The sequence below is a fragment of the Dama dama genome, chromosome 7, assembly GCF_033118175.1.
Source record: "Dama dama isolate Ldn47 chromosome 7, ASM3311817v1, whole genome shotgun sequence".
In the NCBI taxonomy this organism is placed as follows: Eukaryota; Metazoa; Chordata; class Mammalia; order Artiodactyla; family Cervidae; genus Dama; species Dama dama.
In genome coordinates this window covers 53,102,303-53,173,031 of record NC_083687.1, presented here as the reverse complement: position 1 = coordinate 53,173,031, position 70,729 = coordinate 53,102,303, and the positions used below count along the sequence as shown (strand labels likewise).

Genomic DNA, 70,729 nt, shown 5'->3' with positions numbered 1-70,729 from the left:
GCGGTCATTCATCGTCAGAATGTCTGCCCTGGTGGGTCGGCGGTGAAGAATCCGCCTGCCAATGCAGGGGACACAGGTTCGACCCCTGGGTTGGGAAGATCCCCTGGAGGAGGAAATGGCAGCCCACTCCAGTATTCTTGCCTGGAGAATCCCATGGACAGAGGAGCCTGGCGGGCTACGGTCCACGGGGTCGCAAAGAGTCGGACATGACTGAGTGACTAAGCAACAACAACAATTCTTAAACAGAAACATTCTAAGGAGACCGACTGAGGAGCGGACCGTAGCGTGATTCTCAGACAGGGGCTGGGTGAGCAAAATAAGAGCTATTTAAATATGCTCTTTAAAGTATGTGGGAGGGGAATAGTTGATTAAAAAGTGATCTCAATTGAATGAATTGCTCTTCTAAGAACAGAAGGGGAAAACAAGGAATGAGTGTGACTATTTGAAATGTGAAAGCAACAATCAATACACATCATCCAAGAGGGATCAAGTACTTGAACTTATTTTCCTTATCTGCCTGAAACAAAAACTTTAGGGGCTATTTCCAATTAAAAAAAAAAAAGCTACAAAAATCACTGGATAGCAACAAAGAAAACGCTCTCAGTGTGTGTTATACTAACATCTGTAGAAGTTGTTCCTACTTTCCTTTTCAGATTAGATTTTACAGCTTCCAGGAGAAACTTACGCAAGACGTTTGGCGTAAACTTGCCAATCAATGCTTACATTTCAAAAGCAAGAGTAATGAGTTAGCTCAGTAAACTTGCTTTGATGCCAAGGGGGAGAATGGTAACAGTGACCTGAGGAGGTTCCAGTGACTGATAATCTATATAAGAGAAACGTGATGCAACACAGGCTATATTGACTGTTGGCGATCAGAACAGCAGAGCAACTTGTTCGCTGCCTTGGCAAGGCTCGCCCCAAGTTCACTTACGTAAACATCCTTTGTCAAACTCATTACCGAGTCAGGAAGCCCAAATCCAACCCCTGTAATTGCAAAAGTATTTTCCACACTCTTAGCAAAACCTAGAAACTGGGTCAAGGATAATCATCACTCAGCTTTACTCTGCCTACTTGACATAAAACTTTGTAGCTGTCCACTTTTTTCAAGCACAATGTATTCCCAGAAGTATTTATCGTTGAATTTATTTTCTTTATAGATGTGTAGCCTGTCTTAAAATTCACGGTAGAAAATGACCGGAACACAAGTACATGTGGCACAAATAAAGACTACAAGAGGCTCCCAGGCACAGCTCCTGGGCAAGAACACGTGTGGATGATGATCCACGTTGGAGGGTGGGGGGTGGGGAGACCTGGAGCTCCTTCAGCCCAGCATCCCCGAAAGAGTGCATGAGCTTAGCAAACCCACCAATGTCAGCAAAGTGACTCCCTGAAACATTCCTTTAACTCTGATCATAGAGGAGCTAGGACAGAGTCCTGGTGATTTTGTCTTCAGTAGAATTTTGGAGTCATCCCGAAGGTTGGCATGGATTTCGTTAATAATAATAATCAATAAACAGTAAGAGCAATAATCATAACAAACTGTGGGTTTGCCCTTGTTTGCCTCAAATCACTTTTGGAGAAAATAGAGATAATTTTCAAACTTCTCAATTTCTGGTGTGAGTTTATCAGAGTAAGAGTGGTCTCACTTCCCTTGAGACCTTGAGAGAGAAAAGAGCCCCCTGACGCCTGTCTAGGAGAACTGCTACATCTCTCAGAGGTGTCTGCACTTCACAGAGGGAGTGAGTCAACCCCGAGTGAGGGGTGAGGAAACTGAAGATGCAGCCCCTGGCCCAGGACTGCAGGACCCGCAGAGATGGCGGCCGACGAGTGACCCCCAACCTTGAGGCCGGCTTGCTGCACTCCTGGCTCCCCTCCTCCTGAGGATTTCAGGAAAGAGGACTTCCTGAGTGGCCAGCTCCACCTGCTTATACGATCACTGGGGAAAGACCCCAGCCAGGCTGCCCCCAGGACCGCGGGAGCCGAAGCCTCTGGCTGGTCTCTCTTCGTCCGTCCAAGGGGAGGGGGCCTCACGGGCATCCAAGCAGTGCCCACGCTGTTCCCCTTGCTGTTCCAGGCACCCGGGAGGTGTTGTGACTAATAGAGACGAAGTCCCTGCCCTGCGGGCCTGGCGATCTAACAGGCCGACAGAGGAAGCCGGCGAGCACACCTAGAAAGTGCGGTGTCGGGCGATCGAGGCCAGGCAGAGAGCAAGGCACGAGCGGGGCAGAGTGGAGGCTGGCATCCTGGGCCAAGGAAGTGAGGCTGAATGAGCCGCAGGTGACACGAGCAGCAGTGGAAAGTCCCGGGGGAGGAGATCCCAGGCAGGAACACGGGCGGTAAAAGTCCAAGGCCCGGCCCCGAGGGGTGGGAGCAGGAGGGCTGGTCCGCAGAGGACCAGGCCTGGGGCCCCAGGGTTGGGGCCAGGGCGGGGACGCGACTGGGTCCCAGGGACAACGGGGGCCCTGGTCAGGAGGGGGCCTGACTTGAACGCAAATGGCAAAGGGCACGCTGGCTATGGCTGAACAAACCAGACTGGGGGTGGGGCTGGGGACACTGCAGGGTCCTTGCAGGGGACCAGCCCCAGGGACCTTAGGTGACCTTGGCGGCAATGGCCACAGCAGCAAGGTTGGGTCCCTGGGACCCGGGCCCAGAGCCATGCAGGGGGAGGGAGGCGGGGACAGGCACCACTGGTGGGCTCGCAGTCACCGAGCTGATGATGGCAGGAGACTGGGGGCGCCCAGGGTCTATGGGGCCAGGCTCAGTGGAAAGTGCCAGAGGAACGCGGGCAAGGGCACTGCCTGCGGGTGTGGGACCCCAAGGAGCGGGGTGCTCCCAGATGGGAGCCACCACACGGCAAGATGAGCTCTGACTCCCCCTGACCAGCCGTGCTGTGGATCCGGGACAGACGCTGCTGCTGCTGCTGCAGACCGTGGGTTAGCGCTGCACCCAGGGAGGGGAGAGCGGGGCAGGAGAGTGTCTGGGGCTTCACAGGCCAGCACCTCACGGCCACAGCCTGGGCTCTCAGCTGCGTCCCACACGCATGGGGCTGCAACCTGGCATGGAGGGGCCCTGCACTCTGGGGACATGCGGCCCAGTGGCCCACGAGGAGCCAGCGGCACAGACCCCCAGGACTCACTACTAGACAAAAACGTCTCCAAATGTCGCTGGGGCAGGTCAGCCCAGCCGGGAGTCTCTGCCCTCCCCAGCCCCTGGGGACCATGCCCCTTCCCCTATTTGGCACACACCACAGCCCTGGGAGAGATGAGAGTGACCCCACGCAGGATCAGCATCCCCAGGGCCAGTGCGACCCCCGCTCCAGAAGCCACCACAGGGACTCACAACTGCCCCAGGGCCCACAGGCTCACCACGCAGCTTCCAGGATGAAGGCACAAGCCATGGAACGTGATACCCAGGCCTCCACCATGTCAGATGACCGCCCGCCACGGGGTTCCCAGAAAGGACTAATGTGTCCCCCTAACAGCCTCGCAGATTCTGCATGGAGCAGGGCGCTCAACACCACCCGGCCGTGACGGGGGACAAACACACAGACCTGGGCAAACAGCCCGCCTGGGCCGCGAGCTGGCGGGGAGCCCGCCACCCCCGCGGGCCCAAGCCCCTCCTGCAGGCGCCCCGGCCCCAGGCAGACTCACTGATCCCCACACGACAATGTAATCACCCTGAAATCTGTGTGTTTAGAAAGGAGAAGCCACACACACATACAAACATAATCACACACCACTTCCTTGAAGCAACCAGAAGGGCCGGGTTTTGAGCAAACAGTGTCTGTTGGGAAGCCCACTGGCAAGGTTAACCATTGATGGGCCAGCGGGCCTCGTCCAACCCGGTGCAACTCTCAGAGCCAAGAGCAAAGGCCCCACCGAGGCCATGTCTAGGAGGTGGTGCCCTGGGCCTGCTCTGAAAAAGCAGCTTTCCAGGAGGGCTTTGTCAGGAGATGGGGCCTGGGGGCGGGGAACCCCTGCCCCAGCCTTCTCTGACCAGGGTCCAGCCCATCCTCGAGTTTCATCTGAAATCACACTTCAGACGCGGCAGATCAATACCCACAAAGGCCTTTATCAAGCGGACTTGGACACACGGAGCACCCTGCCCGCCGCCCTGTCTCACACCTTTATCGGCTGGACAGCCATCACGGCCAGCTGTTTCAAAGGTCGGGCGAGAGAAACAGAGGCTGTGAGACCAGAGGTCGATGAAACATCCTCCAAAGGGGCGCGTGGTGGGGGACATTCGGCTGAAGCCATGCTGCAGTGACCTGTGGTCCTCCTGGAGCTGGGCCCCAGCCTCCAGCCCGGCGCCCACCTAATGGGCTCCTGAAAGACTCCAGCCTGGAGTCGCCTGGCTCTTGGCAGAGGGAGCTGAGCCCCCAGGCGACAGTTGTGGGCACCGCGCAGGGTGTTTTGCATCATCTCCCTTTCAAGATGCATACTTTCCAGATGAGCCCAGAGCCACGCTTCTCCAAACACTTCATCCCCCGGGGCCGAGGGGCGGCCCCTCCTTCTCTCTGCTTAGCAGCTCTGCACCCGGTCCTTTCCTGCTTCCGTCCCTGTGTGTGAACCATGGAGCTGGAAAGGAGAAGATGTTTTCTAGGCAAAACAGTTCTGGGCAAAAAAAAGAATGTTTTCATCTGCAGCTGGGGCTGCCCTGAAGGATGCTAGGCAGGGGACCAGAGAGGGTTCAGGGCTCTCTGGGGACGCAGGGCCCCTGGTGGGGAGCGAGGGGGTGTCTTCCACCCACCTCTGCAGGTAAACGGTTTCCACGCCTACCATGAACCCAGCTCCAGCTGTGGACTTGGGAGAGGAGACAGAATCAACGGTGGACACTCATTCCTCTGAAAAGATCTGCATGCCTCCAGTGTGTCAGGCCCCCCATCTAACAGGAAAGGCCCCCGTTTCCAAGCTTCAGCCTCAGCATCGCTGGCCTTTGGGGCAGATGAGCCTCTATCCAGGGGCTTGCCTGTGTCCCAGGTGTTCTGCAGCACCCGAACCTCTACCCCTGCACCCCAAGTCGTGACAGCAAAGAATGTCTCCAGATATTCACCAGTGTTTTCTGGAGAGCAAACTCATGGCCCCCTGACCCGCCTTCCCACCCGGGACCAAGGACATAAACAAATAGTTGTAACATTGTATAAAGAATTTAGAGGTAAAGTTACATAAAAAGAGGGTGTTACACAAAAGAAAGTCCCAGCGTCTTTGCCTGGGTGAGAAACTGCAGAAAGGCCATGAGGCACCTGTGGGCACAGAGGAGAGACAGCCGGGGAGCCCCAGAGAGAAGCAAGGCCACACCCTCAAGGTTCAAGACCCTCGTGGCCTCTGCAAAGGATGGATATACATGCACTGGTGTTATTAAACTCAATAAAGTTTTTTTAAAAATTTTAAACCATCGCAGAGTCTCCTTACATTCAAGGAGACTGTCTTATGTAAAGGATGCAGGAAATGCCAAGCTCTACTGTGCACTCTTGACAGGAAACCTGAAATGGGTGTGATGAAGGCTGTGACCCTAATGTGAGTGATTCACTCCTTAAGAGGCAGGAAGGCTGCTCTTCAGAGGACATTTATTCATTGCCCACTGACTTCATAAAGTTCACGGCAGTATTCCTTGTACTTCTACAATTAACCTTTAGTCATGCTACTTTCTTACAGAAGAATCACTTAGATGGAACATAAAACTCGTGTGTGGAGGCTCAGCCTTTGATCTGGCTGGTGCGCTGTCCGCACAGGACTGACGAGGTGCCGTTGTGAAATTCTGAGAGGGCTGAAATTCTCTGTGATGTTGGAGACAGAAAAATCATTAAGGCTTGCCGTCTGAGCTGTGGTGCCTTCAGCTTAATTGTTGGTGGTAAATCCCTTCGCTGAGTGAGTCCTTTAAGGACGACTGTTATATTAGGACAAATGGAGGTATTCCGAGGCCTGGCGAGTACGGTACAGGGTGTAAGGGGCCTGAATATTTGATCAAATCGTAGGCTTAATCCCCTAATTGCCCACTGAGAAACGGCTTCGGGAATAATTACAGAACCTGGTTCTATTCACCGGCACAGCTAATCCTTTCTAAAATCTCACAGAGCTCTTTGGCTCAACAATGTCCTAAGGCTGAGGTTGCCACAGGATTGATAGATACTTACTTTAAAATACAGCCCTGGACACACACACACACACACACACACACACACACACACACACACACACACCTCCCAAACATATTTGCTTTCAAAGCACTCATGGCATTTAAAGTAAGCATTGACTCAGGAATTTTTGCCTGACTCCTTGGGTAACCGAGCCCTTTCTTCTTAGGGGTGAGGGGCGAACTCGTGTGAAGGTCAGACAGACTGGTGTACCTTAGACGTCAACGCCTCCGAGAAGTCGTTGCTGAAGACCGAACTGAGGTCAGACAGCCTCGCTGCTGCACCCCGTGGGTCCTGGGCCTCCTTCCTCCAGGCAGGTGCTGGACGCTGGCGTTTTAGAGCCGGGAACAGGCTCCAGCAGGGAGATCCCTGGAAAACAGTGAGGTCTCTGCTGACCTTGACACAGGGTGGCCAGAGGAATCTGGGTGGGCTTCATGGAAACGGTGAGCTAAAGCAGGAATGTCTTAGGCCACTTTCCAGAGTCTCCATGGACTGCCTCCTGGACCGGGCGAACCTGGAGCTGTACACAGTGGGGACGGTGCTCAGCTGGCAGATGGAGCCCCAGAATGAGCAAGCCCAGAGGGAAGATTACATGATTGCATCTTTAACACAAAAATGTCAGCCAGGTCAGCTCTGGTAAAAACTTGCGGTGTTTTCTTCGGAACCCCACGACCCCTGATTTCTCTGTTTTGGTACTTTCCATCAAAGGTTGCTTCTCCAAAACCATCCGGTTGGATGGGTGATGACAGCGCAGCTCATTCTGGGGTGAAACTAAGCCGAAGAGGTAAAATGGCAATGGGTGTGTGAGAGTTCCTAGAAGGAGACTCGTGGGAGAGAGAGCAGGCTGGGGCCGCAGGCTGGGGCTGCAGGCGGGGCCGCCCACAGTCTCATCGTTACTCAGCTTAGGTTGTGCTGTTCACGAAGGGCGCAAGACTGCCACTCCGGGAAGCTGACCCTTGCCTCCTGGGCTCCCTCCAGCTGGTGCAGGCGGGGGATGGCAGCTCAGGAGCCGGTGTGCCGAGCACAGGGCGTCAGGAGCTGCCCCTGGTCTGCAGCGGTGGCCACTAGTGTCCCCTTGGAGGGTGGCCTTGGTCACGTAGTGACTTTGCTCCTAGTCCGTGACATCACTATAGGAATTTCCCGGCTCTGCAAGATGGGAAGGCGGACTGTTCAGGCTGCCTGGAAGGTCAGCACATTTTAATGCCTTATTTTTCTTTCAAAATTGGCCCAAGTCAGTTTCTGCTGCAGCTGAGAACGTCACCTGGAAGGGAGATGGCTCAAGAATGGCTCCCCCAGGTGACCTCAGGGATGGGGCCCCAGGATGTGACAGAGGCTGATGCAGTGAAGGTCACCATCTCCTACCTCACAGCTCAATCTTCTGTTTGACCATCATGTGTCCCTGCAGTCCAGGGTGTCGGGGGCCGGGGGTGAGGGTGAGTGGGGAAGGCGGGGTCCGGTCTTCTGGGCTCGTGCGGCACCTCCTGCCTCTGGCTCTCAGCTCACATGCTCTCCGTCCCCTGCACGGAGAGGTCCTACGTCCAAGTGCCAGCCCAGTGCAGGAGCCCCAGTGGGTTGGAGTGTCCAACAGGGACAAGGGTCCTGCTTGTCCTGAGACATGGGTCGGACATGAGGCAGCAGTCCATCCTGCACACGCATGAGCTCGTCACGTCATGAAGACCTGACCCCACCCCAGACACCTCCCCGAGACGACTGCAGAAGGTCCTGACCCCACCCCAGACACCCGCCAGAGGACTGCAGTGAGGGCCTGACCCCACCCCAGACACCCCCCAGAGGACCACAGTGAGGGCTTGACCCCACCCCAGATGACCCCCAGAGGACCGCAGTGAGGACAGGGTCCTGGGCTCTGTGGGGACAGCAATGGGGTGGACGGCCGTGGCTCCAGCCTGAGGTCCTGCACTGAATCTCAGCCCCACATGTGACCTCCCATGCTGTGACCTCCAAGGCTATACCTGGCCACCTTACTCAGCCTCACCTGCTCACTGCCGAGTGGGCGGCATCTCAGCATCCCTCCCGAGAAGGCTCCCGCAAGGGATTCCATCTCAGGGCCGTGGGGGATGGCCGCTTCCTCCCTCCCCCGGACACGGACGTGACATCCAGGCCAGTCGCTCGGCCACTGCAGCTCCTCTTGTTTTTAAAATGAGGGTCAATAACAACTGCTGTGTTCTACTCGGAGCTTTGAAGACCCACTGGACGGTCGTTTCTGTGATCCATAAATGTTTTTCTCAGAGTGAAGAGTTATATAGAAAAGGAGGTTTTTTCCAAAAAAATAATAAGGCCTTATTATTCTACCTGTAATGATTCAGTTTCGATGATGTGGCATTATGGATGTCCTACTGGATAGAAACTTGATACTGAAAGCGAATGAAGCAGAGAAACATCTGTGTATCAGGTACAGTCAGCAACACGCCCAGGTCTGCAGGAGGGACTCCCCTTGGGTACCCCCCCCAGGCTGCACCAGGCGGGCCGTGCTGCTATCGAACACGGCGGCAGTGACGGAGGAGCTCTGGGCCTTCACCCTGAATCACCAGCTCCGGGGAAGCTGCAGCCATCCTGGGGTTTCTCAGGCAACCTCGAGACAAAGCACTGAGATTCCAGCCAACAGGTACCAAGGACACATGTCCACTCACGACCACGTGAGGCAGCCACGCCCTCCGCTAACAGAGGTCATCCTCTGGACGACCACAGCGCTGGCAATGATGGAGCCTGAGCTGGAACCAACTGGTGAGTGCTCCCAGGCCCAGCCCACAGAAACTGTGATATAATAACTGTTTGTTGTCTTAGGGTGCTATGTTTGGGGTGATTTGTTATTCAGCAGCTGGTAGCTAATATATTACCTAATTGATCCAGACAATCATACACACACGTGCACACACACATTCATGACAAGTCCTTGGCCCACGATTTCAACCTAATAATTCTACTGCATCTGAGAGTCCTGGCCCTAAGTTGTTTACACAAAGGGCCCATCCCAACCTGATGTCCTTCAGTTCTTCAATGAAGACACTTTAGTCCCCACTGCCCAAGATCCACTCACCTCATGTCAACTTTCATTATATACCCAAGAGCGTATTCAAGTTTGAAGGAAAGAGACGCTTGTGGTCTCCATGTCTCTATCAAGGAGAGGCAAATACAAATGAAAGTACCTGCCCTACTAACGAGAAAAGCCCTCCCTAGGATCTCCTAAGAGAATGAAAGGAGATTCCAAATGTTCTGACCTGTGGAAAGCCTGCTAGGCAGGGTAAGGGTAATGGATGTGTGGTGCTTTGTCTGTTGGTTAAAGAGATTCTTCTGAATAATTTATAGCATGGGCTATTATCAAAAACAAATCAAAGAACCAAAATGAGTGAACGATAATGCATATTATGAATTCTTACTCTTTGAGATATATGGGAGATTTTATAAGAGTCCAAAGATACTGACTATTTAGTATTTAAGTAAAACACAGTATATAAACATATTCATAAAGATTTAAAAGATTATGCCTCGATCTGTCACGACCTATTAAATTCTACATCCATCATTTAGTTAATCCCCAAATTCTTTGCCATCATCATGAGATGAAACACCCTTGCTCAACAAAATGATTTGCTTACTTACATAAAATGAGTCATGAAATAAAACTTTATTTCTGGTTTAGACTATAAAAATCCAAAAGCTGAGTAATGCTGTCATGAAACAAAGTGCTCTACATAATAATAGTAATGATACCAGCTAAAAATATTGAAGATGACTTAAGAAAAATCAGCAGGCAGAAACCAGACTATGTAGGTGTGCCGCAACATTTAATTTGGGGTGGTGGTCTGTGATTCGAGCTACTGCAATGCTTTTCAAACAAGCTTGGCATGCTGTATTCTGGACCTCAGTCTATTACATAATGAAAATCTTCCTCATAACACCATTCAGAAACTAGAAGCGTGGCCTGTGGATGTCTGAGGAAGGCAAGTAGACGTGGAAAATGTGGACTTCTTTTCAGATTATGTAGAAAAACAGATCAAACAAAAGGTACATTGGTGCAGGAAAAATACACTTTGATCCTTATTTCACACCACCCACCAGAATTAATTTGAGATGAGTCATAAACTAAAATGTAAAAGCTAAAACCATGAAGCTTTTCAAGCAGAGCACAGGGATATCTTTGTGACTTCAGCTAAGCAAGGGTTTTTCAGACAAGATATGGAAAACAATCATCACAAAATAAAAATGACTAGTCTTCATCAAAATTTTAAACTGGTGGTCATTAAAAAATACCATTAAGATAATAATTAGGCAAGAAACAGACTGGAAGAAATTATTTGCAAAACAAATATTCACATTCTATAAAGAGCTCCTAAAATTCAATAAAAATAAAAGCACATGAGAGATTTCAACACTTTACAAAAGAAGGGAAACATGTGAAAAATGTTCAACATTAGCACCGAGGAGGGAATTGAAAGTGGAAACTGCCATGAGGTCCCACTGCACAGCAAGTGGAGGGTCTCACACCGAGATTCTCTTTTTTCGGCCACGCTGTGCGGCTCACGGGGCCTTACTTCCCCAGCCAGAGGTTGAACCTGGACCCTCAGCAATGGAAGTACAGAGTCCTAACTACTGGACCACTAGATCAGGGAATTCCCTAAGACAAAGAAATATTGACAAGACTTAACATTGGTGAGGATGTAAAGCAATCAGATGGAGGTATAAAATGGCACAATTACTTGGGGAAAACATCTCCCAGTTTCTTAAAAACCAAACATACCGCTACATGTGACCCAGCCACCAGGTATTTGCCCAAGAGAAATGAAAATGCATTTCTACAAAGATCTCCATAAGAATGTTTGTAATGGCTTTACTTACAGTAGCCAAAAGGTGAAAACCGCCCACGTGTCTATCCGTTGGAGCATGTTTAAGTTACCTGCAGTGGACTCCTCCAAGGGACTACAGTTCAGACATAGAAAGCAGTGAACTGGTCACGTGTCCAACAACACACATGGACCCTGAGAGGAATTTGCTAAATAAAAGAAGGCTTTGCACAAAGAGTGCACGCCCTATGCGTCAGGCTGTCTCAAGTTCTATAGGACAAGTTCACCTGAGGATGGGGGGTGGGGCTGGATAGGCATCATACAGCTTTAGGGGTCAGTGGTCACATTCGACATCTTGATATGTGTTCGGGTCATACTAACACCTTGGTCAAAACTCAGAGGATGTGACCCTTGAGGTTTGCATTTCACTTTGAGTAACTAAGATGGTAAAGAACCCGCTTGCAATACGGGAGACCTGGGTTCAATCCCTGGGTTGGGAAGATCCCCTGGAGGAGGGCTGGCAACCCACTGCAGTATTCTTCCCTGGAGAACCCACGGACAGAGGAGCCTGGTGGGCTACAATCCACGGGGTCACAAAGGGTCAGACACGACTGAGCGGCTAAGCACACAAAGTTTACCTCAAAAGAGAAAAACCTTAAACGAATATCGAACTCTCTCAAGACTAAGTATTTACGGAGAAGAGGGCATTCTTGTAATTAAAAATAAGATGCTCTGATAGCCAGCTGGAGGAACGGGCAGAGGGCGGGCAGGCTGCACGGCAGGTGTGGCGAGTTCACCCAGCTGGAGAGGCAACTCTGGTGCACACACCAGGCTTCGCTGTGAAATGTGTTGGGACAGAATTTCTCCACGGCCATGTGTCTGAAAAACTATACTTTTTAGCATCAAATTCTCATACAGAGTTGGTTTCTTCCTTCTTCTGCCTGCAATGGTCTAGACAGGATGACAGCCAGGAAGTCCTGGCCCTGTGCATCTGGCCAGCCAGCAAGCCCACATGGCCTGCAGGCCCAGGCCTCATGAAACGCCTAGACACTCTCCAGCACTCTGCTCACCAGGCCACCTGCAGTTTGTGGGTGGGGACACAAGGCAGCCCGTGCAGTTTATAGCTTACAGATCAAACACAATCAGAAAACAGTGGAGGTAAAACTGAGTATTTGCGGCAACCAACAAAACCTTGTTATCACAAACATGAGTAAGTTAGCAAATATATTTACAAGACTTCAGAGTGTGCTAGTGACGAAAGGAGGCAGAGGCCAAAAGTCTGATCTGCTTTGCAAAGACTATGATTTGACAATAGAAATAGAGCAAAGGCATAGGAAGCAAGCAGGGGCCGCTGAAACGCTGACCGTGAGACGGACTCAGAGCCTGTGAGACGGGAGCCTCAGTGTGGACCGGGGCTGAGGCCTGCAGGGAGGAGGCTCGGCGCAGTGACCGACGTCTACCACACAGACCGCAGTTTTCTGGGCCCTCAGACAGTCCTTCCTCCTGATGGCACTGGGGCGGAATGAAGCGGGCTGACTATGGTCTCGATTGGTGGGGACGCCTGAGACCACGGAGCTGGAAAGCAGCGGGCTGGGGCCGCTGGCCCTGTAGCCCAGCTTCCAGGCGGGAGGGGAGCATTGCACAAGCAGACCGTGGGGAGCGGGGATGGGCCGGTGGCTCCACAGGGCTCAGCCAGGAAGTCACGCTGGGTGAGTCAGGAGGAGCTGCTGGGAGCGAACTCTGGAACGGTCCCGTGGGGAAGAGCCCAAGCCTGGGCGCCGGGCTCGGCTCAAGTCCTACCTCACCTCTGGAGCTGCCCTGTGACCTGGGGCAGCTGCAGCGCCTCGTCCAGAGAACCCAAGAGATGTTCAGCATGGCAGCCTCACACCCTTTCCTTCAAGAGGTGCCCTGAGTTGTCTGAGCCTCAAGCTCCCGGGGCTTGGCGTCCTCCTCTGTGATGTCAGCTTCTGTTGTGATTTCACAGGACAGATCACGGGGTCTTGTCACTCTGGGTGGATTACCAGGGAGACAGGCTGGGTGAGGGGCTTCCTAGGTGACAGGTAGGTGGCACGCAGCAGGACTGGATTCAAGGCTGGAGTCCAGAGCCTCCTGGCAGCCTGAAACATTCTGAAACACCCCGAAACATCCTGAAACACCCAGAAACATCCCGAAACATCCTGAAACTTCCCGAAACATCCCCAAACACCCTGAAACATCCCCAAACACATGGAAACATCCTGAAACACCCTGAAACATCCCCAAACAGCCTGAAACAGTCTGAAACATCTCGAAACGGCATGAAACACCCTGAAACATCCCCAAACACCCTGAAACAGCCTGAAACATCCCGAAACATCCTGAAACACCTGGAAACTCCTGAAAACAGCCTGAAACATTCTGAAACATCCCTAAACACCCTGAAACAGCCTGAAACATTCTGAAACATCCCTAAACACCTGAAACAGCCTGAAACACCCTGAAACATCCTGAAACACCCAGAAACACCCTGAAATACCCTGCCCTGTGATGGCCCCACACCAAGAGTGTCAGCTGGTGCTAACAGCTGTAATAAATCCCCGTGGATGCCTGCAGACCCCACCAGGGTTTCTCAGAACTCAGCTGCACAGCCCTCAGAGTCTCTTCAAGGGAGAAATGTTCTGAAGCTGTGGGTGCCAGGTTTCCCCTGAACTGAAACAAAAGTCGCCATGAGGCTCGGAGAGGTTGAGAATCTCAGACAGGTCACACACTGTCTGGGTGCCAGAATGGGATGTGAATGCCAGCGTCCAGCCTGTGGTCATCACCCGGAGCTCCACTTGCTCTGCCATCTAAGCAGAATAGGTCTGCAGACCAGACATGATGGTGAATGCCCACCAAACCCAGGCCTAGAGCAGATGGTGGCAGAACCAGGGCTTCCCAGGTGAAGGAAAGCCCCACCCCAGCTCACAGACACAAGGGGCTTTGAAATCTGCCCCTCTACCCTCCACCACTGGCCGGGAGAAGCTGGAGCCAGGCGCCAGCAGGTCATGCCGTGGGGCAGGCCTGCACCGTCCCCGGTCCAGGCTGACTGCAGAGCCCCAGGCTCCTGAAGGCGAAGCTGAGCTGGGCTGGAAAGGGCTGTTTGTGCAGATGTTGGTTTGGAACAACAGTCACCGCGGGTGAGGAAGCTCAGAACCAGACCATATGCCTCGCGTCTGAGCCCTGGGCAGATGCTTAGGGACTCCGTGGGCTCTGGCCCCTGCACCCTGGCACCTCCGGCTCCCAGCTCTGGGCGAGGCCTAAGGACCGGCCCCTGGAGATGGTCTCTGCGTGGACGCCAGCCCCCAGCCTGGAGGATGGGTGACCGGGAGGCAGAGGTCCCAGAACGGTGTGGGATTCACGGGGACCTCAGCTTGGGGTGACAGCGCTTCTCTCTTTGCCCATAAAATGACACTTTCTTTTATTTTCTTTCTAAACAGAAATGATTTCTTCTGTGTTACTTGGTCACTCAACCAGGAAAGAGGAACTCTTTCTACTCTTTATCATCTGCTATTTACTCAGTGCAAGAGGCAGTGCCCAGCGCCTGGAAAGTCCCGCGAGCAAACTGGAATTTCTGGCTCCTGGGGGGATCTGGTCACAGAATTTTATTTTCACTGGTTGTCGAGAGAATCGTTAAGACTGCCTAGTTTCGGGTTTCCATTTTTGTGTGTTTTATACAGGTTTTTGGTATTAAAAGAACTGCAAATTTGTGTTAGTGCAGTGAGATTAAGATCATCTTTTTCTTTTTCTTTTGTTCTCTTTCTTATTTTGGAAAACAAAACATGCTAAGGGAAAACTGAATACCAGAATAAAATATCCATAAAATAAACTTTTTTTTTAAATAAAAAATGTGTCAGTGGGGCCGAGTGTTTTGGGGTGAACTTGTCAGGCGTGTCAGTGAAAGAAAAATGAAGCACAAAGAAACAGTCCTTCTAACCTGCACAGCTTGTCCCAGAATCATTACTGTACATTCTCTAGAAGGCTCCCCACGTGCATGGGTGACCCTGGCAGTGACCTTTGCAAGACAGCTGGTCGGGGCGAGTTTCCCGCCCCAAGCCCCCCACTGGGGGGCTCCTGCCCACCGGCAGTGTGGGTCCCTTCATAGTGTGGGTGCTGGTCGGTCAGTCACTCACTCCCCCGGGACAGGCGCTCTGTGAAGGCGGGACCCCTGGGCACCTGGGTCCAAGTCAAGCCAGAGGGCTGTGGCAGGACGGCAGGTGAGCTGAGAGTGGCCGGACGTGGGGCAGACAGGCTGAGAGCCTGAGCCGTGCGGGTACCACGTGGCTGCCCCACCAGAGCCTGCGACCCTGGAGAGTCCCCTGGACACCCTGCCTCCGTTTTCTCTGTCAAACAGGAGGATAACAGTGACTCGAATCACGTCCCGCCCCTTCTCAATCTGAGAACCCCTACAGTGAGCTGTCCTGCTTGCAGAAAGAGCAGTCGAGAGACGGAACAGCCCCCTCAAGAGCGGGAGCAGGGTGCTGTTCTCAGCTGCTCAGGACAAACTCTCAGGAAACAGCCACCCCGCATCTCCACATGTTCCGTTTTGCACTTTTGGAAAATCCGCCCCTGGATACGAAGAGTCCCTCGAGCTGGTCACACCACACTCGGCTCACTGGGGGTGAGGAGCCAGCCACGCTCACAGGCGCCGGCCTTGGAGTCCCTGACTGGGCACAGGGATTGTTCTCAGATGGCACTGAGAGCTTTCCAAGGCATTTACAAGTGTTATTCTCCCCAGGAGTCTCGCACACCACACCCATTTATGACGGAGGGCAGTGGGACAGGGCCAGAGCAGAGGCGCCCCACCAGCACCCCGTCAAACCCGCAAACCGCACGGGTCACTCCTGGCCAACCCCAGAGTCCAGCAGACTCAGGCCTGGCCTCCGGAGCCCAGCCACTCCCCGCTCACCTCCTGGATGCTCCCCAGCCTCTGGCTCCACCCCACGCATGGCTCCTGCTCCTCACCTCAAACCGAGCCTGCCTGGCAGCCCCTGAGGAGCCTCCGTCCACTCCCGGGCACGGGGGTCACTGCAGTGCGGGCCTGGAGACAGAACGGCCTCCTGCACCCCAGAGCCAGGCCCCGCACCTGTCTCGCGCTAGACGAATCCCCCAGCAGGAACGGGTGCTCCCGCGCCTCCACTCTGGCCCTGCCCTGGGACCCAGGTGTGCCTGACAGAGAGCGGGGTGAACACCTGGAGGCCCTGCCCACAGAAGCACTGCTATGGGTGCGTGGCTCTGAGCGGGCCTCAGGCCTCAGGCCTCAGGAAGGTCTGATAGGGGTGCGGACCCCCTGCAGGCTGTCCACTTTGGGCCGATGCACCCACTACTGGCCTGGTTGTTCAGCCATTGTGGACCTCCAGGCATGAAACCCAGTCATCACCCCAGATTCCCTCCTCTGCGTCCCCCTCTTCCTCACTCCCCTGGTCACCGCCACCGTCTCAGCCTGCCTCCCAGGCACCACCCCCAGCTCCCTGCTCTTAATCCAAAGCCTCCGCTGTCTGCCCGTTCTGTGCAAAACAAGGCCCAGGTCCCTGGCCTGGTGCTGAAAGACTCCATGGGCTGACCTCTGTCTGCATCTGCTGGGTCCCGGAGGGTCCGGAGCAGACCCGCGGCTGTCCAGATGCGCGTGTGAGGGGACAGGAAATGAACACTCGGCCCGCGCTCCCCGCCCAGAAGCCATCTGAGGCTTGCGGCTACTCCCTGGGCAGTGTGGTCCCAGGACCTCCCGCCGAGCAGGCCTGGCAGGAAAGAACAGGGAGTCGCTCTGGGCTGCCCGCCACCCACGAGGAGAAGCAGGCCTCAGCCCCCTCAGGTTCATGCATTCTTCAGAACGAGAGCTCCCGAGCATCCCTCTTCTGGGGACAAAGCAGCTCTGCTTGAGAAACCCCGGGAGAAGCTCCATCGTGCAGGGCACCCAGGAACCCTGGGGACCAGATCTGCCCTGTGGTGGCGTGGGGTGCCGGGGGCGGGGGAGCTCAGCCACGACCCTCAGCAGCGCCAGGGAAGGGAGGCGGTGACGTGGCGGTTTAACCTCGTGTTCCCCGAGCCGGCATTGCGTGGAGGTTTGGGTGGGGGCTGGGCCCTGGAGGTAGGTGGACCGCCCCATGTCAACAGCTGGCAGAGCCTCCCAAGGCTCCAAGGAGTGCCCGGGGCTGAGAACTAGACGGTCCCCTCCCTGGCACGCTCCCCCACGCTCAGCGTCGAGGCCGTAGGGGCAGAGCGTCGGATGCGCTTCTCCTGACACGACTCCAGCTCAGCTGGGGACACTGATGCAAGACTGGGGCTGGGCGTCACGATTAAATGGCTCTTGTGGATATTTCTGCAGCAACTTTCCGCTGAAAGTCCTGGTGTCCAGGTGAAGCCAGACTCGGCCCCCGCCCCGTCCCGACCACCCCCCTCTGGACACTCGTGTGGCTTGTCATCCAGCTCGAGTGCGCTGTGTGCCTGCGATGCGTGGTCGCCCAGGTGACTGGTTCCAACACGGAAACTTACCTGCGAGTGTTTGTCAGTATTTACTCACGCCTGAAAAGCAGGTAGAAAGCCATTTGCTTTCTCTCTGTTTATGGAAACGGTTTTAAAAATAAATGACTTGTGTCAGCATTAAAAAAAAAAAAGAAAGAGAAAACGGCCTAATGCAACAGCGCTGGACTGACTGGCCCTGAATGAGGAGTCCAAAGAGTTGGGGGCTTGAAGGGACCTTGAAAACCATGAGCCAATGCCTGCCTTCTTTCCAGGTGAGGCCAGGTTCAGAGGGGCCTCCTGTTAGCAGGGGACGCAAGCAGGAGCCGAGACAAGTCAGGTGTCCAGGGGACGAGGCCGCAGAAGCTTCCAGAGACCAAACGCCTTTCCCAAGGTCACACAGCAGCTCTGCCATTTGAGTCCAAGTTCAAAATCACTCCAGAGCCTTCACTGATCTCCTGAAGATGTCTCCCCAGATGCTGTCTGCCTGAAGTCCTGTTCCTCCCACCTTCCAGACCGGTTCCAGTGCCCAGGGACCCAGCCCACCAGCCAGGCAGCTTGGTTTTCTGCTCCGCAAAGCAGAGTCCAAGTTACTAAAATCTACCACCGAGGGTTTCACGTGGGACCCTCCCAGCCCCCTCCGGCTAAGACATCGACTCCCTGGAGCCCCGTAGCAGGAGCTGATGCTGGCCCCTGCACAGGTGCCCCGTCCCTCAATGCCCAACTGTCTCGAGTGAGGACTACACTTCCCATCTCCTGTATCCGGGTGTGGCCACAACAGTGCATTCTGGTCAAGGAGATTCAAGCAGAGTTGCACATGTACCTCTCGGGAAATGTTGCATACAGAGAAGAGAGGCCTCCTTCCTTGCCTCTTTCTCCTTCCTGCTGGCTGAGCGGTGGATGTGATGGCAGGAGCACCAGCATCCACTGCGGATGATGCAGTCTAGGGAGTGGCAAAACAGACAGTGGGACGGAGCTTGGGCCTGAGGACCCAGTGGAATAGCCATGCCAGCCTGGACTGACCCCAGTCCATCTTCCAACTTTTCGGGGCACTTCAAGCATTTTGTGTTTGAGTCATCATTAATTTGAATTTTCTATCACTGGTAACTTGTCTCATTCCTAATGGATACAGGCAGCAATGGATGTGAGAGCTGGACCATAAAGCAGACTGAGCACTGAAGAACTGATGCTTTCAAGCTGTGGTATTGGAGAAGACTCTTAAAAGTCCCTTGGACTGCAAGGAGATCAAACCAGTCCATCCTAAAGGAAATCAACCCTGAATATTCACTGGAAGGACTGATGCTGAAGCTCCAATACTTTAGCCACCTAATGGGAAGAGCCGACTCATTGGAAAAGACCCTGATGCTGGAAAAGATTGAGGGCAGGAGGAGATGGGGACAACAGAGGATGAGATGGTTGGATGGCATCACCGACTCAATGGACATGAGTTTTAGCAAATTCTGGGAGACAGTGAAGGACAGGGAAGCCTGGTGTGCTGCAGTCCATGGGGTCGCAAAGAGTCAAACATGACTGGAGAGAATTAGCATATCCGCATGCACAAAGAAGAGGAGAGGGCTGATTCTGTGAGGTCAGACACAGCAGACTCTGCAGTTCACCGGGTCGTCTACAGAAGAGTGGGCCTCAAGGAAGCATTTCCCCTGTGAATTCCCTCCCCAGCACCGTCTTCTTTGACTTCAGCCTTTAGGATCCTCGGGGCCCACAGCCCTTTCCAGGCCTTGGACGGACACTGATCTCTGCATCTGTGCAATGTGAGGCAACAATCTCCCACCCATGAAGGTAAAGAGCCGGGTGCAGGCTGCCCCCAGAGGAGCCATCAGGCCACTCGCTGGGACCCCAGCCTGAGGTCTGCTGAAAGTCCCCTGCGGCCCCAGGGAGCCCCTACCCAGTCACCTGGGGACCCTCAGCGACTGGTGGCGTGGTCATGATGCCCTGACCAGGGGTGACGGGGGAGAGCTGAGTGTCCTCCCCAAGAGACCGCCTGACCCCGAACGGGGAAGGAGACAGAACCTCAGGGCCCCCAAGCCACTGGGTCCATCCCCCACCGAAGAAAGACAAGAGGTGGAGGACGAGGCTGCCCTTTTGGCCCTCGAGCCGAAATGCCCTTGAACTGGCCCCTCACTCCATTCTGCAGAGACGGGAGCTCAGCCCCTCCCCTCTGGACCCCCGCCTGGGAGCCCACCCTCCAGAGGACCAGAGGACCGTGAGAGGACCACCAGCCAGAGGACCTTCCCCGAGGGTCATGAAGTCAAGTCACCACGTCAGGGGCAAACTTTCCCTTCCTTTTTCTTTTGAAGAATGAATAGAATGGAATGAAAAGACTAGAAAACATCTGAGTCATCGTGTACACAGGGTAGAAAGGTTAAGTTTCGCTTCTTAAAACTTTTGTTTCAGTGTATGTGTGTGTGTGTGTGTGTGTGCACACCCACGTGTGCAATCGTGCAGGCCCACAGTTTAAACCCTGCGTCTCAGTTAGAAAACTGAAGGTCAGCCCTCGGGTGGTCCACAGAGGGTAACGGCAATGACTTTCTGCAGGGCTGGGAAGGCACAGCGGAGAAACCAAACCGGGGGGACAGAGGACCCAGAATCGGGCCCTGGCCGTGCTGTGAGTGCCCAGCCAAGCCTCAGAAGCCTTTGAGCTCCCTCCTCATTTGCAAAATGATGATGGTGATTCCCGCTCTGCCTGCTCCCCGGGATTCTGGGCAGCTTGGATGGAGCAACAGTTGCTGAACACTGTACATGGCCCAGAACGAAGCTGACCGGGGCATTGTGAAAGTCTGTGAAAGTCCAGTTGACGGTAGGAAGCTCAAGCCAAGAGGGAAAGTGACGGGTACCAGAGTGGTTTGGGAATCACCGGGGCGCGTCCCCCCAGTTCCCTAGCGAACAGCTGGGCGACCCAGTCTGGTGGACGCCTCAGGGACCCTTCGCTGCAGTGAGTCTCAGCAATGCAAGCAGAGGAGGCCTGTGTGTCGCGGTGCTGCCCGAGGCCCCAGCCGGAGAGGGACAGCGGCCGGGCATCCGATGCTGACCGGTTGGCTCTGGCTCACCCCACCCCACGGGGCTGCATCCTCCCTGGGCGGGCGGGCGGGCGGGCGGCGACGCTCCATGCCTGTCTGGCTCTGGCGCCAGGGCCGGGGTGCCTGCCACTGCACAGAGAGTCTTGCAAAACACTGGCTCTCATGTCTCGCTGCTGAGTCACAGACTAAAGAATGAAGAAACACTCCTGGATGGCAAACAAGGAAAGAAGAAAAGGAAGAAAGTGAGGATGATGTGTTCTTGGACCACAGCTCCAAGTCAGTTTACGCTTGGAGCAAAATCAACACACAGATCTCTGCCTATAGAGTAAGCTGTTAAAGGACCAAAAAAAAAAAAAAAAAAAATGCATTCCCTTTCCTTTTTCTGATTAAAAGATAATAGACACACAAAAATCAAATCATAAACGTAGTTCCCAAGAAGGAAATGTGGGTGTTTAAAAGTGAGTGCATCTTTCCAAACTTTTTCCTTAAATTGAACTAATATGTGGATGCACACAAACGGAGACACTGGACAGACGTGTCTTTCTTCACCCATCAGCGTCAGAGAGCTCCACCCATGACAGCTGCTGGAGGCCAGGACACCACGCCGTGCTGTTCTGTGGCCATGAAGGACACCCTTGTATGGACGAAGTGCAATTTACTGATCAATCTCACTGAGGGGTGTTCAAAAGGATCCTGAGTCTTTTTTTTTTATTGAGGTACAGTTTACACAGGTGTACACATTGTGGACATCTAAGGTATAAAACACGCTGATTTGGTCCAACTATGATCCATCCCTAATTGCTTCTGAATTGTTGCTCCTACAAACAATGGCAGGATAAGCGTCCAGACACATTCTTCACTGTGCCCTCATCCCAGAACTTCCCCAGGTTAATTTCTAGGAGAAGACTGAGTCAGGGCCTGTCTGCGTTTCCAGCGTGAGGGCAAACGGCCAAAACGCCCGGCGGAGGTGGGGTGCTGGGTCCCACCACCCCAGCACTGGTTTCCCACACCTCACCCACAGAGGTGGTTAGCAACGCTTCCCCCTTTGCCCCGCTCTGATAGGCAACAAATAGCATTTCCCTGCTGTTTCCAGCACGTGAGTGATAGCGGCGAGGTGTGAACTTGTGAACGTGGCCCGTTATCAGCAGGGCTGCACCGCTGGCAGAGACGTCAGAGCGTGTGTGCCAGGCGCTGGCTCAACTCACGGAATCAACTCTTCCAACCTCAGTTCGGCCCTGCAGGCGGGTACCATGGCTGCCCCTGTTTCACAAAGAACCAGGGCTCGGCAAGTCTCACGTGCCGAAGATGGTGGGGCCAATAAGCCGTGAGCCCAGGACTCAGGCCAGTGGGCCCGTCCCCCGCTGTGTCCTCCAGCCAGGCTGTGCTTCCATTTACCTCCGGGTGTGAGCAGGCTATGGATGCTGTTACCTGGGGTGCCGTGTCTCTGCGCTTTGCCCATTTCACAGTTGGAGTGTTCGTCTTTTTCTTACTAATTAGCCAAGACACATTACATGTTAAGAATAGTAAACTCTGTCTTTTTTGGCTACTGACTTTTTCTCTGTGGAAAGTATTTACCCCCACCTTGCAGCCTTTATTTCTGCTTATACTCGGTGTGGGCACCTGGGTGAGGGGTGGGGCGCCCGACCCGAGACCCTGATGTGCCCAGGACGCAGGGCAGGCCGGCGAGCTGGGTGTCAGATGCTGCTGGTGCCTCAGTCACAGAGCCCAGGAGGCTGGCGGTGAGAACCGGGGGTGGGAGGGAGAGAGGGCGGACTGAGGCAGGGACAGGCTCTCCCCTCCGCTGGCCCAGCTGCAGAGTCTCTTTTTCTGTGATGAGTGCCAGCCCCCCGACAAGAAGTGGTTTTGATCGCTTGGGATGGTTCCAACGGGGCTAACCCTCTTCTCCTCTTCGGAAACTTAAATCTCCCTTTGTTGAAGCAGAGACTAAGCTTTGGCGACAGACTGTCCTCCAGGAAGTGGGGCACGTGTGAAGGAGGGGGTGTGGGGTCAGAGGCCAGGCTGCACCCCTGCCCTGGGCGTGTGGCTGCATGGAGACGTGTTCCAGCCTCTTGGCCTCAGGGTCCCCGTCAGCACAGGGACGGGATGCCCAAGTCACACAATGGCTTGGAAATGCACGTAGAGCATCAGACCTCGTGGGACGGGAGTCTTGGCAGATGGCAAGGCCTCCCGCATCCCACAGGGCCGGGAGAGCCGGGCTTGTGGAGGAGAAGGGCCCTGTGGGCCAGAGAGAACTGTGCCGCTGCGCTGACTCGCGGCCCTGCTCTGAGCTAGGACTTCAGCCTGTGCGTCTGCAAAACTGCCCTCGGGATGGTGCCCGAGCTCACGAACCACAGAGGCTATGGGCCCCTCTGACTGCCGTCCACGCTGGGGACCCCGGGGCTCATCCAGAGCTGTCCTATGGCCCCAGGGGCTTCTGTCATTCCCTTCGATTACACAGGATGGCAGATGAAATTCACACACACACAAAAATGAAGTCGCTCAGTTGTGTCCGACTCTTTGCGACCCCATGGGCTGTAGCCCACCAGGCTCCTCCATCCAAGGGATTCTCCAGGCAAGAATACTGGAGTGGGTTTTCATTTCCTTCTCCAGGAGATCTTCTGACCCAGGGATTGACCCCAGGTCTCCTGCATTGGAGGCAGGCACTTTACCATCTGAGCTTCCCTCATAGCCCAGTTAGTAAAGAAATTCACAAAGAGGATCTCAAACACACCAGAACTCCTTCAAGGCAGCTGAGAACAGTGATCCACTTAGTTCACTGTGAGGACCAAGAGGATCCCGTTATCGGCTGAGAGCTGGTCCATCGACCCATGAACACTGGTCACTTCCCAGCTGCCCCTCCGGCCGGGCTCTGCTGGGTCTGGCTCTGCTCCTCCTTCCAAAGCACCGCAGGCTGGAAGGACACGTTCCCACCTCGTCTGGAGCCCGGCTCCTGGCAAAGGAGGAAACGCACAACCAGGCCACGACCGAAGCGCGGTTCAGCTCCGGTGCATCTGTGCCACCTGGCAGCCGCGCCTGCCGCGCCGGAGTCCGCCCCCCACATCACCGCACCACCGTGCCCGAGCCCACCCCCGCATCACCACACCACCGCTTCCCCCGAGCCCACCTCCGCATCACCACGCCACCACTTCCCCAGAGCCCGCCCCCCGCATCACCACACCACCGCGCCCGAGCCCACCCCCGCATCACCGTGCCACCTCTTCCCCAGAGCCCACCACACCAGAGCCCACTGCACCCGCCATGCCCGAGCCCCACACCTGTCGACGTCCTCGGTGCCCCCCAAACCCACCGAGAGCACAGTCCTGTCCAGGTTTCCCCCGAAGGGAGCCCGGATGAGGCTTCAGACATCTGCAACCCCACCACCCAGAAGGTGGAACCAGAGCTCGTCTGTCGGCTTGCCCCACAGATGGCCTGCACCAGTGCCCCCCGCTCATGAGAAGCCCTCAGTCGACGGAGGACAGCGTCCCATCTCGGCAGATGGGCACTCAGTCAGGGCTGAGTGTGCAGCAGGCAGCCGGGGGGCCTGGGCTCCGGGCACTGCCCTCCCCTCCCCTCCTCCTGCTCCTGGAACCCTCCCTCCCACCGCTCAGCTCCCCTGCTCTTGATGACACTGCAGCCCTCGGGCCACACAACAGGAAGTAAAACCCATTCCACTTTAGGAGGAAGCCAGGAAATGCAGTCCAAACCAGTGTCACCTGGACACAGGATCAGAACAAACCTACAAGACGGGTTGGAGTATGAACAGCATGCACTTGCGTTCAAGGGCACAGATGCCAAGGTCGGCTCGTCCGCTCTCCACCAGGGGTTGTAAAGGCTTCAGGGCATTCATGACGGAAACAGACTTTTCAGGCTGAAAATTCTCTTTGGGATAATGCAGTCCGATTCCTGCGCTTAACTGCTGTCAGAACTAATGTCCAAGTCATAGGTTAAGTGACTTGATGGGCAGGTCAATGCAAAAAATGGCCAGAAATCAGGTGCCTCCAATCACACCACACACACGCACTTCCACTTCTTCTTCATGTACATACACCCACCCACATGCACACCCGCACACACACACATGTGCATACTCAGGCATGCTCACACATGTGCAGGGCACTTGCAGGCACACGTGCTCAGGCATACATACAGACGTGTGCATACACCACATGCACACATGCACACACATGCACACCTCTCCTCTTCAGGCAGGAAACTCACGCCAGTGACACCCAGACCAGAAAGCTCACAGAGGCGACCCTGTGCATGGGGGTGCCTCATTTATTCTCAGCTTTGCATTTGCAGCTGGATGTCAGTGGACACTCAGACCAACAGCAGTGTAGAGACGTTAAGTGACTGTGGGTAAAATGTTCAGAAAAGGCCAGTCCTAGCACCCGGTGCATAGACCCGATGTGTCCAGGGGATGTCGGGCAGGAGACGTTGGCGTAGAATGCAGGGGTCTGTGGTCAGCCTGGGGCCGAGACCCGCACCACTCTTGACTTGGGGCAGCGGGCCGGCCATCCTCACCACACCGCGTCCAGGTTCACAGGGTGAATAAGGTGCTGACGCTTTGCTGTTGTCTCTGGGCCCCAAACAGTCAGGTGCGGACAGACAGGGGGGCAGCAGCCATCACCGCACTGGTGGAGGAGAGCTCCGATCTGTCCACTCCTTCCCCGAACGCCGGGTCTGCAGCTTCCCCTGAGGGAGGCAGCAGCCCCCAGCCGGAGGGGAGCCGCGCACAGGACGAAGCTGCTGAAAGCCTCTCAGAGCTCGCCTGACACAAGGTCCTTTCCTGGAGGACACTTATCCAGGCTCCTGATGGGTCCTCTGCTGCAGAGCGGCGGTGAGGAGCCACCAGTCTCACCCTCTCCGTGGGGCTCTGCGCCCAGAGGGCAACGATGACCCCAGTCGGATGAGGGCTTGACCTGAGAGCGCCCAGCCCGGAGCGCTCTCCTCCCACTTGGCAGCGCCCGGCGAGGCCCTGGCAGCCGTGTGAGAGGCTGCGCAATCGCTGCCCCCAGGGGCTCGATCCAGCACACAGACAGCGGTCAGAAGCCTGCCCCCCATGCCTCTGACCTGTAGCCTCGCAGCACCACAGGGCACATCTCAGGACCCGCTCAGACACTCGGGACCCGCAGGGTCAGCGCCCTCGGCTTACACACGTCCTGGGCTCTCGAGGACCATCGGGCCCCTTGGCCCAGCCCAAGCCCCGCCAAGCTCCCTGTAAACGTTCTGGCAGCGAGCTGAACTCCCTCAAGGCTGCTGCTGTGGGCAGGTCAAGTTCCCTCACTCACAAGCTCCTCAGGGAAGATACAGGAACGGGCCGGGAGCAGGCGGCCACTGCCCGCTGAGCCCCATAGTCCTCGCCACCCACGGAGCATCGATCTAAGCTGACATCTCAGAGCACGCTCAGGCTTAATTTAATCCTCACTCCGACTCTTTCTTATTCCCCCAGTGAGGCAACAGCTGCTGAGAGATAAGAAACTGGACAAGACTGAGGGACTTGAAAGGGTGGGGGCCCCAGCCAGACCCACCCCTGGGTCCCCAGGCTCAAGGCAGAGCCCTAACACCACAGCAGAGCCCCAAACAGCACCCGAGCTCACTTCCCTCACTGTCACCCACTCCGTCCTCACAGGACTAGGATGAGGGTCGGGTGTATTAAAGTGGACAGAGAGCATCCCACGCCCACAGGCACATCTATGTAGATGGTGGAAGGGCCTTCTGGATGCCCTACCCGCAGAGCGGAGGCAGCATCCATGGACACACACCCCAAGGACACAGCCCCCGTGGACTCAGCCTCTGTGGACACAGCCCCCATGGACTCAGCCTCTGTGGACACACCCCAAGGACACAGCCTCCGTGGAAGCAGCCCCTGTGGATGCAGCCCCTGTGGACACACCCTCTGCGGATGCAGCCCCCATGGATGCAGCCCCCGTGGACACACCCTCTGTGGACGCAGCCCCCGTGGACACACCCTCTGTGGATGCAGCCCCTGTGGATGCAGCCCCTGTGGACGCAGCCCCTGTGGACACACCCTCTGTGGATGCAGCCCCTGTGGATGCAGCCCCCGTGGACACACCCTCTGTGGATGCAGCCCCCATGGACGCAGCCCCCGTGGACACACCCTCTGTGGATGCAGCCCCTGTGGATGCAGCCCCTGTGGACGCAGCCCCTGTGGACACACCCTCTGTGGATGCAGCCCCTGTGGATGCAGCCCCTGTGGACACACCCTCTGTGGATGCAGCCCCCGTGGACACACCCTCTGTGGACGCAGCCCCCATGGACACAACCTCTGTGGACGCAGCCCCCGTGCCTGCCCCCAGACAGGGACAATGGGCACCATGGGAGCATCCTTGTTGAGGATTAATCTGAAAAGCTGTTCTTGCCTCACGTTAAGGAGGGTGGGTGCCTTCCCTCCTGGCAGCACCGCTTGAGCCCAGCTTTATCTAGAGCACAGCTTTGAAAGGAACAGGTATGGATGGATGTAATTCAGCGTGGCCTCCTTCCAGTGTGTACAAATGGGTCAACTTTGCCTTGAGCAAGTTTAAAAACACTCCACATTTTACTGGAGCTCCAAGTTGTCATCGTAATTGGTATTTTTGAAAACAAGTACATGGCTAGATATAATGGTCCCATTTGCTCAGTCTAGAAATTCATCCTTGCTGAGACCCAGGGTCTGTGATAACTCAGCAAATTAAATGAAAGGCTTTGGTCTAGTTACTGAGCATCAGTGACTGCGAACACAACAAAAAGCCGTCTGCCTTGTGATGGAAAAGCAACCAACATCTTTAAAATTGTCTTGAAAAAACCTAATCTGAATCTGATCGAGTCTCTCAATCCAATGACCAGCTACCAGGGAACATGTACAGAGGAACAGGTTAAAACACCCTGGGAACACAGTCAAGGAAATCCAAAATGATGTGTGAAACTCAGCATACAAACTGCCAGTGTTTTAACAAAAGAAAGTGGCAGGAAAAAGAGACATCAAGGAAGGTGAAGGATGGACTTAATCATTGAAAAAGGTTAAAAGACACATGAGCCAATCAAACTGTGTGAACTTTATTTGAATACCAATTCGAGTACATAAACTGTGTCTTAACGTCATGGCTTATATTTCTGGCTATGAAGGAGAAACCAGAATAGATTATTTTTCTCTGCTGAACAAATAGAAAATTGGGAAAAATACAAATAAAAACATTTTTAGACATAAGATATCAAACAGTATGATGCTGATCACAGAGATTACAGTCATCCTTCATTTTTGCCTTAAAGTAAATTTAAAACAACAGTAAAAGGACAGAAGCAGCGGAGGAAGTCCCCGTCTGAGCTGAGGGACATGTCTGCTGGGGTGTGAGGGGCCAAGTGCCAGAGAGAACTGTGCACAGAAGCGTCCAAAAGTCTGCAGGGGCCCTCGAGCCTGGGCAAATTCAGACCATTCATGGGGTGGGGGGTGGGGGGGCATCTGCAAGGCTGGACAGAGAACTGAAGAACTGCGATTGTGACGGTTCCTAGACTTTGCAGGGCTAGGAGAGCTACAGCTTCCAACCAGCTGCAGTGGACATGCCTGCCCAAACACCCAGGGCGGTAGGTGGAGATACCAGAAGTGGCGCATCGTAGTGACGGGACTGACTGCAGACTAGTCTAGAGCTACCCTAAAAAGGGCTGAAGAACAAAGCTGGCACGGACTTAGAGACATGGGGATGGGACACAGAGCGGGGCAGATCGAGAGCGTGGCGCTGACGCTCATACGCTGCCACGCGCAGACAGACAGCCGGGGGCCGCTGCAGGACAGTGCCCAGAGCTCAGCCTGGTGCTCTGCGATGACCCGGAGGACTGGGTGGGGTGGGGGTGGTAGAGTGGGAGGCTCGAGAGGGGGCGGATATATGTGTACACATGTCCGATTCATGCTGTTGTACAGAAGAAATGACCACGACGTTGTAAAGCAATATACTCCAATTTAAATAAATAAATAAATTTGGTAAGGGTTAATCAGAAACATGTAACTTAATTTTCAAGCAAAACAAATTCAAAAACTCTTTAAAAAAAAATCCAAACATTCAGTGACCTAAAGTTCATGTCCTGCATCCAATTAAAAATTACTAGACATGCAAAAAAAATCAGCAAATTTTTACCCATAACAAGAAGGAAAATCAGTCAAAAGAAACAAATCTACAAATGATAGAGAGGCTGGAAACAGCGGACAAGGACACCTAAAAATCTATTATACGTATATTTAAAATCTAAAAGGAAAACATGCACATGATGAAGAGAAAGATGAAAAATATTTTTTTAAAAAAAGAATCAAATGGGACTTCTAGAGAAGAAAAGTATAGTATCTGTTGAAAAAATTTAACTGTAACATTAGATCAGATATTCCAAAAGAAAGATCAGTGAATATGAAGACACTGCAATGGAAAATGTTCAAATAGAGAGGAAAAAAGACAAAACACAGACACACAAGCTCAGCAACCTGTAGGTTAATTACCAAGTAGTCAGATGTGTGCAGTCAGAGTCCAGGAAGAAGACAGGGAGTAGGCGGCAAAGACAAACCGCAGTGAGGGGCATCAGTCAAACTGCTGAGAACCAGTAGTTGGCAGGAAATGTTTTAAGTGGCCAGAAAAAAAAAAAGATACATAAACATATATCCTATAATTCCTACATTCACATAAACGTTTTGTTGTTGTTCAGTCGCTAAGTCGTGTCCATCTCTCTGAGACCCCATGGACCGCGGCACGCCAGGCCTCCCTGTCCATCACCAACTCCTGGAGCTTACTCAGACTCACGTCCACTGAGTCTGTGATGCCATCCAACCATCTCATCCTCTGTCGTCCCCTTCTCCTCCCACCTTCAATCTTTCCCAGCATCAGGGTTTTTTCCAACGAGTCAGTTCTTCGCATCAAGCGGCCAAAGTATTGGAGTTTCACCGTCAGCATCAGTCCTTGCAATGAATATTCGGGACTGATTTCCTTTAGGATGAACTGGTTGGATCTTCTTGCAGTACATAAATTAAAAAAAAAAAAAAAAGCCAAGTAGCCTGGGGCTGAGGATAGAAAAGGAGGTGAAGTTGACAGCAAGTGTAGGAAGCAGCTTACTGTGGTGGCAAAAATATTCTATATCTTGATATGATGGTGGTTACAGGAGTGTATAGATTTGTCAGTTTACCTGCACCCTTAATATAGGTACATTTTATTATACAAAAAATGCACCTCAGTAAAAATGACTTTAAAATAACCTTACATTTTAAGATAATTGAAAATTTGAATACTGAGTATTTAATGTTAAAATTACTATTAATTTTGTAGGTATGATAATGGAATTTGCTTATTTTTTAATGACTTCTTATCTTTAGAATAACATAGTGAAATATAGATAAAATTATATGATGTCTGTGGTTTGTTTTTTTAAAAATGTAGGTGACAGAGGAATGGAAAGGAATAAGGATAAAATAATATTGGCCATCAGTTGGGAGTGGCTGAAGTGGAATCTTGGGTATGTGGGAGTTCATTATCCTATTTTCTCTACCTTTTACAATAACTATGTGGAACTTTCCAAAACAAAAAGCTTTCTGAAATGCTCTAAACACATGAATGATGTCATAAGCTATTCATTTAAAAATATAAACTATTTTGAGTGGCCAATACTTTGGGGCATAAAATTGTAGAACAGTGCTGTCATAGTAATTTTTTTTTTAATTAAAAAAAATGGTGGTCGTGCCATGGATCTTAGTTCTGCAGGGTCTTAGCTGTCCCACTAGGTGTGGAACGCGCAGTCCTACAGAGGAAACGCAGTCTGGCCACTGGACCGCCAGGGAAGCCCCCGTCATATTTCTAACTGGTTCACAGTCAGTGCTTAGTTTAATTTAGCCAAGATTAAGGAGTTTGATGGGGGCCCTGTGGGATTTTGAAGGGAGTTTTTGAACATTTGCAAAGACGTCTGGTCTCCATAGGTCCAACTGCCCATGGTAAGTTGTACCCGCAGGATCTGGGGCTCCCAGTGGAGGCGGGGAGGGCTGGGTGGGCCCTGTACACACCGTCTCGTTCCAAGGACACAGCGGTCCCGTCTGCCATCTCCCCTTCTCACCGGATCCTTGTGACAGCAGGCCGAAGGGGCAGTTCCGGGGGCTGAGGGGAGGCTCAGACGCACCCCCTTCCTGGACAAACACGGGCGTGTGTCTGATCGTTAGTCTACCTCAAAGGGAAGCGCAAGTTTTCTTGCTCTGCTTTTAAAACTCACAAGTTAAAGAACTTCAAGTGAAAGGGAAGCTGGACTAGCACTGGACCAGGAGGGTTCCCCTGAGGACGGCTCCATGACCTCAGGATCAAGCCGTCACCACACCGTGATAAGTCCCCCAGGCTTCCTCTCCTTCAGCAGCACCTCCCACAGGGAGCAGGGCTGTCGTGAGCTTCAGGCAGCTCCCCTGGCCTCCATCCCCCGCCCCCGCTTTCCCCTGCCCCCAGCTGGGGCTGATCCCCATCCTCACCCCCTTCCCTTGCGAGACCCACACCCCTCTCTCCTCCCCAGGTCATTGGGCCCCCTCCCCATCCTCCCCACGCCCAGGACCCACTGCCCAGGAGTGGCACCTGCAACGCAGGGACACCCACCAGGCTTCTTGTGGTCAGGACCCCTGCGGTCTCCAGAGAAACTTCCAGCGCAGCCCTTGGGTGTGTACCTGGTGAACAAGGCCGGACAGTGCTGGGTCCTTGCTTAAACCGAGTCCCCAGCCGAGTAGCAGCAGGAAGAGAAGTGACCAAGTGCAGGCCAGCGAGGCGGGCTCTGTGTCAGGGACCCCTGCAGGCTCCCCCTGAGGGCCCCACGTCATCATGAGCCAGCCAGATCAGCGAGGAGGCCTAGCCAGAGCCAAGGCTCCCCGCTTCCTGCCCTTTCACCATGAGCAAGGTATGCCCAGGGAGCTGGGCCTGGGCGCTGAAGAGGCCGTTAGGCCCCAGCTTTCAGTCCAACCCCGTCCCACAAGTGATGGAGCTCGGATCTGAGCCACGCCTGTGGACTGGGGCCCCAACACGGCCGCTCTCACAGAGTCAGAGGCCTGGGACCCCAGGGCAGGCAACCGAAGTTCACCTTTTCTTCAGACCCAGAGGCCAAAGGTGGCTCCTGCTGAGGGAACCCAGCAAGAAGCTCGGGTGTCCAGGGGGCAGGGGACAGTGAGAGAGGCGATTCCCTGGTTCCTTTGGGGCCAGGAGGCCGTGTGCACCTGGGCCAGCTCCGACGTCTCCAGTGGAGTCAGGTCCACCGAGTCCCTTCCATTTCAGGAATCGCACACTGTGGTTTAGGCATGGAGCAGTGAACATCAGGTTACAGTGAGTTCAAACCCCACCGAGGTTTTGCAGCTAAGTTAGTCCTTGTCTGGAGATGGACGCACATCCGTCCTTTGCCTAAAACCACTTCCAGGAGCCCAAGAAGAAAGAAAGTGAAGAAAGGGTTAGTCGCCGAGTTGTATCCGACTCTTTGCAACCCCATGGACTACAGCCTGCCAGACTCCTCTGTCCGTGGAATTCTCCAGGCAAGAATCCTGGAGCGGGTTGCCGTGCCCTCTTCCAGGTTCAAGGAACCCTGGTGATCACTGAGACGTGAGGTCACACTTGGCCAGGTTTACTTCCTCATCTCCACACAAGTTCAAGGGCCAGGGAATAAATGAAAAAATAGATGGGTCTTTCAAACCTACAAGTGTTTGGTCAGGTTCCACGTCCGGGCATTTACCATTAACCCATCAGTGCTGATCCCCGAGGGGTTGAAAGTTAGGGAGCAGATGTCTCCAAGCCTTTGTAGGGAACCTTCAAACAGCACATTGTGAAATGACTGCAGGGTCTGCACTGGCTTGAAGGGCGCCGTGCGCACGATGCAGAGGGGAGGTCAACCTCCATCCATCGCCGTCCTCCTGTACCTGCAGAAGGGGAGGACTTCTCGGAGTAAGAGGGCGGTAAAGGCAACAAGGGAGAACGAAGAGCAGCGCAGCACGGCCTCAGGGGTGGCACAGTGAGACAGTGCTTGCGGCAAGGACTGGGGGCGCAGCAGGATGGAGAAGGAACTTCTGGCTTCCTGGGGCCTGCATTCCAGCACCTGGGGGTCTTTCCAACCTTCCGAGTGGCCTTCTGTCCACCACAGTCAGCGGGGTCTTCCTTTAGAAAGCTCACTCCGCATCTCCTAAAGCTCTCACCCTGAAAATAAAAAAGGTTTTCTCAGTGAGGGTCCCCCCACTTCTGTGCCCTTCTCTCCTCCCTCCCTTCCTCCCAAACCTGCAGCCCGCCCAGCGGCCCAGCCCTGAGGCAGGGAGAGCCTGCCCCACAGGATGGCTGGTCCTTCCCCCGCAGAATGGTGATGGTGGAGGAGACCCTGCTGCAGGGGGCAGGGTGGGGGGCTGCATCCCTGGCAGGACCAACACTCCTCTGGCCTGAAGCGGGGAGCTGGGGTGGGGGAGAGCAGCCACATGTCAACACACCCCCTCCTACCAGGCCAGGTTGGAGCAGGGGTGAGAGGCAGGATCTCAGGGCTCTGGGAGTTCACCCAAAGGCCCAAGCACCCAGAGATGGAAATGCAACGCCGTATATTCACCCCAGGAAAGGAGTGGTGCCAAAGGCAATGGGCACAGCAGTCCAGCTGGGCATCATTTTACACGTGCAGTGGGGGGGACAGAGCCCAAGGTGGCTGCTGTGAGTGTTGTGAGTGGCAACAGGGCCCAGTGTGGGGATCTCTTCTCTCCCCTCTGAACAAACCTCCATCGACAGGCCCAGCTCACTAGCACTTCCCAGACTAACCTTCCGGGTGGAGAACCACTGGGGGCTGAGGGGGAAGCAGAGACAGAGACAGGAGGGGTTGGGGGGGCGGTAGGTGGGGAGCCCAGGAGGGGAACTGCTGGGAATCCATGCTCTGGGTGGCTTGAGGGCAGGGCTGCAGTGGTGGTCAGGTGAATGGGCCCGCAGGACTGCCTCCTAGGCATCTTCAAGGTGGAACTGGGTCCCCACGTACCTGGCCCTGGAGTGTCTCTTAGACTCCAGGCCTCCCTTAGACTCTGCAGCAGCCGACTGGCCCACACCTCAAGCTCTGGCTTATCTGCCCCATAAAACGCCTTCGTACCACATCCAGAGTTCACACCAGGATGGCATTCGATGAGCGCGCTGTCACCTGCTGCTCTCCTGTTCCAGCCCATCCCACCTCCAGGTCCTGGGGACCACAGACTCCTGGCCTGGAGCCGGGACCCCTCGGGCAGCTGCCTTCAGAAAAAAAAAGCCATTCCTGCCAGCTCCCAGCTCTCGGCAGGCACACAATCCAGTCTAATCTCCAAAGCAGATCTTTTCCCCAAACACCAAAAACAACAGAGCTCTCCATGGCCCGTCATTTTTCAGACCCCATGCTGAATGCCTTTAAAACTGCCTGAAAAAAGATAAGAGAGGGTTGTGTACATTTTCTGCACAAATGGTGGAAAGTAATAAAATAAACATCGACGGGGGTCCCACCTACTCGCAGCTCCGTCGCTTATTTGCAACAAAGGCCGGAAAAGGATGAAGCCTCAGCTTGGAAGGGCAGCTGGTTAGAAGTGCGCCCTCGGGGATCATCCACGCCGCCGGGCGTCCCGCCGAGGTGAGAGGGCCCCCTTTTCCGACCGTCAGACGCTGGTACCGCGGAAACCACAGCGAACGTCCTGGAGCAGGAGGGCTGCCGGGCCGCCCGGGGACGGGAGCCGCGCAGAGCCGGCAGGAGCCCCGCGGCTCCTCGCAAGAGCCCCCGCCCAGGTGAGGGAAGAGGCCACGGAAGACAAAGAAAGTCAGGCCAGTATGAGAGCGAGTCAAGGTCATCTCAGGTGTAGTCAATCTCAGAGTCCAGACTTCTATTCATTAAAGAGAGAGACGGTCCTCAAGATGAGGTCCCGAGAAGGACACGCCGCGCGGCCCCGGTGGGAGGCCACCGCAGTGTGTCCTGTGCGTGCTCCGCTGCTCGTCCCTCGGCCGGGACGACGGGGGTCTGCGTGGGGGAGCAGCGCCGTTTTCCCTCGCAGAGAACCGCACACCAAGTGTGTGTTAGGGAGGCCGCGGGCCCCAGCCGCGCCAGGCGTCGCGACAGGTGCCCCTGCCGCGTTCTCGTATCGCTTCCGTGAGCTCCGGGGCGCAGGGGTCCCTCCCGAGCGACCGCGCGCGGCCCCCGAGCCGCTGCGCTCAGGCACGCGCGCGGACGCGCGGACCTCAGCCGCGCGCACGCCTCCCATTGGCGGGAGGAGGAGGGCGGGGCCGGGCGGACCCAAAACAAACAACCTGCGGCCGCGCCGCCGCGTGGCCTCCGCCTAGCGCGCGCCCGCTCCGGAGCCGCGGCCACCTGGGCCACCTCGCTCCCCACCCCTCGTCGGCGCCCAGGCCCCGCCCTCGCGGGGCGCCGCGGGGTTATATTGGGCCGGGTCGAAGGTGGAGACGAGACGGGGCCGCGGCGGCAAGCGTGGAGATGCTGCTCCGGATGCCGGGGGCGGGAAGGCGGTTGCGGGCGCCACGGCCTCGGGGACTCGGCTCCGTGGGCGCTCGAGGGTGAAGGCTGGACCCTCGCCCCGGGGCGGCAGGCACGGCAGCCGGCACTGACTCGACCCGCGAGGACGCCTGAACGGGACCTGCGACTGCGGGAGAAGAAACCCCATCTTTGGAACGGGAAGCAGATGCGCACGCTTCCTCCTCCGGCAGGAACTCCAAGCCCCGCGCGCCCCGGCACCCGAGGCTGGAACTGCGGCTCTGCACGCCTTCCCCCAAGTCTCCGCTCCGCATCCTGAAGCCAGTACGCCCCCAGCTCCTCCCTCTTCGCCCCTGTCGGTTCACCCAATAAGCACAACCACTCCAAAGAAGAACTCCAGCGGAAGGGGACTCCAATCCGGAAAGCGACTGTCTCACCCAGAGGAAGGCGAGCTCCGGGAGAGGCCAGGACCCCGGCCCCGATCGCCACCCCGCCCCGGGCGCCCGCTGTCCAGGACTGCGCGGAGGCAAAGGGTACGCACCGGGCGGGGACGGGCGCGGGCATGAAGCTGGAGGTGTTCGGGCCCCGCGCGGGTCTCGGGGACAAGCTGGGGAGTGATCTGGAGGGTGCGGGCGGCAGCGACGCGCCGTCTCCGCTATCGGCCGCGGGCGACGACTCCCTGGGCTCGGATGGGGACTGCGCGGCCAACAGCCCGGCGGCAGGCGGCGGCCAGCGGAGCGCGGGCGGCGGGCCGGGCGCTGAGGAGGCGGGCGCGGCTGGCGCTGCGGGGGCGGCGGCGGCGGGGCCCGGAGCCGGGGACGCAGGTTCGGGGGGCGCGGGCGGCGGCGAGGGCGCGCGCGGCAAGCCGTACACCCGGCGGCCCAAGCCCCCGTATTCGTACATCGCGCTCATCGCAATGGCCATCCGCGACTCGGCGGGCGGGCGCCTGACGCTGGCCGAAATCAACGAATACCTCATGGGCAAGTTCCCGTTCTTCCGCGGCAGCTACACCGGCTGGCGCAACTCCGTGCGCCACAACCTCTCGCTCAACGACTGCTTCGTCAAGGTGCTTCGCGACCCCTCGCGGCCCTGGGGCAAGGACAACTACTGGATGCTGAATCCCAACAGCGAGTACACCTTCGCCGACGGCGTCTTCCGCCGCCGCCGCAAGCGCCTCAGCCACCGGGCAGCGGCCCCGGGCCCCGCGCTCCGGCCCCCGGACGGCGCGCCCCCGCCGCCCGCGCCCGCCGCCCCGGCCCCGGCTTCGCCCCGCGCGCACTCGCCCGTCCGCCCGGAGGGGCGCGCCAGCCCGGCGGGCAGATTCTCCGGCCCCTTCGCCATCGACAGCATCCTCAGCAAACCCTTCCGCAGCCGCCGCGCCGGGGACGCGGGCCCCGGGGCGCGCCCTCCGTGGGGCGCGGCGCCTTGCCCGCCGCCGCCGCCGCCGCCCGCCTACCCGGCGCTGCTCCAGGCCGCGCCCGCCGGGGCCCTGCTGCCGCTCTGCGCGTTTGGAGCGGCCGAGGCGCCGGGGCTGCTAGCGCGCGGGGCCGAGGCGCCGCCCCTCCTCCTAGCGCCCCTGGCCTCCCCGGCCCCGGCCAAGCCGCTCCGAGGCCCGGCCGCCGGTGCGCACCTGTACTGCCCCGTGCGGCTACCCGACGCCCTGCTCGCGGCCTCGGCCCGCGCGCCCGGCCCGCACCTGCCTGGGCGGCCTGAGACGCTCCTGGCCTGAGCGCGGCGGGGGACGCGGGCTCGGGGCCGGGCGCTTTCCGCCCGAGGACAGAGACGGTCACAGAACCATCACCCGACGTGCCTTAGAGCGAACACCGGACAGAAGGGTCTCAACTGCATCCCGAGCGTTTCCCTTCGTCCTTAACAACTCACGTTGCAGAGGAGCAAAGCAGGGCCTCCGACGGTTTCCATTCCTGAACCAAGCCTGTGCCCGTCCCTTCACAGAAACTTCTCGCGGCCCAGGCTCTGCCTTCTTCCTGCTGTTTTCGTTGCACCTTCCAGTGCTTTGTCCCTTACAAAGCGAAACAAAGCCTAAACAGCACATCGGGGAACCATTCCAGGTGATCCACGACGCGACTACTGCGGGGGAGTCCCGGGCCCCCTCCCTTTGTGCCTGTGGTGTTTACAGGTGCGGCTGAGCGGGAGGGGCCAGAGGCGCTTCAGTCATCTCTGCTATTGACCAGTTCCACTGTGCCAAAAGATGAAAAATATATATATTGTTGGGTTTTGTAATTAAATTATTTATATATTTTTGAAACCCGAATGGAAAATGTTGCAGGCAACGGTTGTGGCTTTACTGTCTGTTGGGTCATTTCTTAAGTGTGGTCTCTTTAGGCCAGGTGGCTTCTTCCAAGGAAAAGCTAACCGTTATGTTTGTGGGGTGCCAGGGTCACTGCCACTTGAAAGCAAGTGTGATTTTTATTTTTAATATTATTTGTCTATGTACATATTCATGTATAAATTTTATGAAACCCAGGCATAGCGCTTATTTTTTAATAAAACTGACAATTGACTTTAGCACTTTGTGGTGATGGGTTGAAGACAGATTTTTGTACCCCCTTCCCAAATGATCTCAGGTTTGACTCTTAAGAAACTCCTTGTGTTGTTCAAACTGTTTTCCTGAATAATTCACCTTGTGGAGTTCAAACTGTTTTCCTGAATAATTCAGTAAAGGTAGATGCTGTGGATTTCATTACCTGACACATCGCTGTGAGATTCTGCAGGATCCAACTTCCATCAGTGGGGTTTCTTAAACGTCAAAGCAATGACCTCTAAGAATTCACTTAAGTTACCAGAACATGTGGGCCCCGCTTCCCCAAGAACCTCTGGGGACAAGTTCAGCTGTTAACCATCAGACATTATCAGGTAAACTGGTTCTGATCACACTCAAAAATGTGATCTTGGCAAGGGACTGTCTTAACACTGAAGATTTCCGCAGGGAAATTTTTTTAATTATTTATTTGATTGTGTCTTAGTTGTGGCATGTAGCGTCTAGTCCCCTAACCAGGGGTCGAACCTGGGCCCCCTGCATTGGGAGCTTGAAGTCCTAGCCAATGGACCCCCAGGGAAGTGCTTCAGGGCAGTTTTAAGAACATTTTGAAAGTGTTTTCTGTATCTAAACAAAACCACCCACCTATTTAGGAATGCAGAGGAGGTTTTGTCTGCTGGAGTCCCGGTGGCCTGGCTCCTTCTGACCTGCAGGGAAGAGCCACTGGTGACGTAGGAGGGAGGGTCCATCAGAGGACGAACCGGAAGTCAGCGTTCAGGTCGGCTTCTTCAAAATCTCAGAGGCAGCCGAGCTCTAACAGTCCCTGGGCTGCAGTCTTGGAAAAGGAATGTAAAGAGTGAAGACTCAGAGGCTGTAAATTCAGGCCCCGATGCTGTTCCGGGGGTTGGGCAGGTGTCATCGTAACCAAGACAAGAGGGTGACGTGGGGGCTGGGTACGGTGAGTGGGGTTTACTTCAGGATGCTGTGTTTTGGCAAAAATAGGAGGGAAAAGCCCATCCCTAAGTCTAGTTAACGGGAAGCAAGTCCTGACTGATTCTGATTTGATCTACTTAGTGGTCGTGAGGAAGGATAATAACAGGGTTGAATTAGGACAAAAGGCACCCATTTACATGGAGATTGCACCCACATGGCCAATAATTAGACGAGAAAATTGAAATGGGGGGAGCCCAGGTTCACGGGGTAGAAGAGGGGACCATCGCTCAGTTCCTTGGGACCCTAAAGGCACCCGGGAAGCCAGGGGAGCGCCCTCCCGACCCCAACCCCATCGCTGACTGCAGCCGACCAAGCCCTCCTCTCCGACTCTGCCGTCTTCAGAGGCCGGGTCCTAATACCGCCCCCTCGGGTTGGTAAAGCCAGTGTTTTCATGTCCAGTGGATACTCGAGGACGACTCTGCGAATGGACAGAAACAGCGAGGGGAAAGGAGATGTCTTCTCAGCCACAGCGCTTCCCGCTCCCCTCCAAGGTCAGTCCTCCCCGAGACACACTCCGGACGGACCCCGGTGAGTGAGGGGCCACCTTCGCCTCGCCGCCAGCGACCACCAGGTTCTCTACAGAAAGGCCAGAGTCAGGGGACCTGGGCTCCCCTGTCAGGGGTCATGACCCCTGCCAGACTCCCGCTCGCGCGAACCCTGCGCATCGCCCCGCTGGGCCGGACTGGAGGCGGCGGAGGGCGGAGGTCCCGCCGCGGCTGCAACCCACTCAGTCCTGGGAGCTTGGCGTCCGTAGGGCAGTTTCCCTGGGAGACTCCACCGATTCCCTGAGAGACTCCACCGAGGTCCAACCTTCCCGAGTCCGCCCAGAAAACCCCGTTCCTCCTGCGCTCCAGCGGGCAAAGGGCCGGGCCCGAGGGAGCCCCGCCCCGCCCCGCCCGTTCCCCGCCCCTCCCTGCCCGTGACCCTCCCCAGCCCACCCCGGGGACCCACCCCAGCCCTAACCTGCCTCAGCCCTCCCCCAGCTCAAGCCACGGGGCCAAGGCCCACCTGTGCAAACAGCAGGCGAGGGCAGCTGACCCTCGCCCGATGCCGGAGCTCAGGACGGTGGGGTGGGGGTGGGGGTCTGTTTGGTTTGGGAAACGCCCTTTGATACCTGAGCGCCAGGGACTTGGGCTCGCTGAGCGTGCTTTGTGGTCCCCTCACCTGCCCACCCCCACCCAGGGCGCTGGATAGGGGGAGAGAAACCCATGACCCACGCCCTGTGCCTGGTCTCAGCCTGCAAGGCCAGCACTGCCCCAGTGCCCCAGGCCAGGCCCCTACAACCTGAGGTCAATCTGCTGATTTTGGTGGCAGAAAACCTGAACAGCCCAGCCGCTTCCTAAGATAGAGGATTCTCCCAAACACCAGAGGCTGAAGCAGGGCACTGTGCCCTGCCCCAACCCCACCAACCCCTGGCACGACCACCCCATGCCCTGGGCTTCCTCCAGAACTGAGTCAACTTCTTAGTCCCTTGGACTCTCAAGAAAAGATGAAACAAAACGTTCCCCCCACCCCATGGGGGAAGACGGGCTCATGGGGGCCCCCCAGGCCCACTCTGTCCCTGCCACCGTGTTACAAAGCAACATTGCCCTTTCTCAGGAAAATCACACACAAATAAAAGATAACTCCTTGACTCTCTTGGACAGACCCTAATCTTATGTCACCCTGCTTATTTAACTTATATGCAGAGTACCTCACACAAAATGCTGGGCTGGATGAAGCACAAGCTGGAATCAAGATTGCTGGGAGAAATATCAATATACTCAGATACACAGATGACACCACTCTTATGGCAGAAAATGGAGAACTAAAGAGCCTTTTAATGAAAGTGAAAGAGGAGAGTGAAAATGTTGGATTAAAACTCAACATTCAACAAACAAAGATTGTGGCATCCAGTCCCATCACTTCATGACAAATAGATGGGGAAACAATGGAAACAGTGACACTTTATTTTGGGAGACTCCAAAATCACTGCAGATGGTGACTGCAGTCATGAAATTAAAAGGCAGGTGGGCTCCCTCCCACAGTCTCCTCCTTGCTCCTTGGAAGAAAAGCTACGACCAAAGTAGACAGCATATTGAAAAGCAGAGACATTACTTTGCCAAAAAAGGTCTGTCTAGTCAAAGCTATGGTTTTTCCAGTAGTCATGTATGGATGTGAGTGTTGGACTATAAAGAAAACTGAAAGCCGAAGAATTGATGCTTTTAAACTGTGGTGTTGGAGAAGACTGTTGAGAGTCCTTGGACTGCAAGGAGATCCAACCAGTCCATCCTAAAGGAAATCAGTCCTGAATATTCATTGGAAGGACTGATGCTGAAGCTGAAACTCCAATACTTTGGCCACCTGATGCCAAGAGCTGACTCATTCGAAAAGACCCTGATGCTGGGAAAGATTGAGGGCAGAAGGAGAAGGGGATGACAGAGGATGAGACGGTTGGATGGCATCACCAACTCGATGGACATGAGTTTGAGCAAACTCTGGGAGTTGATGATGGACAGGGAAACCTGGCATGCTGCAGTCCATGGGGTTGCAAAGATCCGGACTCGACTGAGCGACTGAACTGAACTGGATCTTATAGATGAGAAAACAGGCCAGAGGGTAGCTGAAACACTCCTCCCTGACCCAAGAGGAAACCAAGATTCACCTCTAGTTCAGAATTCTTTCCATTGTAACACAATTATTGGGATAATTCAGACCAAAACATACTGTGGCCTACACTTAGTTGAACTATTCAGACTACTGTCTCAGTTCACTCATTCACTGGTAGGCGAGCCTCCCAAACTGGGACGTGGTTTCTTTCCTTAGTGAGAGCTGGTGTCTGCCCAGGGGCAGCCTGGGCGTGGGGGTCGCAGCCTCACCGTCGAGGTTAGGTGGTGCCCCTGATGCTCTTTCTGTGCCTGCAGAGCCCCCTCCCTCCTGAGGGTGCAGTGGGATTCTGTGCCCAGAGGACCCCAGAAACCCTCTCCAGCCCTGCTCTCTGGTGACAGGGATGGGTGGACACCCTCCCACAGGCCTCTCCTGCTCCCCCAAAACAACGGAAATGGCCTCTCGCTAGAAAGAAAGAACTTCCAGTAACCCACCTTCCATTTCCACCTCTAAAAAATGCCAACACAATGCAGTCACATGATCCACAACTTTCTTAGGTGTCAAGAGCTTTGTTGGCATCACATATCCAAAAACATTGCCCCTCTGTTTTACTGTTCTTTATTTCTCTACTCTGGGCTTCCCGGGAGGCTCAGCAGTGAAAGATCTGCCTGCAGTGTGAGAGATGTGGGTTTGATCCCTGGGTCAGGAAGATCCCCTGGAGGAGGGCATGGCAGCCCACTCCAGTATTCTTGCCTGGGGAATTCCATGGACAGAGGAACCTGGTGGGCTACAGTCCACAGGGTCGCAAAGAGTCAGACACAACTTAGCAACTAAACAACCACAAATTCTTTATGTCATAACAACTAAGTTTTGACCGGTTCTAGAAGTTAGACCCCAAAGAGTCCAGTAAATATTTCCTGCTTTCTAACACCACAATAGTTCTAAGTAATAGACTTTACAGTTCCCTCATGAAACCATTAAAATCTTGTTATGCTTTGATGACATAACTTGTTAATTCTTAATGTTGTCAGCAAACGGCTCTAATAAGTGTCTTCTAAGGTTGTGATCAAAAACATGAAAATACATCTTCCCCCTATTCCAGGTCCTTTTCAAACTGGCAGAGGCTCTGACGTCACACAGCGCTAGTGCGGCCCTCTGTGTTTGGCTTTCAGACGGATGGTTGGTTAGAAGCAAGCGCCGTCCTGCCCTCCAGCTTGCACACGGGCCTTACGTGCTCCTTCCCGGGGCACTGCAGGCAAACACAAACGCTGCTACAGCGACACTGCCCTCAGCACTCCCGGAGCCTCTCTGCCACTCTTCTCAGGGAAAGTTTAGCCCAGAGGATTTGCCACAACTTGGCCTTTCTATCACACCTGGAATCTGAGATAGCAAACGTATTCAACAGCCTTGACACGGATTTGCTGTTTCTGATCACCAAGGTCTAATGGTTAAGGGAAAAGGCAGAAAGGTTTGGCAATGTCTGGCTAGCTGTGCTCACTGCCATCAGAAGTCTGTAAGGCTCAGAACCACGGAGCCGGTCCATCCACAGGAGCGCTCAGGATGGGGCTCCAGGAAGACGAGCCGGAGCGACCCGGGCTCCAGGGCCTCTCAGAGGCCTGCCCTGTCAGCGGGGGCACCTCCGACCTCCTCAGGCTCTGCTCCCGTGGTGGGGGCGCGGTGGGGCCCGTCCGTCTCCCCAGGGCTCCGGAGCTGGGGCGGGAGGGACTCCGTCCCAGACAGAGGGAGCTGACTTGTCCCTGGGCCCGGGAGGCGGCCCCTCAGTCTCGGCTGCGGGAGGCCTGGCTGCCTCCTCGGGGGAGGCCTCCCGAGCAGCCCTGTCTTGATCCCGTTGGTTCACCCACGTGTCGGTTGCCAGCGCCTCTGGTGCCAGGCTGTGGGCCAGCCCGGCACAGAGCCAGGCCTCTCCTGGGTTACCGCTCACGCTGGCCGGCTGGGGACCCCACGGGGCCCGGCGGGAGGACGTGGGGACACGGGGCCGCGCCTCGCGCGGTGGGCCTCAGGCGGGCAGTGCGGGCAGCTCTGCCTTCTCCTGCCCCGGCCCCGGAGACGAGAATGGGCACCGGGGGCCTGGCCCAGCCGACAGCCGCCCAGCAAGAGGACTGACCTCTGGCCAAGTCCACGCACAGCACGGGCTGACTGTTCCCTTGGTCTGGCCACCTGGTCGAGGATGGACAAGGACCAAGTGCCCAAGTGGAAGAGAAACAGCCCTGCTGCGGTCCCACCTGACGCCCGGGCAGCCCCAGAGCAGCTCCGGGGCTGCCGTCTGTCCAGCGTCCACAGCAGGACTCAGCACCCCTACAAGGAAAGGACGCCCCAAGGACCGGTGACAGAGCCGCATCCTGTCCACCACGCTCAGACCCGGCGGGAGGGACATCCTGTTCCCTGACCCCTGACCTCAGCCTGCACCCCGGCTCCATAACCACAGGTGTTGAGGTGCCGGGAGGTTGAGCAAACGGACATACTTGACCCCGATGGCAGTTACACAAGTCAGCACTCTGAACCAAGGTAATTATTAGTTATGTATTTATTAACTGAACCCCTTTTGAGTAATAGCCTCTGGGGACATTTATAAATGCAATAAAAGGTGCATCATTGTTTACTGCAAAATGACGGGGCTCTTTCTGGATTCTGGCTGAAGCAAGCCCTCAGGCGGGCAGCCTGTCTGCCCAGATCCGGGAAAGGTTGAGGGCAGCCTCCGCCTCTGCTTCCTAGGACATCGAGTCACTCTAAGTCACGCGGCAGACACAGGACATTCTCCAGGGGGAAGATAGAGAAGATGGGCACAGGAAGACCACGCTGCGTCACAGACACCCCCTCCTCGTGCCATGACCGCGGGGCTGTGGACGGGCTCGCCGGCCTCAAGCGCTCACCGTCCACACCCAGAGACACCCGTCCACAGACCAACATGAACAGCAGAGTCTTCAGGAATATTCCTCAAGCTTTTATCTGTCACACGGCACTAGTGGAGATGCTCGGTATGAAAGAAACACCTCTAGAAAGCGGCTGCCAGTCCAGGGAACCCCCAGCCAGGTCCAGCGACCGGCAGCAAGTCCAGTCTGCAGATGAAGACGTCCCGCTGCCCGCAGGACACGGGGCTTTCCCCACGGGGCTGCCGCCTCCTTCGTGCAGGGATGTGAGTGATATGCTCAGCTGCGTTATTCAAGCACACTGGAATAAATCTGCTCTTGAATTCCTTCCACTATGAACTGTCCAAGTTAGAAAGCAAACGCAGGACCTAAAGCACATGCCCACAGTCAGCAGCCAGGCTCTGGGGGGTGACTGGGCACCAGGGCCCGCTCGGAGCCCACGGCCCTGCTATCCCTCTGACCTGGCCCTCAGTCCAGATGCTGCCCGGAGGCCGTGGCCCCCCAATGGCCCCCTGAGCAGCGCCACTCTGCCCTTTGGGAGGAGGAGGCTGTGTTGAAGGCTCTGAGCATGCCCAGGGCAGAGGCTCTGGTCCTGGGGAGACAATTGCCTGAAGGATGTGCGGGTCACGTGGCCACACATGGCCACCCCACCAGACCAGGGGACACACTAGTTCCAAGAGACCACTTTCCCACACGTCCTGCCCGTGGTGTCTTATGCTGTCTCCCTGGGCAGCTGGTGAAGTGCTGGATTCCTCCTGGACCAAAAGCCAGGCGGCATGCACTCTGAGCCTGGCAGGCACATCTCTCTGCTCACCCATGAGGTGACAGCAAGCCACATCACTCCTTCCATCGAGGGGAAGTCAGCTGGACGTCTCTCGTCCTCCTGGAGAGGCAGACACTTCCTGGGCAGCGGGCGGGCAGGCAGGCAGCCGTGCACCCTCAGCCCCAGGGCCCCAGCAGAAGGGGGGCCACCGGGAAGCCCGCAACCAGCAACAACAGAGTCTCTGAAACACAGGACAAAGGGCCGTGTGACTGTGGTTGTCCCCTCCCTAATACAGGTGAAGGGTGCAATTCTCAGCAGTCTTGGTAATTCCAACAACTTTTGCCCAATGGAAGTAAGTGTTTTGAGGAAAGAACACTTTTCGAATGTGCTCAAAGGCACCATCTGAGCCACTCCAACTGCACAGGGGCGGGGCAGACTCCGTAGGCAGCGGAGTCTGGTTCCCTGAGGGGCACCCCTTGTCTGAAATCCACAACAGACGGGGCTCGGGTGTGGTTGGGAACGGGCCACACAGTTCCCACCACCGGAGGCATGAAGGCCTCATCCAGGGCACGCGAGATGACTTGGGTGAAAATCAGTTGAAAGACACAAAGTCAGCAAATTAAGCTCAAGTTAAAGATGGGGTGAGTGTCCTGAGCTGAGGGAGGGCCAGGGGAGCTGGGGCATGAGACACACAAGGAGAAGCTGACGCAGGAGCCCAAGAAGGAGGGAAGGGGGAGAGAACGACTCACAAAAACCAGAAAAGCCGCGTTTCAGGAGGGGACGGGGCAGGCGCAGCAGAGGCGGCTTGGTGGACCAGGACCAACAGCAGTGATACTCCTTAGCCCCGAACGATGAACCCAAATCCTCATCAATCACCTTAGATCATCGTACAAATTACACAGTTTACCATGAGGTGGGTACTTGGGGCGGGGGGGGGGAGAAGGAGTGCTTCAATACCTTTTAACTAAATCACCTGGAGTCTGATCTACAGGATTATATGAATTATGCTGCAAATCAGAGTATGTAGGTCTTTGCCAACATGCATATCACATCACTCATGCCAACAAGTTGAAATTGCTGATGCTACTGATTGTGCAATTAACTTATTTGGTCTTTAAAGAGAAAATACCCCACCTACTCAGGAACTATGGGAGGAATCCTGAAAACCCAGGCTATAAATGTGACCTCTTGAACTTCCCACAAGATTTTTGATCTATTCAACTAAGAAAACTCACTGCAGAGATACTGTTAAAATGAGAGTTGTATATCCCTTCTCTCTTTCTTGAGCAGAGTTGGGCAAACAAACGGCAAACAGAATTCATCTGCTTAGCTGCTTTTTAGCCCAGGGATTCTGTTTATTGCTGTTGTTGCTCAGTCATTAAGTCACGTCCAACTCTTTGTGACCCCATGCACTGCAGCACGCCAGGCTCCTCTGTCCTCTACTGTCTCCTGCAGTTTGCTCAAACTCATGTCCATCAAGTTGGTGACGCCATCCAACCATCTCATCCTCTGTCATCCCCTTCTCCTCCTGCCCTCAATCTTTCTCAGCATCAGGGTCTTTTCCAACGAGCTGGCTCTTCACATCAGGTGACCAAAGTACTGGCACTTCAGCTTCAGCATCAGCTCTGCCAATGAATATTCCAGGTTGATTTCCTTTAGGACTGACTGGTTTGATCTCCTTGCTGTCCAAGGGACTCTGCACTTGGTTAAAGTGAAATCTTAAGTGGCTTATGCACATAAGTGATTTAACCCTGTTAAGTTGGTGTTTTTCTTTTCCTACCAGAGGCCTCCATTTTCTGCTTTCCTCTCAATCATTCTTTTTTGCATTTACTCCTTGAAGCTTCCTTCAAAAAAGGCCAGGATTCCGGGAAGGGGCCAGATCTATCTAAGAAGAAGGGAAGGAGGCGCATTCCTGTCTGGATCCACTGACTTCACAGGGAGCAGAAAGCCCCCTCCAGCCAGCAAGCTGATGAGCAAACTCCAAAGAACTGACTGAATCCCTACCTCACCCCGCACACCAGAACACAGGCCAGAGTGTGCGGAAAGCAAGCCCAGGGCAGAGCGACAGGGGAGAAGGAGAGGTTAAGTCTTCTCTGTGCAGGCAGGGCTCCCTTGAGCCCGGCGGAAACTCTCAGTGCAGATCAATTCTCTCTGTAAATATTGTAAACTCCTCTGTGCCTAAATAGCAGGCACACGGGAAGATATTTGTGACCTAGCTGGCTAATGATAAATGAAAGCTGTTAGAAAGCCATTTTTAAAACAACTAAAAATAGAAATGAACCGTGGTCAAGGCTAGCATATTTCCACCCCAAACGGCAAAGGCAAATAGTCCATAAACACTCTTCATAATACAAATGCAAAGTTAAGAAAAGAAACACTTGCTGCTTTCTGTCTATAGCAGAGACCTGCAAGTCTGACAGTATGCGGCTTGGCGAGGCTGTGAGGAGATGGCTGTGCACACAGTGTTATAATGGGGCTGTAAACTGGTGCACCTTTTCTGCGGGGCAGTTGAGCAATGCCTATTAAAATGTAAAATGCACGTAACCTTTGCCCCAGCAAAACCACTGCTAGGAACTTATCCCAAGGGTGCACTATTTCAGCTGAGCACAAGGGCACCTGTTGGGGTGTGCAGGGCAGCCCTGCCTGTGGTTCCCCAAACTGGGGAGGATGTACATACACCAGCTCATGGGTCCAGTTTAAGTCGGCCGGGGCATAGCCTCACAGCGGACTGCCGGGCAGTCAGGACGGGAGTGTGGTGGAAAGCCGTGTGTTCCGCACGCTGACCGTGGTCCTGTGCGCAGGACAGGACTTCGTGTGCATCTCCATCCACAGACGTGTTCACAGAGGAAATGGTCAGGAGGATTTTACCAAACACTCACGCTGTAGAGTTACCTGGGGGTAGCTGACGGGGCTGCAGAGATGCGGGCGTGGGGAAAGCCATTTATCTTTCATCTGATGCACTTTTATTCTGGTTGGAAGAACTATTTTTTTTTTTTTACTATTATTGTTCATTGCTTCACAATTTAAACAAGCCCAGTTCACTGAGAGGGAAGGAAAGCAAAGGAGGGAGGAAGGTGAGGTGGCAGGTGAGCCGGGGCAGGGACCTCATTCTTCTGAGAGGAGCCCTGGGCCCGTGAGGACAGAAGCCAGTGCATCGCAAACCTGAGCGATGTCCCCAGACTGCGCAGACGGACAACTTCGGGTTCTTCCACGAGTGAGGCAGGGAGTGCCGGATGCTGGCCTGGGCCCTGTCCCTGGTCCCGGCAAAGCCCCTGGGATGAAGTCCTCGGGGACTGAGATCCACAAGTCCTTCCAGGATGCAAAAACGGGAAGGTGTCCTGACGTCCGGCGCCAAGGCCCTGGAGCACAGAGTGGGGAGCTCGCGGGCTTCTGCAGAGAGGAGTCCACAGACAGGGGGGTCTCTAGGCTGGCTTGCTTTCTAAGGCCATGCCCTCCTGGAGGCAGAGGGGGCGGCTTCCTGGCAGCGGCGTCCTCTGCCACACGTGCCCTCAAGCTTTCACCAGATAAAATAGCTTTCTGTCTTCCACCCTGAGATTCTGGTAGCAGACAGGAAGCTAGACTAGTTTTTTTTTTTTTTCACTTATTTCTCAAGGTTAAAGTTATACTTGAGGTCTATTTTTAGAAGATAATGGATTGGTGGAGAAAATTATTTATTTTTAAAGAACTTTTTAAAAAAACTCAAAGATTTTTAGAGAGCTTTAAAAATGACTTTTCTATGGAAAAGGGGGAGGGGGCGGGAGGAACAGCATGTGGGCCCCCCCCCCACCCCAGCCCGGCGCTGAGCCCTCTGCGGTGACGAAACAGCCTCCCACACTGGGAGGCTTAAACATTAATGAGCCTGTCGGGTGCTGGGCCCGGGAGCCCGGCCTGACCAGGAGCCAGCAAGCCTCGGCTGGACCCCTAATTACTTCTTGCGCAACTGCGGGCCGGGTGCCCAGATCACAGGCTCCGGGTCGGGGCGAGGGCCCAGCTCTGCCAGGTTGCATAAGCCTCCGCATAGCAGCATCGTTAGTCACAGTCTCAGAACAAAGGGCCATTCTGACCAGGGCGGGGTCTGCTCTCCTGGCTCTGCAACCGAGACCCACCTTCTCACTGTCAGGGGTCCCCTGCTTCCGGAGCAGGGGGGCTGGAGGGCTCTATGGGGAGGGTCTGGTTCTTGCAGCTGTTGCCGCTGTTTAATCTCTCACCAGATCAAGACGCTTTGGTCCTGGGCCCTCCGCCTTGCTCACCAGCTGGGACAGCACCCCCGAGGGGCTCTGAGCCTCCCCGGGTCCCAGCCCCTCCTGGCCGGCACCAGGCTGTCCTCAGGCCCCAGGGCCTTCATCCATCAGGACCAGCTTCTGCGAAACCAGGTTCCAAAGCGTAGCTGCCCTGGTGGCCACTCATAGAGCACACACACAGAACCTGAAGCTCAGGGGCAGAGCACTGGCTTCAGCAACGACCTGGTCCAGTCCACTGGCATCACAGACGGAGTGGCTGAGGCCAGGGCAGCCGGCAGACAGCCGGCTCTGCGCACGGCCGGCCTGATGAGGCCCTGCTGCTACCTGGGTTCCTGGGCTGCACGGGAGCCTCACGTGCTCCCTCCTCCCTGTGACTTCAGTGTCTGCCTGCGCCTCCTCCGCCCTCTGCTCACCTGGAGAGCCCGCCCCAGAGCTGAGGATAGTCATGGCAACACTGCAACCTGCAGGTGAGTCTGAAGAAGACAGCTCTTCACCTGGACGGAGCCCCCTGGGCAGCAGCGCGGGGCCGGGCCGCTGGCCACCTCCACCCTGCAGGGACACTGACCGTGGGCCGCTTGGGGTTTGGCCGGAGACGGTGGAGAACCAGGCGTGCCTGCTATTCAGAAGCACCTTCGCCAAAGTTTCCTGGGGAAAAATCTTGAATTTCCTATGATTTTGCCAAGAGACTCTGGTCTTTCCACCTGTGATTTTTCACTGAGGCCATGAGGATGGTCAATGCCAAGCTGCCCCTTCTCTCTCTCCACTCACAGCTCACTATGGCATCGTGGCAACAAGGGGAAAACCTCCTTCACATTAAACTCACTTCTCTGATGTGAGAGTGGGACTAGCCGGGATCAGGGAAGAGCCACAGATGCTGAGAAATGCAGTCTGGATACTTCATCACAGAGCATGTCCGTAGATTCATCAGCTGTAACCCAAAGGTGCCAGCTCACGGATTAACATCAGCCCATAGGGAGGCTTCTGGTGACAGATCAAAGAATTCTTTTTCAGCCCGTTGCCCAGTGAATTTGACTGAAACATCTTCTGCTCAGATGTCGCGTTCTGTGAGGTTTTTCTCTGGCCACCCTTTACCTGTCGCTCGTCCTTGCTTTATTTTCCTCCCTGGCACTCAGCATCACCATAACATCCATGTAACTTATTTGTCCTTGTTTAGTGTCTGTCTTCCCCACTGGAATGACAGTCCAGGAGAACACAGATTCCTTTCTGTTTGGTTCACCATGGTGAACACCCCAGAGATGAGCGCACAGCCTTCAGAACACGGGGCTCTCAGGAGACAGCCACCAGGTGGAGGGAGGGAGGGACGGATAGGGGGATGGAGGGAAGAATCAATTGTGAAGATGAAATAACCCAGGAGAGTGAGGGAAAATGTTAGATGACAAAGTCAATAACCACAATTATCTCAGCAGGTGAGATGACAGTCTGAAGCCAGCAAATGGAACTTAACAGGCTGTGTAAGTCAATCCCACACTTAGACTCCAGGAAAAGAATTGCACAAGCATGAGATGGAAAGATAACGGGGCCGAAAAATAGCACGTGCAAGACTGACAGCATCGTGGAAGATGGCCAGCTTGACCCGAGTCCAGAGGACACCAGCCTGTCGGAACGCCTGGTCCCTGGGGTCCTCGACAGAATAATCACAGTTTCCGGTGTACAAGCATCCCATATGCTTCCCTTCATTCGAATTCACACCTTTTCAAACACACTTGCGATATTCATGTGAGCAAGTCTGCTCCTTGCATTTTGGCTTTAAGAACAAAGATTACAAAGAATCTAAAAAAGAATGAATATATGTAAATGCATAACTGAGTCACATGGCTGTACACTCGAAATTAACACAACATTGTAAATCAACTATACGCTAATAAAATTTAAATTATTTCTTAAAAGAACAAAGATGAGAAGCCACCTAAATGTCCACCACTAGGAACTGACATGCCATGGATACAAAACAGTCTTTAAATAAGAATGAAGACTCAAAATGTACTTATTTGGAGCATTATCTCAGGTAGGCAGGTTAAGTGGGGTGTGTGTGTGTGTGCGCGCGCGCTCAGTCATGTCTGACTCTATGCGACCCCGTGGACTGTAGCCCACCAGGTTCCTCTCTCCATGGGATTCTCCAGGCAAAAATACTGGGGTGGGTTGCCATTTCCTTCTCCAGGAGATCTTTCTGACCCAGGGATCGAACCCAGTTCTCCTGGATTGCAGGAAGATTCTTCACTATCTGAGCCACCAGAGAAGCCCTAAGTGGGGAGAGGGATCTAAGAAAAAAGAAAATAAATGCCAATTTTGCTTAGATTTCAGTAGAGCCTTGCTTTTTGGGTGATCTTTGACCATTCACTTGGGCTTCATCCAAGTGCTCATTAGAAATGCAGAGCAGCCAGCCTGGCCCCAGACCCACTGACACACAGTCTGCACTGTCACAGATGCCCAAACGATTTCCACACTCAGCTGGTAATGAGTCTGCCTGCAATAAAGGAGACCCAGGTTCAATCCCTGGGTCAGGAAGATCCCCTGGAGAAAGAAATGGCAACCCACTCTGGTATTCTTGCCTGAAGAATCCCATGAACAGAGGAACCTGGTGGGCTACAGTCCACAGGACTGCAAAGAGTCAGACACAACTGGTGACTAACACACACTAACCTCTAAGCAGTTCCATTTTAGAGAAGAGTTTCATCAGTCTTTCCACCTCATCCGCAGCCCAGGAGGGAGGCCTGGGCTCCATTTCAGCCAACCTCCCTTCCCCAGCTCTTGTCCTGGGCGCCAGGGAGCCATGCATCCCGGTGTCCTTGGGTCCCCACCTGAAGGCTTGCAGGACCACCTATCAGCTCCGAGTTGCAGGCGGCTGAGCTGACACGAGAGGCTGGTGGCTCTGCCTCCCCGGGCGCTGGTAGGCAGACGTGACTGGCTCTGGCTGGGCGCCCTGCTCAGGTCAGGGCGCTGGCTGGTGGTCATATTCTGCTGTCACCCCCTAAGTTCAGCCTGGCTGCTGCCGTCCCAGCCTCAGCTGCATGTTCTCCTCCAAGGACACACCACAGGCAAGGCTAACCTAAAGTCACCCAGGGGTTCCCTCCAAATCCAAGGTCATAGAGCCCAGCAGGACCGCCCCTTCACTGCCAGCACGAGGGAAGCATCAAGGCTTTGAGTGGGACTGACGTCACAGCAACCGTCTGTCCTGAGCCATCCATCCCCGAGGTCCTGCTCCTCTTCCCAGAACCCACGGCGTCATCGGGTGACTTCCTCCTCCACCAGCCAGGCGGCCAGGCTCACCTGTCCTCCTTCTCGGCAGTGACGGGTGGCCCGTGGCCCTCACCCCATCAGGATCTTGGAGCCAGAAGCAAAGTGCAGGCTGGCATCGTGCAGCCTGGAGCAGGGTGGGCTGGGTCCCTGCATCACCATCACGTTGAGAAGCAAGGGTCCCATAACCGGGCAGCATCCGACACAACGTGTACCCCGCTGACCACAAACTGCGCGTTCCGGAAGTCAGACCAGTCCAGGAAGAAACATAAAGGCTTTTCTGATGCATTTCAGAAAGAATCCAGGTCTGTGAGACTGAGCTATGGGAAGAGCGCTGGCCTCGGGGCAGGGTCAGATCACTGGCTCGCACAACGCGGGGAGCCATGGGCAGACACCCCATCAGGAAGACGAGCAGCCTCACCGTCCAGCCCAAAGGGGGCTTCTCAAGCTCCTCTTCTCCCCCTGCTGCACAGAGGAGACTCACCTGCTGCAACACGGGGAAGCCCGAAGACTGTGTTCAGTGACGTCAGTCAGCCACACGGAAAGGTGCTGTGTATCTCCACCGTATGAAGGCCCTAGAGTCATCAAATTCAAAGGAACAGATTAGGAGGGTGGGTGTCAGGGGCTGAGGGAAAGAGCTGAGTCGGTTTTGTTGTTTAATGGGGACAGGGTTCCAGTTTTGTAAGACGAAGAAGTTCTGGAGATCGGGCGTACGACTAGCCTGTGGACGTAACAATGATTAAGGTGGTAAATTTTGTCCTGTGTGTATCTTACCACAATTTAATATAATAAAGAAATAGGTAAATATTTGGCCTAAATTTGCTCACACACAGATCATTCCTAGGAGAAAACACAAAACTTGACAGTGTAGTGCCTTCAGGGCAGCAGGACCCAGGCGCTGAACCAGGAAGGTTTTTCATACATTTTGAACTTTTAGCTTTTTTTTTTTTTTTTTACCATATACATTTCTCAACTTGTCAGTTTAAGAGAAAAAAGTCTGGCCAACAGCCCTCAGGCCCCTTTCTATGGAACCTGGTAGCTCAGGTTTAGGTTTTTTCCCCCACATACAGCTGCAGGTTGTAAACGGAGGCTCTACATTTGCAGCTTCACTCTCTCAGTACTCACATCTCTGTAAGTGAAGGTTTCTCAAAGATCTGGGAAGGTTTTATTCACAGGACCCCAGAGTTGCAGTCTTCGGCCTAAAAGAACAAAATACGCGGATGGGCCTCATCACTCCTGCTGCTTTCACAGCAGGGGTGGGTCTCGGACTTCACCCCCAGCCTGTCCAGCACCCCCCGTTAGCGGGCAAGCTGGGCGTCAGCACAGGGCTGTTCTCACAGGTGTCCTCACTTGGGAGCCTGCGATCCTGGACTCGGCACCGCCCGCCTCCCCCTGGTACACGTAAGGGGCCTGCACACCACACGGCCGGTCACTTGTCCATGGTCTTGCAGCGGCTTGAGGAATTGATTTGGCACCAGCTCTGCCCTGTGGGTCCAAAGCCTGGGTGTTGGACCCCAGGCTGCCCGCCCCAGTCCGCCAGCCCCTTCCCTCGTGTGGCTTCTTGAACCTACACGGTACTGGGTGGGAGGGGCCCCTGCATTGGGGAGGGGGGGTGGGCAGAGAGGACTTGGGGCATCTCAAGAGTGAAGAGCGGCTGTCCCGGGTCTTGGCGACTACAGATTCTGGAGCGGACACTTGGGGGCTGGGAACAGAACAAGGCTCCGAGAGACGGCCACGCCCATTGGACACGCCCCCTCACCTTTCACCGTGTCCCGAAGTTTCCAAGTGTCTGGCCGCTGGCACCGGCTCTGGGGGCCCTTTGCAGCAGTCTCGGGGGCAACCCTGAGTCGCTGGAAGCAAAGCTGGGAATTGGCTGGAGCATCAAGTGAATGGCTCCTCACTTGAGTCTAGAAAGCAAACATGGGGAGTCAGGGCAAAAGTAAAAAGTATTTACTGTTCTGAATGAGGCAGTTTTTTGTGTACATGAAAAAGAACAATACATGTTTATCAATGCTATGACCCTAGAAATGTACTGTTGTGGATATAGAAAGTGGAGGAAAAAAGAGAGAACTTTACATGTAAAACCCTTCAGGACTGTAGAATGATGCATAGTTTGGTCCTCACAAATACTTCTTGAGATAACATCTTCAGAAATGGCAAATGTGAGACATGCCCCCCACAATCTCTGAAGAACGCAAAGACGGTAGACTGCTGAGCAGCCGCCACACGCCCCAGTCTCACTGCAGCCAGTCCTGACCCCCGTGTTACCCTGACGCACCTGTCCCCCGAACAGAGAAAAACAGACACACACACAGGGACTCGGGTGGTCGTGCTTTCAGAAAAGTGGGAGATGAGTGGACACACTCCCCCCTCCGACGTTTCTGATCTCACACATCATGAGACACGGTTCCTCCTCCCGAGTGGTTTCACAGCACCACACGATCCAGACGTTCCACGACACAGTGAACTCCGGCTGATGACCTGTCAGCTTGGTTTCGGGGGTTTGCTGTGGAGGCAGGGTAGGCGTCACTGTGAATGGCAAGGACAGACCTCCAGAAACCCTCTCCTCCTTAAAGCAGCATCAGCACCGGCAGGAGCGGTCACCATCAACGCTCCTTGGCCGCTGGCAGTTCCGCAAGGCCTCAGGAACCCGTGAGCCTGCCCTGGGAAAAACGACCTCCTCTCAGCAAGAACCTTGACGCCCGAGACCCCTCTCCTCCACCCTGTCTGCTCGGAATCTTGAAAGCAGGAGCCTGGGGGCCTCGGAAGGAGAGACCGGACTGGAACCTCCCCAGAGCATGCTCCTCCGTGGCTTCTAGGTGGTTTTATGAGAGACCCCACTGTATCTGACCCAACTCACATGAAAGGCGAAAAACCTTTCCCCCAGGACGCTTGTGAAAAACAGATCAGGGGCAGTTGTGTAACGTCATGATTGCCTGAAACAGTGGTAAAAGCAGAGCAAAAATAGGGCTGAGTGGTGAGATGTCCACAGACGGCTTTGAGAAGCTCTGACGTGTCTGCAGGGCTCCAGGAGGCTGCACGAGTGTGCAAGGCTGTCACGTCCTGGGGAAGACCTGAGAGCTCACATGTCTCACCTCTGGCTGACCCGGAAGCTTTATGCTAGCAAGTGATGCCAAGGCAGCAAGGCCATACTGCCCCACCAGGAACTGAAGGCATTGCCCCACATACACGAGGACCTCGGCAACATGGAAGACCTCCCGGCTGCAGACACTGAGGAAATGATTGAGTGGAGACTTCAGTGACCACGCGTGACCAAGAATCCAGACTTTACAGAATTAGTTCCATTTAAGAAAAGCCAGTAAACAAACAACAAAAGCAACAGCGACAGGCCCTGGGTGGGGGGAGAATTTAACAGAGTTGCCACGTTATATTATTTAAAACATGCAATTTTCAAAACAATATTGCAAGACCCGCAAAGAAACAAGAAATTATGGCCGCCACACAGGTATGTTGTTTAGTTGCTCAGTCGTGTCTGACTCTTTGTGACCCCATGGATTGTAGCCTGCCAGGCTCCTCTGTCCATGGAACTTCCCAGGCAAGAATACTGGAGTGGGCTGCTATTTCCTTTCCCAGGGGATCTTCCTGACCCAGGAATTGAACCCCTGTCTCCTGCATTGTAGGCAGATTCTTTAGGGATCAAACCTGCGTCTCCTGCATCTCTTCTATTGGCAGGAGGATTCTTTACCAATCGTGCCACCTGGAAAACCCTACACACAGGCTGGACTAAGGCTTTAAATTGGCAATCTTGAATGTGTCCAAAGAACTAAAGGCGACAGTATCTAAATAGCTAAAGGAAGTGTGAGAAATGTTTCACCAAATACTGAATATCCATACAAGGATTTTTATTTCTCCAAAGACCAAGTCACAAATCTAGAAAACAGTACTATGGGACTTCCCTGGTGGTCCAGTAGTTTAAACCCCATGCTTCCAATGGAGGGGGCGCAGGTTCCATCCTTGGTCTGGGAAGCTCCATATGCCACAGGGTGTAGCAAACAAAAAATTACAAAAACTGAAATGAAACTTCACTAGAGCTCCACATCAGATCAGAGCAGGGAGAGGAAGAACTCTGAACTCTGTAAGACAGGTGAATAGAGGCGTCCAGTATGAGGGACAGAAAGAGACAAGAAGGAAGAACAGTGCCTCAGAGACCCCTGGAATCTGCTCAAGCAATTATACTTCCTCTGGACGTTCTTAAGGAACGGTGGGCTCTTCCCCGTGGGTGCGGCCATGGAGACGCGGTGACCCTGGTGCAGGTCAGCCCCCGTCCGTCCCCGTTTGTGATGAAACACCAGCAGTGCAGACGTCAGCACGGCTGTTCCAGGACAGACCGTGAGTCTCAGGAAAGGGGTTCATCACTTGGACTACATCACCCCACCTGTGCTCGTTACCCCGGGTCCCTGATCGACCCCGGATGGATACAGGCAAGGCAGGCCAAGCATCCTTTGTAGGTACAGGTGCAGGTCTGCAGACGAGATCTTCCTGCTTGCAGCTACAGCTGTTCCACAGCGGGTGACTGACGTGCTGCGAAGCGGCCGCACCACGACTCCTGACCTGGCTGGCCAGCCGGCAGACGTCCAGCAAGGCCGGCGCCTGGCTCCACCTGTGCCCATGTGCTGGGTGCCCTTCTCCAGCAAGACCATCCTCGATCCGTAAGATGCTCCTGTGGCTTTTTTTTTTTTTAATTTCTCATTTGAAAAGTAGTAACAAGCAATTTTTTGTTTTTAACAGAAAATTTAATGTCTAAAATGTCTAAAAAAGAACTCATCGTGTTTCAAATATTATATTCCTTTTCCTTTAAATTCTGAATAAGTCCAAAGTTGATGGTCACAATTCAACTGGCACCTTAGTGTAATCTGATTCTTTTTCTGTTGCATTAAACACGAGAAGGTAAACTATTAATCTATAGAGCTAATCATCATATTTCTATGCTTTTACTTACAGCTCATCCAGTTTCCTTGGATTAGATGGCTCCTTTTGGGAGCAAGAGAATACCCTGCTGCATCCATTTAGCCTTCACAGCATCTTTCTACCCAGACAGTGCAGCTGTGGATGGAGAAAGCAAGCTTTCTAATCTCCCATTTGAAAGCTAATGACTCATCCTTAAATATGAGAAAATATGCCACAAATATGTTTCATTCTATTTTAGAGTAAGTACTCAATTCTAAAAGAGTAACAGTTTTAGACAGAGTTATAAAATTTATGAAAGTTAAATTATAAAATGTTTTTCCATAAAGTTGAAATATTAACTGAAATAAGTCAAAAAAGCATGCTTACTTTTTGTTGTGTTTCTGCATAAGAAACTTGAAATTACATTTTTTTTTTTTTTTTTTTTGCCAAATGTTACATTGTGTATTTGGAGAAGGAAATGGCAACCCACTCCAGTATTCTTGCCTAGAGAATCCCATGGATGGAGGAGCCTGGTGGGTTTCAGTCCGCCGGGTCGCCAAAGTGACACTGAACACGTGTATGCATAGTTTTTCATATTTTCTCTTCAGTGATCTGCTTATTTACATAATTTGTTCCTTTAAAAAATAGGTTTTCTTTCTCTTAATAACATATAGAATTTTACCCTATTAAAATTAATACTGGACTTCCCAGGTGGCTCAGACAATAAAGAATCTGTCTGCAATGCAGGAGACAGGGATTTGATCTCTGAGTCAGGAAGATCCCCTGGAGAAGGAAACAGCTACCCACTCCAGTATTCTTGCTGGGAAATCTCATGAACAGAGGAGCCTGGTGGGCTACAGTCCATGGGGTCACAAAGAGTAAGACATGACTTAGTGACTGAACAACAACAACAACATAATTTTTTTTAAATTTTGTTCAGGTTTTTTCCCTTCAAAGATGAAGCTTGTTAACATGTATATAATCAAATTAATGCATTTGTCCATCTTATGCTCATTCCACACTGTAGTGTCACAGTAAGTTCTAAGAATATGTACACATATAGTCCTGGTCACTAATTTTCATTATCAAAAATATCTTGTCAGATCTCATGCCTTCACTTTTCCATACAAATGTTAGACACATTTTGTCTAGTTGAAAAGAGCTAATGAGATTTTGCTTAAAACTGCATTAAAAGTATGTACTGATGTGGGAGGAATTACCACTTTCTTTATTCATTATTGCCTCATTAATCATTTTTACATTTTGGTTTTACATTCTGTTCTTTGATAAACTAATATTTTTTAAATATAGTTTACCTTGATTTGCTTATCCATAGGTATATTATAATGTTTGTTGCTGTAAATAAAAATTTCCCCTTATTTTTATACTAAAAGCCCTGCTGTTTAATGTTGAATCTTTTGGATTTTCTATGTACAGAAGCATTTCATTTGTAAATAAATAATTCTACTTTCTTTTTCCAAAGGACATGTTGCAAAATGCTGAACAGTAGAAATTACAAAAGTTAATTACTCAGTTGTGTCCAACTCTTTGCAACCCCGTGGACTGTAGCCCATCAGGCTCCTCTGTCCGTGGAATTTTCCAGGCAAGAACACTGGAGTGGATTGCCATGCCCTTCTCCAGGGGATCTTCCTGACCCAGGGATCAAACTCAGGTCTCCCACACTGCAGGCAGACTCTTTACCATCTGAGCTACCCTGGAAGCTCTAGAAATTACAAAAGCCATCCCTAATCCCTGACTCTGGGGAGACAGTCTTAGCATCTCATAACTGTGTGCTCAGCTGATTCAGCCGTGCCCAGCTCTTTGTGACCCTCCAGACTAGCTCACCAGGCTCCTCTGTCCACGGGACTTTCCCGGCAAGAATACCAGAGTGGGTTGCCATGCCCTCCTCCAGGGAATCTTCCCGGTCCAGGGATGGAACTCAGGTCTCCTGCATCTCCTGCATTGCAAGGGGATTCTTTACCTGGGGAAGGGGATTCGCTACCTGGGGAAGCCCACTTCATAACATAAATAAGTCTAATGATGGCCAAGGGAACTTAAGATTTGAAAAAAAAGTTTTATAGTGGGTATAACCAAAGATAACTAGTAGGGACACAGAAATATTTAAAGCTGTTAATCTCAGAAAATGCACACATATGCACCTCGACCCTCCTTATTAAGAACACTGGAGGGAACACAGAGATAGTGAGCTCGACTTCAACGGCAATGCCCTCTCCACGTGCCTCAGAGCCTCTGGAAAACCCTACTGCCTGAGTGCTGGAGAGGAAATGAAGAATATTATTATTATTAGGAAAGCAGTTTGGACCTCGAAGACCCTGAAAGAGTTCCAGTGACCCCAGGGGGCCACAGACCACAGTTTGAGAACTCCGCTATAGATGACTCCCTTCAGAAACTTCAGAGATGCTCGTCCTAAAGGCGGAGTCCAGGGCGAAGACCTCAAAGGCCACTGGGGCTTTCCCACAGCCTTTGGGGCTTCCAGCCCCAGCTTAGGAGGCTTTGTGCCTTGAAGAGGAAGAGCTTCATCAAGCTCCAGGCCTTCTCCGCAGCTGCAGGCTCCGACACAGAAAAGACGCCGCAGGCAGCCCCGGCCAATCCTGCTTCTCGGCACTCCTCCTCGGTTCCCAGGGATGTGCTGAACTGCACCATCAGTCTCACACACGTGCAGACCATTCTGGAGACGGTCACAAACATGTGGACTATACTGACTCAGTAACAGGGACATTTTGGCTCCAGGCTGTGCTGAACTTTGCCCATTCCAGAAATATCCTATAAGACATTCCCAAGGTTCTGAGTGATGCAAACCACATTTATCTACTTAACAGAGACAAAAATGAGGCCAAAGCAGGATGTCAGCTTCTTCCCGAGAAGAGAGATGCATGAACAGCAACCCTCCTAAGAAGCCGCCTCCCCGCAGCGCCAGCACTCCCTCTCGGGCCTCGGACGCTTTGCAGTAACAACGCTAGGAGAGTGCTGGGGAGACAGCAGTGGGGCGTCCCCACGCTGTCCTGGGCCTGCGGGCAGGCCGAGCCCTTCCTCAGCTCTTGCTGGGGGAACATCGCCACGTTCGCCCCAAAGGAGAGGAGCTGACGTGAGACCACTGTCCTGAAGCACCATCTGCCTCTCTGGCTCACGAGGGAGCTTCCTGGCTGTGTGGTCAGCTCTGGCAGCCCTGACCAAGGACCACAGACGGGACAGCTTAAGCCACACACGTTCATCCCTCACGGTCTGGAGGCCGGACATCCAGGAGCAAGGTGTTGCCAGGGCCTGGTTCCTCCTGAGGCTTCTCTCCTGGGCTTGGAGGCGCCACCTTCTCCGTGTGACCTCCTGCGGTCCTCCCCTGTGTGTGTCTGTGACCTCACTCCTCACAAGGACGCTGGTCCTGTGGGATCAGAGCCCGCCCTACTGACCTCCTTTTAACTTCACCATGTCTGTAAAGGCCCCACCTCCAAACAGAGTCACAGGATCCTGGGTGCCGAGACCCAGATGTGATTTTGGAAGTGTGTGATTCGGGCCCGAACACTGTCTCTTCTGTGACCCCCTTGCACTCCCCCCAGCGTTTTCCATGTGGGTCAGGCAGCAAACACTCCGGCCCATTCACCTCTGACTCGACAGCACTTAGAAAGTTTCCTGGCCCGTGATGAGGGTTCCATATGCACTTGTTGAAAATATGAAAGTTCTGCAATATCCATCAGCATCACAAAGATGAAAAATAGTAAAACAGAATCCTGCTTCGCAGTGGCTCAGTAATATAATTTCATAGCAGCAAATGACCATTTATTCTCACACAAAGTACCGCAAAGCATTAGATAGAAACGATTGTTACACGCTGGAATTATTACGCCTTAAATTATTTTCTTGGTGGTAACAAAATAATTCTGTGGATTTACTTAGTGTCTTTTCCTTATTTTAGAGATAAAGGAACTAAACAAACTTTTATAGCATCCTTTTCTGAACCAGATTTAGGGCCCGTTTACAAAGTTGCTCACTGAGTGGAGTGTGTTTTAAACTGTGCCCTCCTTGGAGGATTTTAAACCTGTCCCCTCAGAAGTGACAGCACTTACAGGATCCACAGCACATGCAGACCAAAGGAAATGGGTTTCAGCCAAAATTTCCCCACACATGCTGTCACATGATTCAATTTCATAGGTAAATGAACGCTAAAGTACGAGTGTTTAAAGCAGGAAATTAGGCAACTCGGGTGGATTTTTCCTCTCTCTGAAGAGCAAAACAACAACAGGGCACCCAGCAAAGCCAGCACGCTTCTATCTCCTCCCCACGAACCGCAGACATCTGGACCTGTATCTGGAGGTACCAGGCTGCATCTCTGACTGCAGGTCAGTGCACCCTGGGTCTGGAAAATGATTCCTCCTGGAAAGCCAGGGGGAAAATGATCTCGAAAAACAAGGCAGTTCTGAACTCCACAAAACCGACCGGGAGCTTCGGAAGTCCAGGAGTTCTTGCTGCGGATTTGAGGGCTCTGGACACCACGGATCCGCGAGACCCCTGGGAGCAGCGGAAACAGAAGGGGCGGCTGTGCTGCCGCCTCCCAGCCGTCCTGTTTCACAGCCGCGGCAGACAATCTCTCTGCCACATTCAGGGCAAAGCACAATTTTAGGAAATGCAAACAACCCGGGTCCCACTGCCCTGCAGATAACCTGGTCTACAACAATGCAACCTGGAAAAAGACGTCACTCTGAGAAAGGGCACGGGAAAGGGAACTGTGAAAATAAAATGCTCCCCATTTCAGGAACCAAGTCAATGCAATCTGGAAGATCCCTGTCCAGGCGGTCCCCCCACCCCCCTCACCCCCACCCCCGGGAGCAGGAGCTCAGCTTCAGCTCGGAGGCCCCTCATCACCATCATCTGCTGAGTGGCCCTCACTGGAAAGGACACCAGGAAACCTGAGACACAGCTTCAGAGAAAGAGAACAGCACCACCCCCCAGGTTGGGGCCACGCCAGGCTGGGAGGCAGGCAGAGGGGCGGGCACTTCACAGGCCTTACGTGAGTTCTCTTGGGGCCCCCTCCCCCGCACCGGGGCAGGCCCATGGCCAGAGGACCATTTGTCGGAGTTTCATTCAAAACAGAAAGTATTTGAAAATCTTATTTTCAGGTTCAAATGGTGATAACCCAGAAAAGCAGGAAACCTTTGATTTTTTTGTTTGTTTGGATTTTCTTTTCTTTGTCCCCAGACAAAGGGAATTCTTTTAAGTGTAAGGAGTTTAGCAAACTTTCATCAAGCTATTAAAAACAAAGCAAGGAGGGCAGTTCTGGGCCTCAGAATAACAGCCTTGAAGACCTGGTGTTCACTCAAAATCAAAATCAAAAAAACACACAAGCATGCTGAAATTAGGTGCTTCTGCCTGGGGGGATGCAAAGTAAAAACGAGGCCAGGAGAACACAGATGGTGCTGGACAAATGTCACAGCCGTGTCATCAGCGACCAGACAGGGCGGACAGAACTGGAGTGCTCCAGCTGGGGTGTCCCTCATGCCTGACCCTCACCCCCACCGGGGGTCCACCACTAGAGGAGCAAAGTGGGGGCTGGGACCCCGCTCAGCAGCATTGAGCCCAGTGCTGGGGGGACCCCTCCACCCCCAGACTCTGAACCAGCCTCTGCCACCCACGCCTCTTTGAGCATACATTTTCCTATCTCAAAATGAAGACAAAAGACCATTTTATAACCTAGGAATTGCAAAGCAGAGACTTTGGATAACATTTGAAATGAGAAAAGTCCCAAGTAGGATGGAGAAGAAAGGAGAATTTATGCCGATTCCTCAGTAAACCAAATCTACTTATATCCTACCTGGTTTCTAAGTACTAGCTGGATAAGTTGTGATCAGTACTTCACAAGACTCTCTTTTATAAACTCCAACCATCATTCCAGCTCTTCACCGTGAGCTTGAGGTCCAGGGATGGGGAAGCCAGGCTGATGGCGGAAATAGATCACTTTGGCGCTCTCACTACCATCGGCTCTGAAATGAGGGCTTCTCCACTCACAGGAAAATTCTTAGTTTTCAATCCTCACCTCTTTGAAAATGTTTTGACTTCACCAAAAAAAGACCCATGAAGACTAAGAATTAATACTTCATCCCTAACTACCAGCCCTTCCTCCTTCACCTAGCTTTCAACTTACTCAAACACAAAACTCCAAAGTTTCACAGGTCCCAGGTTAGCACAAAGAGCAAGAGGAAAGGTAGAAGCCATCCAGCTTTGTCACAGACCCAAGGAGCTGTCACCCTCTTGGATCAGGGCAACACTGGGTTTCTAGAAAACTGAATGTTCTTTGGAAAGACTTATTCTGAAGCTGAAACTCCAATACTTTGGCCACCTGATTCGAAGAGCTGACTCGTTGGAAAAGACCCTGATGCTGGGAAAGACTGAAGGCGGGAGAAGGGGATGACAGAGGATGAGATGGTTGGATGGCATCACCAACTCAATGGACATGAGTCTGAGCAAGCTCCCAGAGTTGGTGATGGACAGGGAGGCCTGGTGTGCTACAGTCCATGGGGTCGCAAAGAGTTGGACACGACTGAGCTGAACTGTCCTAATCACAGCCAAGGTGGAAGACACATGTCCACATCACTGTATCAGGGCTATGTGACGGGACTGCATCTCACCCCGCGGTCCAGGGGGAGGGGGACGCGGGGGACGGTGTGGGCCCTGATGAAGCAGCCCCACGAGACACTGCGGTTCCAGACAGAATGTTAGGCTGGAAGGGCTGGCTATGTATGCCTCGGGGCAAGTCGCTAATAAAAGTGCTTGTGAGCTGATGCTTTCCGTGCCCAGACCTATGATGTCAGCATTCATTATGCACACTGGGGCTGCTTACCACCCCATAAGCTGGAAGATGGGGAGATTAGGGGTGAAAAAGCAGTTTCCAGAGCTAAAATACAATTGCTCACTTGCCAGCACCCTGAGGACTCCGTCTCCAAGTCCTCTCCAGGCGAAAGCACAGTCTTGTGTCCTAAGTGGCCGAAACCTCCCTGATTCCATCCTCGATTCTTATGCCCATCTGAGCCAGGGTTGGGCAGCCTGGGGATCTCTAGGGAACAGCTGCTCATTCATGTCCCAGTGCCCAGAGCCAAGGTGAGGAAAGAGCTGGGGGGGTGAGGGGAGGAGAGGAAGATGCCCACAGCTTCGAGACCCTCGGCAGGGGCATGCAGAGCCCACGTCAGAGCCAGCTCTTCACACCCCACCTCACACGAGCAGTATTAATCCGTCCCCATCCCCACCCCACCCCATCCCACCCCTGGGCTACATTTAGAGATGGGGAGCCCAGCTGCGCCCAACCTTTAAGGGGCACACTCAGAAAATGTGTGCTGACTCAGCAAGGCAGGTGCTCCCCACCCCACGCCCCTGCTTTTGCAGCCCACGGTAAAGGTGACAAACCCACGTGCTGCCCCGGGCAGAAAATGCGTGTGTCTTCCCCCAGCCCAGGCAGGGGCTGTCTTATTACTCCAGGAACTCCAGGAAGGGAGCCCTGTCCATCAGACGCCTGATGAGCAGACACTGGACAGCCGCCTTTGTATGAGTCCCTCGCACTCAACATCCATCTCTGACGCTTTACCTTGGAATAAAGGTAATGAAGATGCTCTCTGTCTTAAACTCATTGGCAACACAATACTCAGTGATGAAATTCTGGAAACATTCTCATTAAATCAAAGGGAAAGGGCCGGGAATAGAATACCCACTCCCACCAATATCATTTACCGTTGTCTAGACATTGCGGCCAATGCAATAAAACATAACACAGAAATACGAGGTACAGTGTTTGGCTGCATTTCCCAAACACGTTCCTTGGAACTCTACTCCTCTGAAACGTTAAACAAAGTTAAACAGTCTCTTTGCTTCAAGACTTCTGAGAGCCTTAAAAATCCTGACATTCACTATGCGTCTCCAAGAGGGGACCCATTATCCAGCATTTCCCAAAATTTTAAATACTGAGTTGTTTTTTCCTCTGAGAACTTGAGAAGTCTTGTGTTCTTTGGGACATTCTTTGGGAAGTTCTGACTACATTTGTTTCTAGTCCTCAGATATTTTAATTTATATATTTAGTCAAATATATCCATTTCTATGAACTAAAATGGCAGTTTAAAATAAGAGCTTTAGAGTAAGTAATAAGTAAAACCCTTTTTAGGTTTGAACCCTACAGCCTAGACTGACTGAGGAACTGAGGGAATGAATCTTCACCTCCCTGGAGCTTGTTTTCTCCTCTGTGAAGCAAAGATCAAGACATCTCCCTTACAAAACACTGTACCTATTAGATAATGTATGTAAAGTTGCTTACCCTCAGATATATTTTAAAATTCCAGTAAAAACAACCACAAGTTATCATCCTTGTTAAAATAATCAAAACTAGGAAACATGCAATGAGGTAGATCCTCTTTCATCATAGCAGGTGAGGCTATAAACTGTTGTAACTGTTAGAGAAAGAAATTAGCTAATCAAGAGCCATAAAATTATTCATATATTTTAATTTAGTCACTTCATTTCTAGGATAAAAATTACAACGAAGATGTTTGTTGAAGCTTTTTTATAGTGATGACATTTTGTAAGGAATGTTGACGTCCATCAGTCGTGTCCAGCTTTTTGTGAGCCCATGGACTGTAGCCTACCAGGCTCTTCTGTCCACAGCATTTTCCAGGCAGGAATCTTGGAGTGGGTTGCCATGTCCTCTAGCCATCAATACAGAACCAACAAAATAACTTGCACTGCAGGCACGACATGTTCCGCATTTGCTGGCTGCCCCTCTGCGATGCTTCTTACTCTGCACAGTCCTGTTGGGAGGAAATACTCGCCACCTGGAAATCCAGGAGCCAGAGACGCCTTTCTTCCCACACGCGGAGGGCCAGCATCTGAGTCAGACTCACACAGAGATCACCTCTCTCAGGACGCTGAATCCCAAGCCGATGAAGAATCATTCATTTATGAATGATAAATCCTCTAACTTCACTCTTTCCTGATATATTTTTGTGTATGTGGAACATTGATGTTTTTCTAAGTCTCATCAGAGATTTGTCCACATTATTATTCTTTTCCAAGAAACATCTTTTGGTCTGTAAATTATCTCAATACTGCAGAAGCAGGTTGTCCATTTTATCGATATTTGTCTGCCATGATCTTTACAATTTCCCTCCTTCTTGAATTCAGAAGGTATTGCCTTGCACCCTCCGACCCCATGTCTTTTGAATTTCCTCCATAATGAGTTCTGTCTCCCAAGGCGGAAGCCAGAAAGAAACTCGCCTTCCCAGCCCCCTGCACTGGGTTCACCCTGGGATTTACTCTGCCAGCCAGACCCCTCTGAGAAAGAGCAGGTGGGGAAATGGGCACCAGGCCTGAGATGGAGACACTCCTCCCTGGCCAGGTCCCTCAGAGGCACGAGTCCGTCCAGGAGGCCCTGGCGTCCGTGGTCAGTGTCCGGGGCACTGAGCGCGGCAGCCACGGTCGGGCGCCCTTCCTCAGCTGTCTGTGCTGCGATCTGGTGTCCTTCTGGTGATGCCGCTTCTGAAACAGACTCTGCAGCCCTCCCAAACCAGAGCCTCTAAGGATCCTCCACTAAATGCCCCTGAGTGGGCACTGTCGTTTCTCAGTAAAAATTCAGACTAATGTGTTGTTTCTTTGGATGGTTCTACCAGCCTCAATCTGGTTTCTTGGACTTGGCCATTAGCTTCTTTGCTCTTCGTCTTTTTTACGTGCATGTGCAAGCTCAGTCACATTCAACTCTTTGTGACCACATGGACTGTAGCCCACCGGGCTCCTCTGTCCTTGGGATTCTCCAGGCAAGAATAACGGATTGGGTTGCCTTTCCTACTCCGGGGCATCTTCCCAATCCAGGGATGGAACACATGTCTCTTGCATCTCCTGTATTGGCAGGTGGAATCCTTACCACTACCACCACCTGGGAAACCCTCCTCTTTCTCAATTTCTGGTAAATGGTTCCAAAGCTATAAATTTCTCTTTGAGTACTGCCTTAGCTGCACTTTCACATGGAGTGTCTTCTCTGTTGTCAGCTCTCAGCATTTCACAATTTCTCTTATGACAAGATTTGCAACTCAACCATTATTTCATAATTTGGGGGGATGCTCCCAAATACATTTTTAAGCTCTCTTTCTTATGTTCTTGTAAGATATATCTGAATTTGTTGCATTGTGGTGAGTGAATGTGATTCATATGATGTAAATTCTTTGAAACTTATTGAGACTTGCTTTGTGGCCCAGGACATGGTCAGCTTTTGTGAATGTTCATATGTGCTCAACAAAATGTGTATTCTGTACCCATTACCAGTGGTTTCCAAATGGAGTTCAGCTGACAAGCTGCATTAGATGCATATGAATCACTGTTTTAAAATGGAGTACCGCAGACCTCATCCTTAAATATTACATCTAAATCTCTTGAATCTGTGTGTTCACCAGCACCTTAGCTAATGTTGGTGATAGTTTTAGGGAGCACTGTCTTTTTCTCCTACCCCACTCTGCCCCCACATTCAGACAGGAACAGAGATTCAATTTCAGACAAATAGAATCTTACAATTTTGAAAAAAAAACAGATCCCATATCCTCCCACACTACATTTTCTTTGGCAGTCAAATCATCTACTTCAGGTTCTTCTTCCCTGGCAGCTCAGATGGTAAAGAATCTGCCTGCAATGCAGGAGACAGGGTTCAATCCCTGGGTCAGGAAGATCCCCTGGAGAAGGGAATGGCAGGCAACCCACTCCAGTCTTCTTGCCTGGAGAATTCCATGGACAGAGGAGCCTCATGGGCTGCAGTCCATGGGGTCGCAAAGAGTCAGACATGACTGACTAACAGGTTCACTTTTCACCCTAAAAGCCTCCTACATACTTTCCATCCTGCATGCATTTCCCCTCCTACCTTCTTACAGGACCTGGATTTCATTTCTTAATCCAATGAATTTAATCTTAATCCAATGAATCCATGTGATTTAGGGAAGACTGACCCCATTTCAGACCCCAGAGAAGGAGTCTTAGTAGACCAGTCCACTGCATTTGCCCATGACTGGCTGGATCATCCATGAAAGATCTTCCATGGAGACTGCTGCCAGCACAAAGGGAAGTATAGGACCTAAACTAGCTCCAGAAGGGAGGAGAAGTTAACTTTCCTTCCACTGCTAGAGACTCTCCCCTTACAAGTCTTTCTGAATGTGAAGCATGGAGATCCAGACACAGCTCTCTCGTAGCCATGACATAAATGAGTTCTAGGACGCAGTGGATTCTGTGGCCAGCAGAGCAGAGAGACAGAGCATCTGGGGTCTTGTTGACATCACTAAGCTGTTAACAGCGCCAGTTTCAAAGCCAGTCCTACACAAGATTCTTGAGTTAGTGTATGAGGAAGGGTTTCTGCCACAGCCTGGGTCATCCTTAGGGGTTTCTGGTTCCCTTTCACTGTAGGTTAAAAACTCAACAAACCACTTTTGATTTCCAAGCATGACTCTCCCACCTACTTAAAAACCATAAAAAAGCTCCCTCGTCAGCTTCTTTAAGACCCTGTGCTCAACTCTCAGCTTCACATGACGGCGGTTGCCTCCATCCCTTAAAAGAAGAGTGGCCCCCTCTGCTCCTCCCCGGCAGCCTGAGTTCCAGATCTGCACATGCACCCACCACAGTCAGGAGAGCACTGAACTAAATGGGGTCTCCTCCAATCCCTCACTGACCCAGCTCAGTCGCAGAGCTAGACCTCAGTGTCTGCAGAGTTCAGGAATAATGTGCCTCTGTGACCAAAATGAGAAAAAAATCAGCGTATCTGCAAAACATACACCAGTAAAATATGAGTGCCTCGTGGAAAATGGGGAAAGATGACAGTCAAAAGTTCTGTAACCAGGGCTTCCCTGCTGGTCCAGTGGCCAAGACTCCATGCTCCCAATGCAGGGGGCCTGGGTCCTGTCTCTGGTCAGGAAATTAGATCCCATGTGCTGCAACTAAGAAAGAGCTCACATGCCATCAGTAAAAAATCTCACATGTCACAAGAAAAATCAAAGATCCCACATGTCACAACTAAGATCCAGCACTGCCAAATAAATAATTAACGAAACATTTAAAATAAAGCTTTGTGACCCATTGAGCTATACTATAAAAAGTCTGGGGAATTCCCAGTGGTTAAGAATCCATGCTTCCACCACTGAGGGCTCGGGTTTAATCACTGCTCAGAGAGCTCAGATCCTGCAAGACGCAAGACGTGTGGCCAGAAAGGGAAGTTTGGTGACGTCATGTGACCTAGGAGAATAGTGAGCATTTGTGGGGGAAGGGCTGACAGCCTGAACAAAGAAGAGCCCAGAAGGCAGACGCGATGACCGCCCACCAGTGACGCCTCACTCATCACAAACGCCTGCCTCTGGTGGGGGCTCCTCAACCCAGGCACCCAGATCCTGGGTACCCTCAACACCCCGAGATGCACCTCAGGGCCTTGTCTCTGCCGCTCCATCTGCCCTGTCTCCCCAGAGCTATGTCTCTGGACCATCACATCCAGGTCAATGACACCCCCAGGTCCTCCATGCTGACCCGTACCCAGCATCCATTTCTCCACTGCGTCAGCATGCTCTGTTATCACCTCCAGTACAGAATATGCTACCCCCAGAATGATTTAGATTATCTGAGGAAAGGCAGACACAGGAGAAGCTCTGAAACCCTAGAAGCCCTCCGGAAGGATGCCCATATTTATGAGGGAAGCCTCTCTTTGTCCTGTACCCCTCTGCACCGGGCAGCCAACGGGGACTCACAGTCACAGGAGACGCTCATCACCTGAGAAGGTGGGGACCAGCTCTGCATTGGGGACCACTTCCTTGTCCCTGAGCTCTTTCTGGGGACCCCCACCTCAACATCTTTCACTTTTAGCTGAAGATGGTGTCAAAGCAGAAGGCTTGGCCATTTCAGGGAGTGACTCTGTTTTCCTGGGTCTCTCCTGTGGACATAGACAGGTTGTTGAATTTATGTTTGCTTTTCTCTTCTTTTTTTTTTCTTTTTCCCTTGTTCAGTTGCTCAGTCGTGTCCGACTCTTTGTGATCCCATGGACTGCAGCACACCAGGCCTCCCTGTCTATCACCAACTCCCGGAACTTGCTCAAACTCATGTCCATTGAGTCGGTGATGCCATCCATCCATCTCATCCTCTGTCGTCCCCTTCTCCTGCCTTCAGTCTTTCCCAGCATCAGGGTCTTTCCAATGAGTCAGTTCTTCGCATCAGGTGGCCAAAGTATTGGAGTTTCAGCTTTCTGTTGTTAATTTACCTTTTATTACAGGGGGTTTCAGCCACAGAACCTGGAAAGGGAAAGCCATTGCTCCTCTCCCACATTACATCAGAAAGTGTTCACGGTCTGTCTTCACTTTTTTCTTGTCTGAAAGGTTGTCTTGTACATAATTGTTTGTTGTCTGTTTCCTTGAACTTAAATTTTAAAAGTGGAGACCTTGGCTGTCCCCTCCCTGAATGTCCCCCAGCACAGCACCTAGAACCATGCCTTGCACAGAGTGGTACTCAAAAATGGTCTGAGAACCAAGGAATGAAATGAGAGCTCCAGGGTGTGGCCAGCCCCCCAACAGTGTGGTCAGCACACCACTATCCTGCTCCCCTGCTTCCTCCTGGAGCCCGTGTCTACCGTGAGTGCGCTTCTGTCAAGCAGCTGGGGAGGTGACTAGATGGTCACAGGAGCTCCAAGTGGCATCTCTGTTTATTACCTTTACTGAGCATCCCTG

General features: G+C 53.3%; 1 protein-coding gene and 2 long non-coding RNA genes across 5 annotated transcripts; 1 reads left to right on the top strand and 2 right to left on the bottom strand.

Moving 5' to 3' along the window:
- Positions 1 to 27,496: 27,496 nt before the first annotated feature.
- LOC133059962 (uncharacterized) lies at positions 27,497 to 34,276 on the bottom strand. Of its 3 annotated transcripts, none has more exons than XR_009693674.1 (4): positions 33,908 to 34,276; positions 33,420 to 33,824; positions 31,040 to 32,611; positions 27,497 to 30,588 (listed from the first exon to the last, which is right to left on the bottom strand). It is a non-coding gene; the product is annotated as an uncharacterized LOC133059962 (long non-coding RNA). The 3 variants fall into 3 exon arrangements; XR_009693675.1 differs by having other exon boundaries at positions 33,912 to 34,276; XR_009693673.1 differs by having other exon boundaries at positions 33,420 to 34,276.
- A 1,159-nt stretch (positions 34,277 to 35,435) lies between these two features.
- FOXQ1 (forkhead box Q1) lies at positions 35,436 to 37,406 on the top strand. The gene has a single exon (XM_061147749.1). The coding sequence runs from the start codon at positions 35,443 to 35,445 to the stop codon at positions 36,607 to 36,609; it is 1,167 nt and encodes a 388-aa protein (XP_061003732.1). The 5' UTR covers positions 35,436 to 35,442; the 3' UTR covers positions 36,610 to 37,406.
- Positions 37,407 to 43,421: 6,015 nt separating this feature from the next.
- On the bottom strand, positions 43,422 to 54,514 carry LOC133059961 (uncharacterized). The gene is made up of 4 exons (XR_009693672.1): positions 53,863 to 54,514; positions 53,229 to 53,302; positions 52,588 to 52,678; positions 43,422 to 44,848 (listed from the first exon to the last, which is right to left on the bottom strand). It is a non-coding gene; the product is annotated as an uncharacterized LOC133059961 (long non-coding RNA).
- Between the last annotated feature and the right edge of the window lie 16,215 nt (positions 54,515 to 70,729).

Excerpts from the sequence above, each read along its gene's own strand:
- FOXQ1 (XM_061147749.1), top strand. The coding sequence starts at position 35,443 with ATGAAGCTGGAGGTGTTCGGGCCCCGCGCGGGTCTCGGGGACAAGCTG.